At 50.8% G+C, this 67,778-nt stretch overlaps 2 protein-coding genes across 2 annotated transcripts; both read right to left on the bottom strand.

The window, feature by feature from the left end:
* Positions 1 to 23,694: 23,694 nt before the first annotated feature.
* Positions 23,695 to 24,355, bottom strand: LOC104569445 (GTP-binding protein Di-Ras2). The gene has a single exon (XM_010216410.2). It carries the CDS (start codon positions 24,300 to 24,302, stop codon positions 23,706 to 23,708), a length of 597 nt encoding a protein of 198 aa, XP_010214712.2. The 5' UTR covers positions 24,303 to 24,355; the 3' UTR covers positions 23,695 to 23,705.
* Positions 24,356 to 33,940: 9,585 nt separating this feature from the next.
* WLS (Wnt ligand secretion mediator) lies at positions 33,941 to 66,564 on the bottom strand. The gene is made up of 12 exons (XM_088531955.1): positions 66,306 to 66,564; positions 51,462 to 51,734; positions 42,879 to 43,003; positions 41,680 to 41,841; positions 40,454 to 40,590; positions 39,922 to 40,090; positions 39,637 to 39,734; positions 38,870 to 38,933; positions 38,071 to 38,214; positions 36,291 to 36,374; positions 34,700 to 34,853; positions 33,941 to 34,060 (listed from the first exon to the last, which is right to left on the bottom strand). The coding sequence occupies exons 1-12, from the start codon at positions 66,409 to 66,411 to the stop codon at positions 33,951 to 33,953; spliced, it is 1,626 nt and encodes a 541-aa protein (XP_088388081.1). The 5' UTR covers positions 66,412 to 66,564; the 3' UTR covers positions 33,941 to 33,950.
* Between the last annotated feature and the right edge of the window lie 1,214 nt (positions 66,565 to 67,778).

Below are 67,778 nucleotides of genomic sequence, written 5' to 3'. Positions count from 1 at the left end.
AAACCACACGGAGTTTCAGCCCCGAGCTGGGTGAGAAACAAGCACCACGCAGCACAGCCGAGCACAGGCAACGCTGCACACACGCCTTAAACACCCCCATGTTCCATGGCTCTGGTTTGCAGGTCTTGAGGGACTCTCCTAAAGCCTCTACCACCTGCCAAGCCGCCCGGCGCTCCGCGCTGGAGCGTGCTCCGAGGCACGCGGTACAGAAGCTCCACGAGCCCGTGTCCATGCTTCCAAGAGCTCTGGAAAGCTCACGAAGCACCGAGCTCCCCTGGCCGGCACATCAGCAGGGATGCACTGCGTCCCGGGCTGCCTGGGAGACTTCCTTCTCCTTTCCTGGGTGCCTCGGAGGCGCAGGGCCACCGTGACAGACGGAACCGGAGGCTCCCGGGGCCCGAGTGGCCGGGGATGGGGCCCTCCTTCCTGCAGGCCGGTCTCCCCTTCGCTGTGCAGCAGCACTGAGGGATCAGACTTTCCGCTCTGCTCAGTTCCTTAGATCCGTAAGGGCTGGGAGCGAGTCCGGAACACGGCAAAGGCTGCCTGCGGCAGCAGGGGCAGGAACCAAAGGAAACTTCCATCTAAAGGAAACTTCTGCCCACTTACGACCCGACCTATCCTTTGTGGGCATCTCTTCCTCACCCGGCACTGACGATAAAGAATCTAGGTGCCCAGAGCTGAAAAAACAGGTAGCAGAACCCAAGGATTTTCTGATTAAGAAGGGCAAACTCAGCACTCCTCCCGCTGGCTGCTCCTGGAGAAGGGGACAATTCCCTGGCCGAACATCCCTTTTCCAGGCAGCAGTGCGGCGCGAGGAGCGGGCGCTGCAGCCGCTGCCGTGCGCGGGGCCGCACTGACACCCAGTGGAAACCGCCGCCGCCGCCGCCGCACGGGGCTTCCAAACCCCTTCCTGCGCCACGCTGGGAAACGCCAACAAAACCTGCTCGTCAGGAGACATGGGGACCCAGCCCGCAGCCAGAAAACACCATCAGCGCTAAAATGAAGCACGGATTATAAACGCCCTTCTTGACATTTTTTTCTTATGATACTTACAGCCATCCTGCCACCTAAAGGAGAAGTGAGAATTTGCAAGGAAGGGGCGAGACCAAAAGACACTTTTGCACCTTGCAATACTGCGCCCACGATCCGTGACAAAGAGTTCCTGGGAAAGAGCTAATCCCTGGGCAGGCGGCAGCTGCAGAGCCGGCCCCGCCGCGGCGCGGGGACGCGCTGCCCGCCTGCCCCTGCCCCTCAGCAGGGCCGCTGCTTCCTCGGGGGGGGGATGAGTCGGTTTTTAAGCCCTTAGCAAGGATCCACAGCCACAGAACAGATCGTTTTATATAATTATGGCACGGGGGGGCTTTAATGTCTCAGTTCTGTTCAGTCTGTTTTGCCTCTTATGTAGATTGTGCCATATATTAGCAAGATAAACGTATCATATATAATATTATTCATCTATAACTGTGTTACAGATGGGTAGAGAGCGTATATTTGAAAGGCACTTGCACAGCAATGGAAGGACAGCAACACCAAACCCCTTCCACCTGTAGCTCTCCAAGCACCCAAGGAACAAGCGCCGCTGTCACCTCGAGGCCAGGCAGGGCCCGGCTGTGCACACCCTCACAACACGCGGCACACGTTTCTGATCATTGCTTCTTTGCAGAATCTACTCTTGAGAATATATTTTTGTAAATTGGAAGCGATGTCTGCGTTTCGAAAATGCATGAAAATCACCAATAATGTGAAATGAGAAAAGAGAACAGGCAGGCTCTTCAGCTGGACTTCCCGCTCCGAGCACATAGTAAAGGGTATTTTCTTCCATGAGCTCCAGCTCAAAAATCACTCCAGCACAACAGAAATCCTGCAGGCTAATTTTAAAGTCAGCCTCTCCTCAATATTTCTCAGGAATAAACTGCATGTCTGGCTTTGCCAAACAATTTTGGTGGGGAAATGCATACTGGAAAAACTTAACATTTATTTTCCTTCCTATTTTTAGTGATTACCTTTTATATCTCTAGTTATAAGCTCGAGGCATGAAAGCTGGCTTCTAAATCAGCTACTTTGAAAATGTTCTAAATGGTCTTATTTTAAAGACATTAGCCTGAAGTCATGAGCAAAGATAAATCTGTCCTCCCTAAAAACCTGTGGCATAGTTTTCCAGAGAAGATACCTGCTTCTTTGCATGTGGCACGACCAAATTTATCCCGACAGGAAAGACAAACCAACTACAGAGAGACATGTACAGAGAGACCTTTGGCTGTATCAAAATCAGTTCATCTTACAGCACGAAAAGCAGGAACGGTCTGTGATTAAAGCCAAGACTGAGCGTCACGAGATCCAGCTTGGCCTCAGGTTATGTGACCTTCAGCAAATTCTTTAGCCTGAAAAAGAGATAAAACAGAGAGCTGAAGAGATACTTGGTAAAAAGCTCGAGGGTTCTCGGCTCAAAATCACTAAGAGCACGAAGAATTACAAACACTTCTTGGTTACGTGAATTTACTGAGTGTTTTATTTTAAGAAAGGGGCAGACAAGGGGAGAACTTGCGTTCTCAGATGCACAAGCAATGCCCGTGTGGCTCAACAGACACAGGAGCTACAAAGGCCTCCTTGTTAACGGCCGGAGCAAGCGAGCGAAAGCCTGGCCGCGTGGGAGACGAGGCCCCTCCGAGCTCCACGAGCCTCAAAAAGCAACTGCAAGGATCCAGCTCCTGCCTCATCCCAAGGCCAGTCCTCAGCTGCATGTGCTGAAAATCACCGGAGACTTATTGTAAGAATGAAGCTAGTTCCTAGCAAAATCAGTGACTGAAAACGGCACCCTCTGCACCATTTATCTCTTCTGGATAAAAAGCTGTATGGGAAACGCGCCCGGCGCGGTACAGGGGTTGCAAAACTGGAAGTCTGCCCCTAGGAACGTGCAAATAACCACCTTCCCTCTGACAGGCTCAAATACTGCACACAGCCGGCTCACTGCACTGTGCTTAGGGGGAAAAAAAAAGACTTTTTGGCTACAAGATTTGCATATGGGTTAACAGAAAAAAATAAGATCATTAAGATTATCATACCACTGCAGCAACGTTCATTTGATATTAAACAAAATAAATAAATAAGCCGGAAAGAGCAATTTTGTTACTACATGGGTGCTGAGACAAACCAGGAGGAAGTGTCCCTGCGCCAGGAGAGGAGCGCAGGCACCTGGAGGTGCCACCGGAGCGCGGCTCGGAGCGGGAAAGGGCTCGCTCCGCAAGGCGGCCGCCCCTTCCCGGCCATCCCAGCAGATAACCGGGCCCGCCTTCCGTCCCTGCAGCTTCAAAGCCCTGCTCCAGGCAAACCACCAACCCACCCCCTTTCAACATGGGAAAAACAGCCTTTGATTCGTTTCAAGGAAGTGAAATTACAGCTGCCTGAGAGCATCGTCCTTCGGAAGCCCTGTTCCCAAAGCAAAGCTCCCAAGGAGTCTCGGCGTGAAGTTAAGGATTTAACGGTGCCCCTTTTAGAAAAGCTACTGACATCAACATGTGTCAGGGAAAATCTCAAGAGATCTGCGTTAAGCTGCAGAGCCAGCATAAAGTAAAAGGTGTTCCCAATGCAGGTTATCTCCTCTAGACCTTTCTATCAGATTAGTATCTATTAATATTTTCTAATAACTATGCTTTAAACCACAGCAGAAAAATCTGAGAGCCCCTGTTTTCTACTGAGAATGTTTCACACTCAGAAATTTTCTTTGGATTTGGTCAACCTTAAAAACTACAGATTCCTGATGCTCTAGATGCACTTTACTATTGCAAAATACACAAAACTGGCAAATTTGGAGCATTTGGGAGCTGTATCAAACACCCTTCTCAAATTTTTGCTTATTAACCACTCATTGATTTTAAACTAAAATTATATGGTAAGGATAGTTCAAGGAGTGCAGCAGTTTTGTAAGAGTTTTGATACGAATGGAAGTGAAATTAGGTTTCACACAGCTAAGAATGGAAATCAGCGACGGATGAATACCGGAGAGGTTGTGAATGGTACATGCATTTAAAAACACATCTGAAAGACAAACTGTGTGTCACATTGGATGAAGAGTGACGTAGCTTTTTTATTCCTTGCCCTTGATGCTGTTGATAACACAGGAGCGGGACTTGATTCGCAAGGGAAGTTTCCTCTCTCCTTGATCCCACCGCTCTGTCCACTTTCGAATACAGTGGAAAACACAGATTAAACACATTGGGCATTTATTAAATCAACAGGGAAGGTGGGAAAGAGAAGACCCGCTAACCGAGACACGACAGCATCACCACTGACATTTTGGGAAGAAAACCTGCCGCTCCAGGCCAGAACTGGCCTGTGGGAGCTGGAGCAGAGCCCAGGCCCTCGTCAGCAAGGGACACATTAATGCAGTTAGTGAGGAGAGTCGTGAGCACGCACCGAGCTGCGACATCCTGGCACAGCTGTGCACAAGTGCTGAAAGGATGATAAAAACCAGCAGGAAGAGGCTACGTCTCTTAGCAAAGAAACAAAAATAAAGGCAGCACGCAACCCTCTTAAATGTATACGAGAGCCGCGCTGCGCAAAATGTCCTACAAAACATTTGCTCACCTTGTGATTTGTTACTCTAGTTAGACCTTGCCTACAAGCTTTTAAGGACGATTAGGGAAATGTTATCTACTGATATCCTGATTTCATCACTGCAGATCAAAAGACATAGCCATAACAACTTTTAAATGCATCTAAAAGGTAAATTCGGGTCATGAACCACTGGCCACTTTTCAGCTCAAAGCTGCAAAGATTCAGCACTCCTACCCAGTCGAGCTTGCTGTTCGATCAGTCATAACGACACAAACCCGACATTAACCACCAGAGTTACGCGACCAGTGCAACGCACCCCTGCCAAAACCCCCAAGGACTCCTCGCAGGCGGGTCCCGGGTTGCTCGCAGGGCTCAGGTCGTCCTTGGGAAGCAGAAACAAGGCCGGGAAGGGCAGCTCAGGGAGCGCCGCGAGGAAACCCTTCCTGCAGCGCTTTCCCAGCGCAGCATCCGATGGATACGGCCCCTCCGCTCCCTCAAAGGCAGCTCCAGCGCCCGCAGGGGCACGGAAGCCAATGCAGAGGCCGTGTCAGCCAGGCCAGGCTGAGCCAGCCCTGCTCTTCAGCCAGGCCCTGGTGCAAACCCTGCAAACGCTGCAGCAACGCAGGCCAGATCCAGCCCAAAGGAAACGGCGAGGCTTCCCGCGATCCTTGCTGCTGCTTCAGCGCTCAGCTTGGACCCAAAGGCCTTACTGCTTTGGCCTGAATCTAAAAACACAGCTGAAAAGATATTTTGGGATCTGTTCAACCTTAATCACAGCGATGACCGACAAAATGCAGACTATTTTACTTACAACAGCGTGAACTTGACATTTTTAGTAAGCAATGACCTGAGTAGTTTAAAATATGTCCCAGACAGCTAGTTTTCAACTCCAGAGGTTCCTAAGGGGCTGGTTTCTCCCACAAGACCTTCTTTTTGCACCATGCTGTTAGCAAGGGGTTTCTCCCCTTGGAAACAACAGTGGATTCATTCACTCCTGCAGCAGATTATCTTGAGATACAGAAATAACAGCTAGTTGTGGTGCTAGCACCCAAACCAAGGCAGCTGCAACACACAGCAAACATAAGGGTCAAGTAGGTCCAGCAGGCAAGTCGGCTGAAGACAAAAAAACAGCTCCCTATGGCACATTCACTGCAATAACAACATCCAAATTGGGCCACTGTTTCTGTTGCACAAAATAAACTTAGAGCAGAAGATCCTACAGCACTTGGGTAATTCACCAAGGAGCTGCTAGACCAGCTGTACATTCAAAAAGCAATGAACGACATAGGTTTTGTTTAGAAATAGATTAAATGCCGGCTTTCTCATGAAACATTCGAATAGCAGTGTTGCATCTTATGTCAAGTTTTGTAAATAAACTATTGATTCTGTAGCAGTAAGTTATCAGCAGCTAAGGGAGAGAGAAAGCAGGAACACGCTGGGGACACGCATGCAGAAACACACAGGAAGATACATAATGGCACTGCAGAAGAGCTTCCACAAAAACCTGATTTTTCTAAGGCAAATTTTAATGCACAATTTCTTGCGCTTACAAGTGCCTTTCATATCTGCTTGATTTCATTTTTTAAAACAGAAAGGGAATTTTCTTTTGGAAATACTCTGGCTATTCATCAAAATGATGAATGGTGTAACAAAAAGCATGCTTTTTGTTAACTAAAAAGATACACACAGCCATTTCAGGAATCAATCATTAAGAAGATTTAAGTTCAAAGGCCTAACAACACAGGATGCAAATCTAAACAAATCCAATTAGGGATAGATAGCTCAGGAAATGCCTCTCTGGAGGCTTAATACATTATGATCAGTTTGATAGTAAAGCTCAGCTCCATAAACAATTAAAATTACTTGTTTGTGTAATACACACCTCTGTGACATACGTCAGATACCTGTTGTCTATTAAACAGGAGCTAATACTATAATGCTGAGCATTGCTAATACCTGTTAATCAGTTGCAGGGCTCCTGTTTTGAGCATCACGTCGGAGTTTGGCAGAGTATTTAGAACAACCAGGGCAATGGACACTTCTGGACGAGCCCGTCCAGGCTGACCCCGTCGCTGCCCTTGCCCCTGTCTCCCCGCGATACGCGGCACAGAAACCAGACAGGCTTCCACGGCCACCATGGAACAAAGAGTTATTTTTATAATAAAAAGAAAGTTGCATTTTGGAAGCGCAGAACTACAGGCAGCGCCAAGCGTTTTCAAGCCCCAAAACCTCCCAGCTTACTGTCTGTGTTGCTCAAAAAAAGTACGCAAGGAAGGAAATAATACTGAAGGTAATGACATACCTTGGGTATGAAAACACCTCGCAGGTCGGGCTGATTTGAGGCCCGTGAGCCTCCAACTTCCACCCCTCCGTGCCCGTGTCACCGCGGTGGCTCCTGCTCGCGGCCCGACGGGCTGCTCCTCCCAGGCTCCACGGTATTCCCGATCCTCACCTGCATTTCCCCTTTCTGACGGGTACCTTTTCCCCAGTTTTAACAGCCATCTACACCATTCAGCTTTGGCTGCTGGCACTACCTATACCCTGCCCCTGCCCTTGCCTTTGAGGCCAGGATCTCTTTCTTTGCTTGAAGCAAAGGAAAACTCCCTCCCCGCTGGTTAATCCTACTGCAACCCACAGGAATAGCACAGCCACCCTGCTACTGTTTTATGATATCACTTGCAATATTTAACATCAGGTCGTGCGTACATTTACCAGTGGTTTGGGGGCTGTAAAGCAGACTGCCCATTCCCTGCCTCACCACAGAAATGAAGTTACCCTAAATATCAATTTCTACAACATCTTCCCCAGGAAGACAGCTGGCATTTATACAGCAGGATTAGGCAGAGCTGCCCCCGTGTTAGACCCCCCCTCTGCCAGGGGAGCTCACCAGGAGCAGGACACGCTGGGCTTGGCGGATCTCCTACCACCAGCAGTAGCAACAGGAAGGACCAAGGAGAAACATGTCACGAACAGACCCAAGAACAAGCCCGATTCCTGCTCTGAGCTCGAACGACGGTCTCGCTAGGAAGGGAAAAGCCCCGAGCTGAGCGAGCCGCCCCGCAGCAGCGCCTGCTCACGACCGCGGAGCCCACGGCACTACCAGGATTACTGCAGCGCAAATCATCATGGGCTTTTGTTTTTCCTCCTCCTTTTCACTAAGCCCATCAAGTGCCAAAACACTGATACAGATGCAGGAAGACAAATATAAACACTCTGCTTGCTTTACTGAACATTCACAGAAATAAGACTAAAAATATGGGTTTTTGCCTCAAAAGCGCTCACAAACTTATTATGACACACGTATTAATGGGCTAAGCTGTTTTACCATTTCCAGGGTACTTTCATTCCTGTCCTGATTTTGGCTTCACCTCGCACGGGCGAAGGAGCGCGCGGAGCAGCCCGGTGAGCGAAGGCGACGCGGACTCACCCTGCTGCGGGCATCGTATTTTAGTCAAGAGAAGAAAAAAAAAGAAACAAGCCCACTGTTTCTGCCCCAAAACAGGCAGAGGAAGCTGTCTGTAGGCCTTGCCCCCTCTCTGCCATTTTATATGGAAGGCAATTAGCTAAATCTGCCTCTTCGCAGCCCGCTGTGTCCCAGGACAGTTTCTTGTTCAGATCTCCACGAGGTAACGTGTTCCCCTACTAACTCACTCCTCCAGGATAATGCACAGACAAGGCTCCTACAGCCTAAGCTCATTTTACAGACTGCTCTCCGTGCCTCTATGCTTTCTGCTATTTGTCATTAAGCCTTGTAAAATACAGAGCAAAAACCTTTCCGTATTTCCTCTTTTCCCTCCCTTCGATATCTCTCTCCAGCTTAATGTTGAGAATAGAGGAAAAAAAAGAGATTTTAGACAAGACCACAGTGATAAACATTCAGGTTTAGGAAAACAGGGTCTAGCTGTGTGTGCTGCTACCAAAGTCAGAAAATAGCTGCACGATTCCAGCAGTGATTAACTTGGACCGAGTCCCGAGAGTCATCAAACATCTGCAGCTTCAATCTCCCCAGGAAACACAAGTTCTCGGCTACTTTCAAGATCCGGAGAACTCGCTTGGTGCTTTCAGTGAAGTTAATGAAAGCTCTGTTAGCGATGTCTATCGCAGCAAGATAAGGCCATTCATGCGCTAGAACATGAGACCTGCGAGCCCTGCTCCCTTGGGTATTTTTTTTTTTTGCAAATGCAGATGATAATCTAAACTGCAGAAATAAAATCCTTCTGTGCATGCTGCTAAATAATTTGCTCCATTTTGCCGTGGTGAGTTTCCCAAGCTAAGTTTCACGTTGGCTTAGAAGTACTTCTTACTGTCCCAGTGAAGTTTGACGGCTCTGTCAATTTAACAGAAAAAGACCAACCGTGACGATTTATGGGGCTGTGCCAGGAACACGTGGAATAACCTCCATCTGCTCTGGCAGGGGAGCTCACCCCAAAGGGGTTGTGTTAGGATGCGGGAAACCGTCCCCAGGCAGAAAACCCAGCGTCACCCAGAGCAGCTCCAACACTCAACACCTCCCACGAGCGACGCGATGCTCCACCGCACTTCCAGGGGTTGTGAGGCCATCGCCGCTGCCCTGCGCGTCGCACTCCTGAAAGCTACGAAGAACTTCTCAGGAATTTAACTCAAATATACTGAGTCTGATAAGGAACTGGGCCTAGGAAATAAATAGATAGAAACCCTAAATATTGATATAAAATCAGTTGTTGAGTAGCCACAGACTCACGTGAAATTGGTTATTAAATAGCCACAGACACATCTGTTCTTCAAAAAAAAAAATAATGTGCATCCAAAACGCACAGCACAACCAGCCTTCGAAGCATAACAAGACACCAGAGATGTTCAGCAACGATGCCAAATCCCTGTGATAAGCTCAATGTAAGGACGGGATGCAGGATTTAGGAGTCGTTAACTGCATGCTAATCCCTTAATCGCATTTAGCGATGCTGGAAGAGCACGAAACGCGACTGCCGTACCGGTTTGGCTATTTACGCGCAGAGCCTGGGAACGAAACTCACGTCCAGCACGGCGAGTTCCCGCCGCTGTTGGATTGGGGATAATCGAAACGAGAAAGAAATCTCTCCCGATTTCATCTGATGTATGTATACCGTGCTAATTAAACGCTTCCCGTCGGCGGCCACGAAGCGCCCGGCGCCGCGTGCGCCACACCGGAGCCGTCGTGGTGCTGCAGAGCCCTGGGAGCGCGCGGAGCCCGGAGCCGGGCGGGCGGCCGCGCGCCTCGGCGTGGGCGGCAGGCTTTGCGCAACGCGGCGCCCGGACCCGCACGGCTGCGAAAACTGGAACGTCGAAGTTAAATCGCTGAAGTTTAGGTCTCGGTTATGCTCCCCAACGGACTGCGGGTGCCTCCGAGGGCTTCTCCTGCGCCTTGGGAGCCTACTGCCTAGGGAAGGTTATAAACACGCGGCGCAAACAGAAATCGAGGCTCGCAGGGGTGAGGAGAGGCGGTTACCACACGGAAAGGGGTGGGAAAACCCGCGTTTGGGAAACTGGGGTCTTCGTTTTCAGCCAGGCTGTGAAGGGGTGGCCGGCGGCCTGCGAGACCGAGCCCGTGAGTTCCCAAACCTGTGGGATTTGAGGCCGTTCGGGGGAAATCTGGAGGAGGGGAAGGATTCACCATAAATAAATAAATAAATGCATTTCCTCATAGAAAATTCCTCACAGAAAGCCGAGCTGGAATTTCCCTCCCCAGCGAGTCGCGCCCGTCGCCCCCTAGCACCGAGGGAAGCGAGGGGAGCCCGCGACGAGGCCCCGCGGCGGGGAGACCCGGCCCGGGGGACGCCGAGGCCTCTGTGGGCGGCGAGGCCGGGCCGCCACGGCGCGACATGGCGGGAGGCGGCGGCGGGACATGGCGGGAGGCGGCGGCGGGACATGGCGGGGCCCCGGCTCCCCCCTGCGCGCCCCGCGCTGCCCCGGGAAGCGGCCGTGAGCGCGGCGGGAGGGGAAGGAAGCGGCCCCGGCCCCGCCGCCATGGCCGCGCACTCACCCGCCGCCGCCGCCTCCTGCCTCTCCCGCAGCGCGAGTCAGCGGCGGCCGGGCCGGGCCGGGCCGGGCCGAGCGGGGCTGCCTCCGCCCGCCCCCGGGCCCGCCCCGCCGCCTCCTCGCGCTCCGCCCGCGGCCGCCCCGCACCCGCGTTCCCCGCTTCGCCACCCCGAATTCCCTCTCCCCGACGGCTTTCCCGAATTTCCGCGTTTAACCATTCCTCCAGCGGCAGGGGGGCTGGTACCTCCTTATCACCTCATGTCCCCATCATTTTTTTTTTTTAATTTTGATTAATTAATCAATGTTGAAACAGGCCCCTCTACCCACGGGCAGATTTCCGCTGGGTTTGCAGTGGTGTTTTCCACTGCTGTCACAGCTTCCCAAACTTTTGCCAGTGACAACAAACCCGTTTTTCGTTTTCCAGACGGTTTTAAGCACCCATCTTTCCCAGCGCCCGCTTTGCTTATGGGGGAACGGAGCCTTAAAACTGTCCCTCGGAGGCTGCTGCAAACCGAAGAGCTGAATGGTGGCTCAGACCACAGCCGCCAAGCCCCTCGCTCCTTCATTGGGAGGGATAACGCTCCCAGCGAACGCTCCGGAGGGTTGGGAGCTGCCGCTTCCGTAAGGACCATCGAGCGCCACGGTGGCCTGATGGCCAAAGCCACCGGGCACCCCAGATGAGAAAGGGACGGATTTGTCCTCTTTCTACCCTCGGAAATGGCCGCCCCGGCGCCGTCCGCCCAGATTCCTGCTCGCCAACGTAAGCTCTGTCCAAATAGGGATATGCAGAGGCCATGGAGAGGAGGGATTTTCCCCCTCTTCACCTCTGGCAGCTGGATTGCAGTGCGCAGACCCGAGCCCTGCAGCGCACAGCCAAGAGCCGCAGCGCGGGGCTGGGCTGCAACCTGGGCAAAGGCTCCAGCTCTTCACCTTATGGTCCCTGAGCTGCTGAACAAGGCGTTCAATAAACATCATGATTTGTTGCTCCAACCATTTCTTTTTTTCAGTGATTAATGACCCCCCTTTTTCATTTTATGCATTTTTTCTACTTTAAAAGGTATCTTATGTGCCCTTCACAGCCATTTTTGCAACAGTTAAGTAGCAATAATACGTCTGAGAAAAATGACTCTTACTGATACGAGGCTAGCACTAATCAAGGGCACAGCTGCAGATGCGTTGCCCTTCGAACTGCTCAGACCAGCGTGTGCGTTGGGGCCTCCCTTTGTGGAGCTCAATGAAATGTTGGCTGCGTGGCCGTCCCGAAGCGCGCGCGGGACTGCAGGGAGAGCAGCGGTGCCCCCGTGGCCGCCGGGGCCGCCGTTTTGCCGCGCCGTGCGTGGTTTTACTCATAGGGCTCCGTTGGAGGCGGGGGAGCGGCGCAGGGCGGCGGGTCGGGGCGTGCGGGGACTCGTCGTCGCGGAGGCCGCGCGCGGGCCCGGCACCTGCCCAGCCCCAGGCACGGCCGCGCCTGCCGCCCGCCCGCCTCAGCGCGGGCAACGCCGAGCGGCCCCATGTGACGCGGCAGGGAGCTGGGGTCGGGGCGCTTGTTAAAAACGACGTGTTTTATGAAGCGTTTTGACCTCGGCCATTCATCTTTCGGAACCCGTTTGGCCCCCTGCACTGAGGGGCTCAGCACTTTGTTCCTAACATGGCGCAGTGAAGGGGGAAGCCCACAGGGAGGGAAGATGTGCTGGGAAACGTGCTGCCTCCGCTCACCTGGAGCTAGACGGAGGCTGTGAGAGTGAGAGGAGGCTCCTTCAACTTGAGCCTCGCTTCCGAGCAAAACCAGAAGGGTTTGGGCTGCAGGTTTCCCCTGGGAAGATCTGTGCTACTGAGCCACAAACACCCGCTGCAGGAGATAACGGTGCTTGTGCCTGCTGAAACCTAGGCACGAGCATTGGAGTCTGAGAGGAAGGGCCAAGGACGGGCTCCTTGGCACACGCACCTCCGTGAGGGTGATCCGACCACCTCGGCTCGCCGCGCCATCCCTGCAACCACGTCCAAGCTCTCCTGCGGGCTCCTAACACAAACCCAGCTCACACGATGGGACCTTCCATTGCTCTGGAAGCACGAGGATCCTTCGCGCATCCCACAGGCCTCATTGCTCTGGGAGCATGAGGATCCTTTGTGCATCCCACAGACTTCAGGGCCATTTCGCCTCCGAGTGCAGTGTTCTTTCCCACAGTAACACCATCCATGATTTTGGTACTTACCGGTCTTGCAGCAAAGAGGTTTTTCAGGCAAAAAAAACTCAATTCAAGGTGGCTTCAGTTCTGTAAATGCCTATAGAGGTTAAAAACAGGATTTACCAACAGAATCCCAGGCACTTTTCCCTGGTCTCTATCCTCAAAACGTGTCTGTAGTTGCTGTATGTCCCAGCTTGAGCCCTCCAGAGCATGTTCCCTCCACTGGGATATTAGGCTGAGGGCAATTGCTGGCTTGCGAAATACCTCCAGCTTTCTTGATATCTTCCTCCTTATCCTCCAACTTGGTATGCAAGTATAAAATATACTAGGGAAAAAGTGATGTTATGCAGACAAGGGGATCCCATGCAATTCGAGGGTGGAGATGGCTGGGAGCGCTAGCGCTGCCCAGCAGCTCCCTGCTGAAAACAGGGCTCTCGCCTCTCCAGCACCACCGTGCCCCTGCTCTTGCAGTGCCAGGTGGTGTTCAGAGCCTGGAATATGAGCCAAAAGAAGAAGAAGAAGAAGAAGAAAAAAAATCCGTGTCCTGCTTGTTTTGTTGAATGCTGAGGAGATTCTGTTGTAGGAGAAGGAACAGGAGAGAAAGGCCACATCTGGAGTATTGTGTCCAGTTCTGGGCCCCACAGGACAAGAGGGATGTGGAGCTGCTGGAGAGAGTCCAGCGCAGGGCTACGAGGATGATCAGGGGCCTGGAACATCTGCCCTGTGAGGAGAGGCTGAGGGAGCTGGGCCTGTTCAGCTGGAGAAGAGAAGGCTGAGAGGGGACCTGAGCAGTGTCTAGAAGTACCTCAAGGGAGGCAGTGAGGAGGATGGTGCTGGCCTCTTTTCACTGGTGGCCACTGACAAAACTAGAGGTAATGGCCACAAACTGAAACACCAAAAGTTCCACAGGAACTTAAGGAAAAAAATTTTAACAGTGAGGGTGCCAGAGCACTGGAACAGGCTGCCCAGAGAGGTTGTGGAGTCTCCTTCTCTGGAGATCTTCAAACCCGCTTGGACGCAGTCCTGTGCCACGTGCTCTAGGTGACCCTGCGTGTGCAGGGGTTGGACTGGATGATCCCTAGAGGTTCCTGTCAACCTTAAGCGTGCTGTGATTCCATGAAAGGCTGAGGGCCGGGGAGCAGTGTCAGCGCAGCTCTCCGTGCTGACCCCAGCACAGCCACGGCCAGGGTTTCACCCCGGGGAAAGGCGCAGGTGCTCGGAGGGTGTCCCGGGGGATCACACCGATAGCAGGGAGCATGGCCCGCGGGAGGGGGCTGCCGCCAGCCCGGCACGAGCTCCGCAGACCGCCCGCGACGCAGGAGGCTCCACCAGGCCCTGCAGCAGCCCGAAATGTCAGGAGGAGGCAAGAACGACTGGCAGCTGCAGTGGCGTAGGAGGAGGAAATAACGGCTGCTACTTTTGCTGTTCCCGCTGCCCACCTGCTTCCCAAGCAGCTAGACCTCGGCAATGTGATTCGAACCTTCTCTAGGTTTATTTTGCCTTGCTGCTTTATCCTCTATTTCCGTAACATGGGGCTGGTGGAGGCAGCCGTCCCTTGGGAACGCCATCCAGCAGGACCGTATGCCAGACGGGTTCCCCCGTCGCGCAGGAGAAAAGTGCTGTTTTACATCACGAGATTCACAGACTTGAAACACTGTGGCCAAAAATTGCCTCACAGGGTTATAACGTGCACCTATTCCGTATAACTCAAATCCTCCAACTGATTAACCTGCTACACCATTCGTAGAGAAAAGCAGCCTGTTAGATTTCCCCTGGCATTGGTGATTTGATGAAATAGCTGGATATAGTTTAAATTACCCAATCCAATTTCCTTCAGTACGTGCTTGGTGGGCATGGCGCTGCAGGAGGCGGACGGCTCCGTGCTGGCTGCTCCTTGCGTGCACGGTGCTGCCGGGGCCGCCGGCTGCATCCCGGCAGGATCACGGGCCAGATCCCGGTAGGATCACAGGCCGGATCCCAGCAGGACCATGGGCCGGATCCCAGCAGGACCGCGGGCCACCTGGGGAAAGGGCCGCTGGGCTGCGAGTGGCCGGTGCGGAGGGATAGGGGAGCCCTGGGGATCGTGGTGCAGGGAGGCCGATTTGCACACGGCAGGGAACAGCCATCCCTGCTCTCTGGCCTGTTGGACCTTGGAAAAACAATGAGATAAGAAAAACTTCTTTATCTATCCATTTTCTTAAGTTAGGAAACAGAGGCACTGGAGCTTACCTTGCTCCTTGGCACAACTGTCACAGGGCTGCAAGGGGACCCGCAGCTCCATTCACTGCCCTTCACCGAGTCCGTCCCTGTCTGATTTTGGCTAAGGCTTCCTCCAATGTCATTGCAATGCTGATGAATGCAACACGAAACAGTAAAAAACCACCAGTATTTTCCTCTGTTGTGTATTACCCACGTGTTTGTTGAGTAACACCAACCACATTTTACAGTTGTGCATAAAGATTTTTTTTTGTTTAGGTTAAAAAAATAGAACAAATCAGTGCCTGGGATTCCAACTAGTGAAAAAGTAACCTTTTTTAGTCAATAGAAATACTTTCCACCTTTGTGCCACATTCTGGCTTGTCTTCCCAGAGAATTAATAAATCAGGCTTCCTGTTCATGCTTAGCAAGTTGGTAAAGTACCTGACAACAGCAAGAGCTGAAACAACTTGAGTACAAAAATTTACTTTAACTCTTTACCCACTAGTTTATCCCTCCTTTCTTGCAGGCCTAAAACTCAGGATCACCCAGGAACGGCCCTATGGCTCTAGCAGCAGTAGCGCCGCTCAAGCTGTGCACCGCCTGGAGCATCGCCCTTAGCTGTATATAAATACATATACATAAATATATGGTAGAGGGGCAGCTGGTCGCTGAGCAATCAAAACCCCAGGGTAGATTTGAGGGACTGGCTCAGCTGCTTGTATGGATGCACTGACATTTCTTGGATATAGGACTTTATGTACCAATAAATATTAACGCTTAGCACGCAGTTTTGGTGGGAGGAACATAGAAGCTATCCACAGCATGAAAGGAGCAGGGCAGGTTCCTGGTTCCTGTCCTGTCCTTGATCTCTTCTTACCATAAACAACAGCGAGGTCCGGACTCTCTCTCGTTTTAGTGGCAAGCACTGCGTCCCGCAGAAAAGGATGTACAATGTCTCCCCAGAAAAGGTGTACAATGTGTCCCAGAAAAGGTGTACAATGTGTCCCCAGAAAAGGGTGTACAATGTGTCCCACGTCTTTCACCTTGGGCTGAGTCAGCCAACACTTCAGGAGCTGGATGGTCTCCAAGGCCGTGTCCAAGAACAGACAATTTAAGTGTTTTACAAATTTAAATAGATGCATTATATCGTGGAATGTGTGTGTGTGACTGTTATATACAAGGCACTGCATGTTAGCAGTTCTTTCCTGCTCTGTGTTTTGGTAGGGCAGCTCCTGATCTCCCTCCTTATCCTCTATGCGACCGGTTCTCCCCAATCCCGGGCGAGCTAGAGGCAGCCTCACCGAAGGCTGCACCGAGCAGGAGGCTTCACAGCCTTCCAAAAACAGCAATCACCCTGCAGCCCTCAAGAATACTTATAGCAGGGAGGTTTAAAAATGCTGATTTAGATGCTATTTCTAACTTCCATTGGCCCTTTCCCTGTGCAGTCTATGCCCACAGCAGGCTGAGGATGCCAGGGCAGGGTGTTATTCCCTCTGCCTCCCTCCCCGCAGCGTCTGAATGCAGCATGTGGGAAGGAGAAACGTGGCTGGATTATAAACTCACCGCGACAGCGGCCACATTTGTTTCCAGGCAGCCTCCAGCTCTGGTCCAGGGCTCCGCAGCGCTGTCACTGGCCCAGATGATCCCACCAGGTCTGCTGCTGGTTTTCTCATGGTGCTTTCACAGGGCAGCCTCCCACTTAATGCCACACAAATACATGAGCACCACGGGGACAGGCACCAGTGCAGCCGGGGCACGTTTAGCACAGCGGACACTGGGCTGCACACACCGATTTACGGGGCACCATCATGGTCTGAGCACACACACGAGCCCCTTCACTGCATAATGGGATGGAGAGGACAAAAATGTGCAGGAATGGGAAAAATGGCAGTGTACGCAGCTCACCTGGTGGATAGAGCACAGAGAAGGGGAGTATTCGCATCTCTTTCCTTGCATATTTTTAACGTGAAAAGCATCAATTAATCACTGAGCTATAGAAAGAAAAGCTCTCCACCCCTGCTCTCCTTCCAGGAGGTTTCCTGAACACGATCTGCCGCTTCCCACCCCCGGGTTAGACGCTTTCGCTACATGCAGAGTAGGAACAAGGGGCTCTTGGGGCAAAACGGAGCTAATTGAGGAAAAGAGCAGCCCACACCGACCTCTCTGCCTGCACCGACGCACCGGCGCGGATCCTTCTGCTCGGGGAGAGACGGCAGATGATCCCGGTGGGGAAAGCAGGCTATGGAGCGGCCCGGTGCTGCAGGCTGGGGCAAACAGCAGTATATTCAGCTCTGGCCTTCGCTGCAGGCACAAATCAAGGCTTGCGGCACCCAAGGGCACGATATCCATTCTTCAGCGGGAGGAGAAAGGTGCCGGGCTCTCATGGCATGGTGCTAAGGGTCCCAGGGCCCGGCTGGGGACGCCCATGCACAACACCGTGCTGCGGCTGCTGCCAGGTCCTAGGAAACGCTCTTCAGAACCCTGTCCCCCCAACGCACGTTCCCAGCGTGAACCACATGTGCCACAGGCACTGCCGAGCGTCGCCGGAGGATTCCTGACTCGCAGGAATCACCGCAGAGCTGCCCGTGCTTCCCCCATGTGGCTGCTCCGCTGTTACCCTCCAGCAGTTCCTTAGATGCTACAGAGCTCCCAGCCCTGTCCATGAGGAACAGAAGCTGAAATCAGGATACGGCAGAGAGTTTAGTAAAACCCATGTTCTTTTCTCCCGGAAAAACTTCTTCTAAACACAAGGAACGTCTGGGCCACAGCTCCCTCCTGCAATAGCAGGAATGTGGACAAACCAAAGCCAGTAGAATTACCCAGAACACGTCCTTCCCACATGATGGAATCCTTCTTACCTAGAGCCAGGTGGAAACCAGGATGCATTTTTAGAAGAAGCGTCTTCACCAAGGTACACACACCATCCGTGTCCACATTGTGAGGAGGAACTCACTCTCCACTGAGAGAACGGATCTGGGTTCCTCCTGCCCAGCTCTCCCTATGCAGCGGTGCCGTGAGCTCTCGGTGTGAGCCGTGGCACATGGCCATGCCACACTGCGGTGTCCCACCACGGCCTCTTCGGAGCACATCCAGGTTCAAAGGCGCTGCCGGAGTCGGTGTGCGCAGCCCGCGCCTGCACCCTGCCCTGCCGCGCTCGGCACCGCGACTGGGGCGCGTGCCGGGACCTGCTGATTACTGGACAAGTTCGGTGTGTTTACAGTGGAGGAGCTGTGGAGACGACATCCGAACCCCTCCCCGGTAGCACCGACACCGCTGCAGGCTGCGACCGCTCCGTCTTGGCTGCTGCAACCGCCTTGACTCCGTTTATGTCGGTCCCACCTCTGGCCGCGGCAGCCTGTGGCCTGGGCAGGCAGCATTTACAGGCGGGTGAGAAACCACCTGCCCGGAGGGCAGCCACGGCAGTCACGGCACAGCTGGCGAGTTACGCTGATCTCCTCACGGCGGTGGCAATAACGCGTCATTATCAGTGAAATGTTTTAAATTGCAGTCATTAAAAATAGGTCTGATACCTCCGGGGTGGCAGGATTGCTTTTAACCTGAGATAAACATGTACTTTGCTCCGGAATTAGCATTTTACTTACATCATCAGTAATAAAGTGAGCTCTGTCCACAGCTTCTCTCTTGGAGGATCGACTATCTATTCATTGATTTTTCTACATCAGCACCTAACTTCTTACAAACTAAATAGCTCGGACAGAAAAGCTGCACAACTGCATGGCCATTTAGGCCAGAGGAGCAGCCTAGAGCAGCACATGTCCTGGGTTCCTGCTGTGAACTAAGGAAGAGAGTGCAAGTGCTGCCCTGGGAGCCTGTGCAGGCTGCTCCTATAACCAGAGAGCCGGCACCTAAATCCCATGGGCGCTTCTGGGGGAGCTGCACAGAGTTCTGATTGGACTCGGTTTCAGCAAATGTTCTGCCAACCCGCCCATGAGCTTTACATCCACCGGCTACATGAAGCACTAACTAACTCTGTCTCCAACAGGCAGAGATCACTGCAGTTTCCAGGGCATGCAGGGCTCACCTTGGGCAGCTGGAGGAGGTCCAGCCTTCCCCACAGCAGGGCCAAGCCCTGGGCACGCGGGCACAAGGGCTGCGCTCCAGACCGCGGCCAGGGCGGCTTCCTACCGGAGCAGGGAAGAAGCCGGGATGTGATGCCGTCCACCCCGCGTCGCGCTGAACCTCAGCACGGTTCCGGTGGGGATCGCATGGGACCTCACAGCAAATAAACTGCTCTTGGCATCTCCCCAGATGGAGGAAGGAACGAGTTCTCCAGCCCTGGCTGTGGAGACACCTCCCGTGCCCACCTTTTCCACACAGCTAAGGATGGAGGGGCCACGGAAGGGCCACAGAAGCCAGTAGCAGTGAATAGGCACGAAGCCAGGAAAAGTCAGGAACACACAATTGCTTTGTTCCATTTCTTTTGCCGCTGGATCTCAGATGTGCTAAACATCTAAGGACACAGACCGCGATAAGAAAAACCCAAACGTCGCATTTCAGCACTGAGCCGGGCAGGGAGCTTCTTGGAGACAAAAGGGCAGCAGGTCTCTCCTCCCGAGGCACCGGGGAGCACCGTGTCCCATCACTCGTCCTTACTGCCCAGCTTGTGCTACAGAGACACAAGCAAAACCGTGCGTCCTGGCAGGGGCAGCAGAGCAGACCGGGTTGCACGGTGAGTTTCTGTCATGCCCAGCTCGCCGGGGGTGGCAGCAATGGGCTGGTGCAGTTTTTACCTTACCCAGAAAAGCGACAATGTCAAGGCCAGTCCAGGGCTTGTGTGTTTGCCCTCCCTTCTTTACTCCTCCTGTTCTTTTTTTGTGTACTAGATGTCCAAAATAAAGAGAAAACACAACTATTAGGCATGGCAATGCTAGCCCTGCATTCAGCAATATGTATTAAAAAGGAGGTTGTTACACTGTGATTGGTTTTAAGAAGTCTTTCCCGTTTCCATTAGTTTGTGGATGCTTTGGAGGCAGGTTGTGGAAGATGGCAGAGGATGATTAAGATGGGTTTTTACTCCTCCAGAGCACTCCAAGTAGCTTGCAGCTACAGCATAGGCAAATGAAGCTATTGCGAATTTTCCAGAGCAGTTGGTTACATTAGTCATGTGCTTGCTTTGCTCTGGGAACAGGAATCAGAATACAGCAGCACTACTCTGGCTGCTTATTTTTAACATACTCACGTGTGTAGACACCCACACGGCTGCTCGCGCTCTTCTGCAGCTTGCAGAGGTGCTGGTTGCCAGCCTCCCCCTCGGATTTGCTCTCCACACTGACTTTGCTGGCCAAGGAAAGGAAGGAAAGGTTGTACTGATGCCCCAAGCACTCCCTGCTGCCCCTGCTGGGGCTTCCTGACGGGTGGCAGATCTGGGCCCTCCCAGGAGGGCAGAAGACACAGCTGGGAGGACTACAGAGCAACACGGCCATGCGTCGCCAGGTCTAGCAAAACAGGAGCCACCTCTTGCCCTCGAACACTGAGAAACAGTTATTTTGTTTTGGCAGCTAGTCCACACTTGTAGGACCAAATAAAACTGACCTGTAAAGAGGATGAGGCTCCCGGGCCAGCAGTAAGTTATACCAACCATAGCAAATAAGGCAAGGAACTAGCAAAAAGGCAGCTCGAGTTCTCTTATCACCTCCGCTAGTGCCTTGCTAAAGGAGTGGAGCTTGCTGCTGTGCTGGTGGAGGATCTCGGGGATACGGGGTTAAGTTGTTGGTGGGAATTCCTGCGCACCTGGCTGAAGCTTCCCACTGCCAAACCATCCGGAGCGCTCCCAGATAAGGGGCAATGGGCTCCGTGGCAGCAGCCTCCGCGCAGCGCCCAGCATCCTGACGTGGCTCGTGCTTTGCTTAGACTTTGTGCTGTTTAACCGGCTGCGTTCACCTACTGATCCCGGAGAGAGGTGATGAGACATCAATAGCAGTGCATGAAGCTGTATCAGCTCCCCCCCGACCTTGTCTCCTCACATGAGGAGCAGTTCTGAAAAACATCCAGTTTTGACACCGGCGGGATGCATGAAAACACAGGAAAAACAACCAAGGTGAGACTCGGTGAGCAATGGTCCCGGGTGTGGGATACGAACCCCGCGTCAAGGCAGGCGCCCGCGCCGCAGCGGAGCTCACGGATGTGTAAACGGCTCTGCCGAAAACGCGTCATCGCTGCCTCATGGAAAACCGTGCGGCTGGGAGCGGGAGCAGGGAGCAGGCTGGCGGCAGCAGACACCGCGCTGCTCGCTCCAGGCAAGCTCTCCAGATGTCTTTCGTCAGAAACTGTTAAACAGACCTGTTCATTTTTTAAACTGCACTTATTCAAAGAAGACAAAACTATTTACTTCAGACTTGCACTCCTTATACCGCAAAACACGAATCTTTAAAGAAGGCTCATTTTTCCTTTAACTCAGCAAAAGAATCCTAATAACTCTCCCCCCTCCACCAAATGCCATCTTAAACAGATGCATATTAATTACTCTGGTTTTAGCAAAACTGTTACCCATTAGTTCTAAAAAAACCCAACCAACCAAAGATATTTTCCAATGAATTATTGTGACAACCATAGCTCTGCACTGTATCATTACTCCAGACCAGGAGCATCAGCCCAAGATTACCAGCTGTAGCAGCCCCAAACTCCGAGTGACACCACGGGGCCATGTGCTGCAGCCTTCCTGGTCTTGATCCCAAGGAAGACGTGCTCAAGCACAAGGCTTGCGAAACAGCTCTAATTCCAAAGTGGAACATTGCCATTCTCTTTTAACTATTCACTAGTATATCCAGAGCAACGCTGCGTTTCTATCAGCTAGTTCTTCTGAGATAGTTCCCTGCTATGTTGTGCAGATACTACCTTCTAATTTAGCTTTCTGTGGAAGTTTTAATAGCCATCATCTAAATAGAAGTCAGTTCATAGAATCATAGAATGCTGAAGGTTGGAAGGGACCTCTAGGGATCACCTAGTCCAACCCCCTGCACATGCAGGGTCACCTAGAGCACGTGGCACAGGACTGCGTCCAGGTGAGTTTGGAAGATCTCCAGAGAAGGAGACTCCACAACCTCTCCGGGCAGCTTGTTCCAGTGCTCTGGCACCCTCACTGCTAAAAAATTTTTCCTTAAGTTCAATTAAAATTAATTTCCCTTTGTATAAGAACAGTGCATTGCACACAGAACCAGACTGGCCGAGCCCTACCTTACAGATCTGACTTCACACCAGTAAAACGCACATTGGCAGGGCGTTATGGGCAGCCTCCCCAGCTGCCGCTCGGGTCAGCGCCGCCGCGGGCTCCCCCGGTCCCGCATCCCGCCGGCACCTCCCTCCGCACCCCGCTGGTTCCCGGGGACTCTCCACGTCTCCCGGGCCTGGCCGGGACTGTGCCTGGCGCTGGGGACACCGACTCCTTTTGGTTAACACCAGCCGTTCCCTCATCCTCAGGGATCCCGTCCATCTCGCCTCGGGTTGCACCGCGTGGCAGAGGACTCGGGATGGCAGCGCAGCTCCGGCACGGGAGGCTCAGGGACCTGTGGGAGATCATCTCCTATTAAAAACAAACCAAAATGCCCAGTTATAGAGCCTTGTATCAATCTGGCAAATGCACAAATTACTTCGACAAGTAGTTTTAAGTATGAATCAGGAGAGAAAAATGCAGAGCATTTCAGTCTGTATAGAGCATTCGGGCAGCACGTGTTCAAGTTCCTGAAATCATAAATGAGCTTTTCTGTCTTGTTGAATCGAAAAGCATGAAAGCTCCAGCTCCAAATGGGGCAGATTCCCTTGGTACACACTACAAGCAGAGCTAACAGACCCCTTGTATTTGGGTAGGGAGACTGATTTACCTTTTGAACCTCTTCTAGGAGCCTGGTTGGTGTGTGCCATACAGAGCACAGAACGTTAGTCCCATTAAGGCTCACATGTAAAAGGAAAAAAAAACAGCTGCCTGTCTGCTGTCCATGCTACAAGAAGACCTGAGTTCCTTAAGCTCCATGTCCCCTCCTCCCCAGTGACCAAGTCCTGAAGATGATGTCAACCTTACAGGACTGACCGGGCACCAATAAATGGAGGTGAGAAAAGGCAAAAGGGAAAACCAAGGCCAGCTCAAAAGTGCATTGGGAAGATGACTTGTTGGTCAGCTGAAATAAGAGCAAACAGCCCAATTACAACATGCAAGGAGAGCTTTAATCATTCACGGAACCGCAGAGATCTCAGGAGCTGTGTAACACATACAGGCAACCTTAACTTCCATCACAGAAAAAAAAAAAAAAAAAGTATATGCATTTGGTAGACAAGTCAATCTTTTCTTCCCCAAAATGCAAGTGCCTGAAGAATCATATTTATGCTCATTTGCAATGCAGATACCTAGCATTGCTAAAGATTTGCTCTTGTCAACATATTTCTCAACAAATTCGAATGTATATAAATAAGATGATTTTTTCCCAGGTAACACAATCTGCAGGTACTTAAAAACTAGCAGGTATTCACAGAAATAAATATAACTAAGTTTTAAACATCAAGATTGTTCTCTTTTGTAAAGTTCTTGCTTTAAAAATTTGTAATCACGTGTAATGACTAACACTGAATGCTTATTTTAAAAGCAATAAAACAACATGCAAGAAGCCATTCTCTTTCAAACCAATGCAAAGCAACCCCGCCGATGTTTCCCAGGAAGGACACGTCCCCGTAAGGCATGGATCCTCCCAAGCTGCTAGCACACGAACAGTCCATGCTCCCATTGCACCACGCAGCAGCGCGAGTCCAGCCGCTCAAAGCCCATCACATTATGGAGCACTGCCCTCTGAGTTTGTCTTTCTTTTTCTGCTGCTTGGATTTCTTTCCATCCACTTGGAGACTGACAGTTCTTCTCTTCTCGAGGTTCAGGAGCTCCTGGAAAAGCTCCTGGACGTTGTAGTTCATTTTGGCCGAGGTCTCCATGAAGGAACACTTCCACTTGCCGGCTAAGGCTTCCCCTTCAACAGCATCCAGCTCCCTCTGGCTCTCATCGCTCTTGTTACCAACCAGCATTATGGGGGTTTTTCGGATATCCCCCTTAATCTGGCATATCTGCTCATAGATGGGCTGGAGCTCTTCCATGGACTGCCTGCTGGTGACGGAGTACACCAGGATGAAGGCGTGTCCCTTGGATATGGAGAGCCTCTGCATCGCCGGGAACTGGTGGCTTCCCGCCGTGTCGGTGATCTGGAGGGTGCAGACGCTCTTGTCGCAGCTGATCACCTGCCGGTAGGTGTCTTCCACCGTGGGCACGTAGGCCTCCCGGAAGGTCCCCCTCACAAAGCGAAGCACCAGGGAGCTTTTGCCAACCCCGGCCGCTCCAAACACGACCACCCGGTAATCGTTGCTCGGCTCGGGCATGCTTGCTGTGCCGCGACACCAGGTTGGAACTGGAAATGCCCAGGTCTGGGTTTATGCTCCCCTCTACAGAGACAGCCTGGGGGGAAGGAGCAGGGAACAGAGGGGAGGAAGAGAAGGAGGTGAAGGAAAAAAAAAAAAAAAAAAGTCATGCACTAAATTCACAACATGCCATTTCAATAAGTAATTAAGCCACTCAGTGCCCACCCATCCCTTTAAGGTGCGCTGAAGAGAAATGAAATCACGGAGCTCCCCAGCCCGCGCAGCGAGGGCTGCTCTCACCTGTGTCCGGGGCCGCCCTCACCCGTGTGGCGGGGACGCGAGGGGCCGCTCCGCGGGGCCGCCGCGCATCTTCCGCCGCCTCCCCCGCGGGCAGCGCCAGCGCGGAGCCCCCGCAGCCGGGGCGGCCCCGCGCTCCTGGAAACCCGGGAGCTCCCCGCGGGAACAACCCCCGGGCGCAGCGCTGGAGCCGAGCGCGGGCTCTGCATCCTCCAGGCCCCGCGGAGCGCGGACACCTCCCCTGTCCGCCATCCTCCCGCCCCAAGCCCCGCTGCGCGGCGGGCCCCGGCGCTCCCCACGCGCGGCCTGGCGGGGAGACGTTTAAAGTCACGGGGGGAACCGGGGGCGCTGGGAAGCCGGTACCGGCCGGTACCACCCTGCAGTGCCACAGGGGCCGCCCCTCAGCGGCCGGTACCTCATGGCTGCCCCAAGCGGCCGCTCCCGCCGCAGCCGGGCGGCTCCTGCCCCGCTGTGGTGGCTCCTGCCCCGCTGTGGCGGCCGCCCCGTCCGGGTCCCCTCGCCCGGGATCCGCCGGGGCTCCCCGGGCCCCCCTCGTAGCTGCCACCATCCACCAGAGCGCTGGCGCCTCGCTCACCTCCCCTGCCTCGTTAGCAGGCTGATACACAAGCGTTAATTAGCACCCCGGAGCTGTATATGCACCGTTTCCCAGGCCTGGGGCCCCATCGTATGGAGAGCGGTGAGGCCTCCCTGGATCTCCTGCCTGAGGAAATACTTACATTTATGAGGCCGATAGGCACAATTTGCTTAACCCAGATTTATGAGGTAAAGAAGAGCTAATAGTCCTGGCATATCCTTTGTTGCTTAAATAGGGTCTTGGTAAGGGAGTTCTTGGCAATTTAAAGGGTAGACCAAAAAAACATACACTTCTAGCAGCGTGAAGTGTTAGATTAACTATGAAGCTGCAGGGAAAAACAAGACTCCCAGTTAGCCCCAGGTGCTGCCCCGGGCAGGGAACTTGCTCCTGGGAGCTGTGAAAGGCAGGGAAGGATCTTGCTCCTGGCTAGACTTGTAGTGAAACCTGTGTAATGAGGGCTGTAAGGAGGCCTGTCTTGTACTGAGACTGTCTGAAAAGTGAAGCTAGGCTCAGTGCTAACAGCACTGCGTCCTGCCGGGACGACTTAAACCCTATCAATGTGCAGAGGTGACTGCCTGCTCTGGCCAAGAGGGAATATTGTGTTGCCTTGATGAGTTTTGCAAAACCCGGGTGGTGCAAAACTCTGTAGAGGTCATCAGGGACTCATCAACCTGATCTGCTCTAGCCGGGGACAAACTGGTGAAATCCCTTCCTGCAGTCTCAGACAAGGACAGATGCTGGAAAACCTGCAATTGCCAACTTTGTCAAGGCTCTCTGCCCCCGCGCGGGCACCTTTGATACCGCTGACCTGCTGCAGTGGGTGCTGCCGGCTGCATGTGGCTGTCCACAAGGAAACTTTGAGCCCTCAGCTTGAAGCCTCTGCTTAAATGAACCTTGCTAGCCTTATTTATTTATTTATTTATTTTTTCCCCAAGGGGAAAACTATATTTTACGGGGTGGACTTGGCTTGGAGACCATTAGCTGGACTGCAATAAAGTATAATATCTCTCAAATAGCAGCTATGGCTATTAAATGGGCAAAGAAAATGTTTTCTTAACAAATATAACTAGTGGTTTGTAAAGCAGTAATGCTCACTAAGGCTTGGCATCGCTGTATGCCAATGTGCTAGATCGATTGCCCCAAGATTTCTTGCAGGCCATCATTTGTTTCTCATAAAGATTGTAGCTGGAAACATGGTTGAAGATGGTGCCGCAGGTATTTCCTGTGGTTCCAAGGACCACAGGCCATGGAGCGGAGTTTTTTGGAATAACAACTCTAAATAGGGGAAACATTTTTTTTTTTTTTCCCAAAAGACTAAGAACATGATTATCCTGAGCCGCTTCGGCAGACCGTCTGCCGCGGCCCGTCCTCGCCGCGCTCTGCAGCTCTCCGCGGGTTCAGTGTGCAGGGTCTCAGTGCTGCTCTCAAGGCCCCTTCCAGCCCAAGGAGGACGCCACCTTTGCAAGCGGAGGCTGCTCTTTCCCTCGGGCCGTCTGTGACTCACATCTCTCTTCACCATGATTTGCACTTCCCTCAAAGCTGTTTAAGCCAGACTTGCAGGTTGTGCCTGCCCGGACCTGCCAAGCCTGTGAATCCGGGCATTGCAACCTCTCCAGCTCCCCGGGATGGTGTCCTTGGGGGTTCCTACATCCAAAAACTGCTATAGAGGTACCTGGGCTGTCCTGATACATGCAACATGTGGTGTCCTGTACATTGAATTCCCCATGGGGACTTATTTTGGGAAACAGAATGACTTCTCTCCAGGAATGACTCCTGAGTCCTCTGGGCTAGTCGTGACTGTCCCGCATATCCCTGCTGTGCTGCAGGCAGCTCGGAGGCAGGCGGTGATCACTGCTCCCCTGCCCTGTGCTGCAAGGCTCATACTGCACCTAGTGTGACTGCTTTTACAGCTCTTGCCTTTCCAGGCAGAAGGACTTTCGTAATTGCTACAAATGATTCCATTCAGCTGAATCCCATCATTAAGGAGGATTTTCAGAGATGATTTATAAGCCATGATTTCTGGTGTTCGCTAGATATTCGCTAGGCATGCTGAAATACTAACAAATTAGTAGCTTGCTTGCTGTCTCAGCTAGCCACTTGCCGTGCCCAAACGCAGATATCCCCAATGGCAAAGGCAAGACTGCCCGTATCCGTTCCCCGGCCGTGGAGCTGAGCTGGGTGCTGCAGCGGATCCACACGCCTCCGAACTCCTGCTCCCCGGTGGCCCTCCTGAACGGGCACACGGGCTCTGTCCTATCTGCTCCGCGAGCCTCAAAGCTCAGCCTGGGCAAGCAGGAGCTATGAGACGCCTCTTTCTCAGAGACATTTGCTTGGTAAATCAGACAATATGAGAAGCAAAGAGGCTTCTCTGTTCAGGAGAGGATTCCTGACTCTTTTCCGGGGAGCAGAATAAGAAAGAAGCAGTTAGTCAACTTATCAGAGACAAGAGTGGGAACATCTCCAGCCTTCTTGGAAAGCAGATGCAAAGAGCATTATGCTTTGTAGTTCCTCTTTCTTGGGACAAACCAACCCAGGAAGGACACGGCCACAAGACGCTGACTCAGTCCCCGCTGTCGGTTAGGGTTTGATGAAGCAGGAGCTGGCAGTGACCAGAGTGGCTCAGGCAAAGAAATGTTAAGCGGAATCAGCTGTGTGCAAGCGCCCCGGTCCAGCGCGAGGGGAAGGGGCGTCTGCTGCGTGGCCTCCTCCGCTCCTGCGCCAGGAAATTGTCTGGGGAAGCGCCGGGGCTGGGAGCAGAGGCGGCTCCGTGCCGCTTTGCGCAGCGGCTTCACCCGTGCTTGTTTCCTCTGTGCCAGAAATCCCTCGGGACTTGCGGGGATTTCTCCAAACCGGACTTTCCCAAGCTACCAAATCCCCACAGTGCTCCTCATGGCTCTTCTGGTTCAGGCTTGGCTTAGTGAATCCTCCTTTCCCATGGATGCGCCAAGCTCCGCTTGCCTGCTCGGCCCCGGGGGCTGCGTCTCCGAGCGGCGGGCAGTGGCCAAGGCTTTAGCCACGGGCCACCAGGCTGCCCCTCCAGAGGAATGGGAGAGTCAAGCACCAGAACTCCAAACGGTGGATTTCTCCTACCAGTTCCTGGAAGTTTAAGTAGTAAAAGAGGTCCCCTGCCCCGCTCCCCCTGCCACATCCTGTCCTCTCTTTCTCCTGAAGTCCCTGCTAGGACACACCACTGCTTTTTGTGTGTCCCCAGGGCATGCAGGAGGCGGCTGCGGAGCTCGGCCCAGCAGGCGCTTCCAGCGGGACGGGGCAGCTCAAGGCAGCAGCTCCTGGAGTCGCTTCAGCAAGGAGCACCTCAGCACTGGCAGCAGAACCAAGGGCTCCCGTTTCGTCCCCGTCTCCACACGCCTCCTCACGGTGTCTCTGAGCCCACCCAGGGGTTCTGCCTCTGCTTCTGCAGGGGCCAGGGGAGAGCAAGACTCCTACCACTGCAGCGGTACAGAAAATCTGAAAGGTGGGAGGGCCTTTAAACACTGAAAGCGCCTACAAAAGAGGTATAGTTACAGCGACAACATGATCTCTTATTTCTTTTGAAACTACAGATCCAAAGACTGAAGTTCATATTGATTTCCCATAATAGTTAGTCCCTGACAAGAAAAAGGACTCAGAAAGCCATGGGCTGTTGTATATCCTAACGTCAGGTGCTAAGTAGGAAAGCAGATCTGTCAGCAATACAGACCCTTCAAAAATAAATCCGTTGCTGCTCACAGCTTATGTTACTCCCACGAAAATGCACAGACTGCCTCATCTCTGGCAGGGAGAGTGACAGTCACTTTCAATGCGCAAGCTAAGAGGAATCCAGCAGCAGCCTCCGGCTGTATCCAGCTTGTCTCTAATAATTCAGTCTCCTGCAATTATTTCCCCTGGCAGTCCAAGTGCTCCTCCGTTGTAAGGAAAGCCCATTCGGCAGCTGTAACAGCCAGGACGGAGGTGTCAGCGACACAGAAGCTCCGTGTCCTCCTCGGGGTGTGGAGGGGAGGGATGTGTGTACGGGAGACGTCCCCAGCGCGGCGCAGCCCGGGAAGCGCCGTCTTGTCAGGGACTTCCACGGGCAAAGCAATTTCTACCTTTTTTCCTACCAGCCACTTGATTTTGTGGTGTTTTTTTCTTACATCAGGGCACTTCACTGAGCTGTCATTAGAGGACACATGAGCCTGACTTAGGGGAAGGAAGGCTCTGGGTACCTCACTGCCACACAAAAGCTGCTCATGTTCCTCACTGAGGGAGCTGCAAACTGGCTCCATGGGAAGACACTGCTGTGCAACAGGCTGAGTTACGTGTCAAGACCTTAAAATGAAGAGATAGGAAAGCAGCGACCCCGGTACAAAATGGCACAGATCCTTGTCTGCACAGTGGCTGGCTCCTCAGAGAACCCTGGAGCGCTGTGGGCAGAACTTGCCCTCACGGGAGCTCTCCTTGCCCCCTCCTCCAGCACGTGATGTATCTTCTCGCCCCATGCCCTGTTTCTGCCCACGTGTCCAACACAGACCTCAGCTCCACAGGCCTCCTTCCCCAGGGGAGGGAGCAAGACCACGAGGAGCGGCAGCAGCTCAGGCCGGGCTCTGCCCCTCACTGCTTTGAGGGGCCTTCCGAGCGATGAAGGGCCCCAGGGGACAGGCTGAGGTCTCTGTACGAAGGTGAAGCCCTTCGGAGTTGCCTCTTACATCTGGGTTTACACAGGTGCGAGTGGGAGGAGAGGAGTAACAAACAAGGCTGGGCTGGAGGCCGCTTGAGGCCTTCATGGGGGCTTCACTGGCTGCTTTTACAGCAGGAAGGGTTCTGGTCCAATCCGATTGTAAAATAAAAATCACGGTCCCCAGCTGACTCTGAAGTTGGGCCTGGTGTCACCTCAGCTTCTCCCAGCCCATTCCAGCTGCCCGGGGAACCCTTTAAAGAAAATCCCAGGGACTTTCTCTTGTCCTCTCTAGTTTTCATGCCCAGCTGCACTCATGTGCTGAGCTCCTAGGATAGCTTTAAACCTAAAAAGTACCTTGTAAACGGCAAGAACTTTGTCACATAAGCATTTTCCTCACACCTTAAGAGCTTTTTTTTTTTTTTTTTAAGCTGAGATGAATCCAGACATTCTCCTGTCTGCAGAGGGCACCAAAAGACTTTGGCTGTGCAAAGTACAGCCCCAGAGACACAAAGGAAGGCAGCCGAGTGCTGGGAAGGGAAGGCGGTGTGGGAGGGCAGCAGCGGGTTGCAGGAACCTACAATTCATGGACTTGCTCTTTGAGATCCAGGAGCTCCTGGGAGCGCTGTGCTCCCTCCTGGCCGCTCGCTGAGGACCCCGCTCCTTTCCTGCAAAGAGAAAGAAGAGTTTTGGTCAGCAGGGCTTGGGCATGGGCAGTCCTGACCTCTCGTGAGGCAATCCCGTGAGCAGCGCCTCGCTCTGCGGTGCCATTCCGTAACGGCAGCTTCTGCTCCGACTTCAAGCTGGTGATTATTGCACTTAATCCCTTGTCAAATTTTCCATTACTCCGGAAGCACTGGCATTGGGAAACGTGTTTTTTTTTTTTTTTTTTTTCCTGAATAACATAAAAGAAAAAACCAACACAATTCTTTGTCAGCACAGCGTCTCTTTCTGTTGTTCAGAGGTTATAGAGAAAGCAGAGTTTGCTGGTGACCAAAACCAGGCATCCTCTCTGTACTAATGAAGTCCCTAGTAGGGAGACTGGGGCAGGGGTGGTCTCTGCCATGCAGGGTGACAGTTTATGGTGAAGTGCTGGCACTGCCAGCACCCCCGGGGCAGAGCAGGGGGAGCTGCAGATCCCGCATTCCCGGCTGGATGTGCACATCCCGCATTCCCATGGGGCTGGGCCTGCAGCATCTCCCCTGGGGTGCCTCTCCAAGGGCTGCCGGGCGGTTTTGCCAACGCGCCGCTTCGTCCCCACGCTCCCTGCGACGCGGACGAGATTCCCCTCTCTTTCCCCAGCATCTCACACAAGCACACGGGAGGTCAGCCCGAAACGCAAGACCAGGGAGTATTTTCTGCACCTCGAAGTATTTAAAGAAAGGTGCAACAAAACTCAACTTAGTCGACTGTTTTCCCCAGCAACAAATTGTAGGAGAAGGTCTCTTGCCTCAAGTATTAAACTAAATAAAAGTAAACAAGATCACAGCCAGAAACACTGTGCTTTCTTCTCACTCAGCGAGCCAGGCCAACAACAAAACCACAGTACTGTTTATTTTATTTAAATTAACAAATCTACATGTTTTCCAGGTTGCTTAAAGCAGGCTGTAAAAAGTGAACACAATCTAAACAAAAAAGGGATATATTTTAGTAAGATCCATGGACTACTTCTGAGACATATAAGAAGGGCTTAGGAATTAAGAAATAAAAAAGTATATATATTTATATATATAATATATATGTACACACACATATGCGCCCCCCCACCCCAAACAATCCATTAGTGTTTGACACAAAATTTGGTTTTAAAGCTGCAATGCCCCATTTGTAAAGAGCCTTTACAAAATGCAATGCTATACTAAGCTGTAAAAGAAATCATGGACACATCTATTCAAACAACATAAATATTACATAAGAACTCAATGTAAAAAGAATGTTAAAGTTGCAAAGTCGAGCACTCAGCCAGGAAGATGCTGGAGTTACGGTTGTGTGCGCTACTTTCATTCACCTCCTAGCTGAAGAACTACTGCAGTACATAGTGTTTTTTCTTCCAGCACTTGCTTCCTTATGAAAATTGCTAATGAATTAAATTTTGTCAACACTGTTGAAGGGATGGTCCTAGAACTTGATCCACATGCACTAAGTATCCCCCTCCTGTTTTTTTTTTTTTTTTTTTTAAATAAGATATTGATTGAGTACAGGGGCATTATCATCCCACTTTACAAAACAATAAACTTAACCAAAAATGTTTACTGTTCCAGTTCAAGTAATCAAAATCATCCAAAGCTACTTTTCCCTGTAAGCAGTATCTAGCACTGGTTTGTGCCACAGTGATTCCGTACGTCCAGACATAGCAGCACATGAATGACTTCATCTGGAGCGTTGCCTTCGACATCCCTCAAGTGTGACCCAGCGTGTCCCAGGCTAGGGACATGATTTCTGGCTTCACAGCCTCAACTCCTGCCCCGAGCCCGAAACACACATACAAAACAGAACTTACTGTAAAACCAGCACGCAGCAATCCTTAATTGCATGTCTTAATGCACACCTTGGCTAGAGATGAACTAAGGCTACGCAGATCACATCAGCTCCGCCGTTTCCTAGTTATGCCTTGATTTTGCAGCCTTAATACACAAAACAGTTCATGTGTAATTCCAGAGGTCTTGAGGATCCAAGGAGAGCGTGTCACCTATTTCAGTAGGTGCTTCTGCGGGAAGTGCTGGCAGCTTGGGAAGCTGCGGTTCTCCGGGGCGTCTCCGACACCCCCGCGGCCGACGGATCCGGATCTGCCAGGGGGCAAACAGGGCTCGGGAGGGTGCGATACACAGAACCAGCATGAACAGAACATGGTCTGGTACCGGGCAACAAGGCCCTCTGGATTCTTGGGCTCTAGTTCCTGGCAGAACATATGCCCTGAGCAGGACAGGCCCTTTTGGTGCCAGCCCAAGCCACCAAAACTCGCTGAGCTCTTGTCCCCAGCACAGTGCAGTTTAACCTCCATCCCGATCAGTGCCCCTTCTCCACTGCTGGTCAGCTCACAAGAGCCAGTTCCACCTATTCAAGGAAGGGGGGGTGAGCTCATCTTCTCCCACCGTTTTTCCTCTGGAAAGCAAAGAATCATGCTAGTGCATGACAAGGGGAGTTTTTCAAGTCTGTTGATCAAAAAATGAAAACTTTTCGTCAGAAAAATCCATCTCTACCACCAGGTATGCTCCGTTCTGCAGTGCGAGGAGAAGCAGGGCTCTCCAGCAGATCCTCTGCCTGACTTACAGGCATGGAGCTGAGAACAGACCCTCCCCGGGCTCTTTCTGTTCTTCCTCGTGGCACAAAAGCAGCATAAAAATGAAGGAGCCATAACAAATAGGGAAGATGGAAGAAGGCAACGAGAGGGAGGAGAGCCAAGGAGGCTGAGAAACAGGCTGGATTGGCTCTAAGAACCTGCATCTGAAACTCAACTCAGGCATCAAGTTTTTACATTCCCCTATATTCAACAAACAGCAGTAAAATCTACTAAAAAAGCATGTTGTTTCTTCTTCTACTCCTCAAATCCTATACATTACAAATAATCTACTCCCTTCCCTAGTTATGTTTCACTCAAGTGATAAGAGGTTTGCTGCGGAGTTGAAGGGCTGTACTGAAAAGTATAAATTGGGATCATTGCGGTTACGATGGAATTTAATGTTTTTAAAGTGAGGCTTTAGTCCATGCCCCAAGCCCAACATATTAAAAGATACACACCTGAAAAAACCTCAAAATATTGAATCCTCGCTCAAGAACTGAGCTCCATGCACTGCTTGCACTGCATGCACAGGCACAAGGCAGCCAAATAAAAACTACCCCATGTCAGCTCTGCTGCTTCCTACCTTCTGAATGTGCGACTTTGCAACCTTAATGCTTTTCTAGCAGATCTTTATGCGCTTGAGTGTAACACAATACAGGTATCCCTCCCCCCAGAAATAACTACACCATATTAAAGAGTTTACAAATGTTCTGCCCGGTGTCACCGCTCCGTGAAAACACACTAGATCCCGGGCGTTCATAAAGCAAGTGGCTTCGGACACGTCTCCTCGAGGAGGCTCCGTGCCGTCCTGCGTCTCCGCCGCGCATCCGGCCGCGGTGCTCCGCGCTACTCCTGCGCCTCCTTGCGAGCCAGCTTGTAGACCTCGGTGGGCCCGTCCACGTGCGTGATGGTGGTGGTGAGCTGCAGCTCCTCGCCGCTGCTCACGGCCAGGTCACCTGCGGGACAAGGGCACTCTGCCACGCTGCTCCCGCAGCCAGGAAGCCAAGGATGGGCTTGATTCGCCACCCGATCCCAGGAACAGTAATGGGGACTAAGGACTGACATCTCCACTAATCTAATCAGTGCTGCTGAGGGCTTCTGAAAAGCAACCAAGAGCACTGCCATTCTCCACTTGGCCAGACTTCTGTTTCTCCTTTTCCCCTTCCTCCGTTTGGCCGAAAGAATTAGAGTTGGACAAAGCACCTTTAGTTTCTTTCAGTTTTCTGGCAATTATTATTATATATACATACATATATATATATATATATATATCTTTCAGCCATAATCCCAAGAAACCACCTATTAAGGAGCTGAGCCACAACATGAAGTGGTTTCAATGATTTAAAATTAATATTAACAAAGGAGAACAGCTAGAATGTCTCTAGAAAGCATTGACTAAGCACGTGGGCTTTTCTGACATAGTTACAAATAAAATGTCTGCACGAAAAGAAAGTGTTTGGAAAACAAACTATCACATGGATAACATTTCAGGATGACACATTTTCATTTCAGCAAAAGAAGTGCATGAGTATTGACCTGGATACCCCTTCCCTCCCCTGAGGGCTCTCCCCTGCGGCTCAGGCAGAGCCACTCACCATTGGACTGATCTTCCCCGTAGTTCTTGTGCGAAGGCGCGTACAGGAACATCAGCGCGAACACGTACAGGTTCCACATCCCATAGATGCCCGTGAAGAAGGCGCTGTTCACCTGTATCGTGATGTCCCCCCACTTCCAGTGGCCTTCGGTGACCTGTGCGGAGACAGCGGGCACACGCAGACACGTCAGGAAGACCCGGTTCACTGCAGCTCACGCTACGGCGCCAGCTTTGAGGCAGTTAATAAGGAAGTGTTCCACGGGATCAAGTAAATGGATGTATAACAGCCACAGTAACAGAGACATTAGCCTCGAGTTCTCTTTGTTAGTTCCCATCTGCAGGAAAAACGGAACTTCCAAAGGGAACATATCAGACAGCTTCTGTGATTTATCATTCTTAAAAGTGACAAAATCTCTCACATTCTGCGATATAACATTGCCATGACGGAGGTGTTCAGCAGAGACTGCCGCATAAAGGGCAGTACCTAGGAGACAACTAGTTACATCTGAAAACATTAGACTTCTATAAATAGGCCTTTTATGCCAGGAAAAGCAGCATGAATAATGCGAAAAGCTAATGTGCTGAATGCCCGGGCTGAGAGCACCAGCCTTAGACATACAGAGATATGTCAAGATTTATGAAAATATCATCAATATTAATACTACCTGAAGATACACAGACTGCGTTGGCTTCCATTAAAGAAACAGAGCCAAGGAGGTAGCAAGTCTTTTGCTGCTAAGGCGAGTTTCCCTTGGAGAGCAATGGGAGGTCCTGCTGCAAAGAGAAACGCCAGGACCTGGGCAAGGAGGAGCGGGCAGGGCAGGAGGAGCCGGGCGCACGGGCAGCGGCGGCCACGGTCATCGCCCACACACTGAATTGCAGGGGGCATCTCTCAAACCCTTGTGTCAGGCTAACAGATTTTTCTGCTATATTTTCCATCAGGACCAGCCACATACCCTGAAGCATAAACAGTGCTGAGAGTTGAGAAAATCTCCCCAAGCACGTAATTCTATAGAGCACCTCATAAGAAGACGGTACATACAACCGTATCCACTGTTTCTGTGAAGCTGCAAGCAGCTTTGTCTTTAGGAACCACCATAAATGTCACATTTGAGACAAATGCAATTTTAGCAGTGGGCTATTTGCACAGAAAGCTCATTTGCAGATAAAGACTGTATTCTAGCTTGGAATGAATAGGTATATATGCTGCTAGAAACAATATGGTTGCTAAGTCAAAACCCAAGAAATATTTAATTCTGGTATTTCTTATGTTTCTTTGTGGTATAAAAAGCCACGGGTTTCTTTTAACACAAACAGAACATCTTCCCTCTTGCTGAGTTCTCAGAAGTGACTGAACTATTTTGGCTGATATTTCAGAAAACACAGGCCCAAACGTTGCTGTGAGCCAGGCGCCTTTGTGAAAGCTCCGGCCTCACCGATTGTATGGCAGTGTTTAAAATAAAGGAAAAGGAGTTCTTAAAAAGCAGCTGTACCTACAACACGCACGCGGCCCTCCTCTCTGACCTGCACAAGGGGACCCTGGTACTGGGGAACCTGAGGGCGACCTGCTCAGCGGGAGCCCCAGCACTCACCTGACTCACGATGAAGAAGATGACCGTCATGGCTGCACAGGCCAGAGTAATGAGCATCAAGAACTTGAACCTAAAAATCAACCCCTGCTTAGAGAGAAATGTCACTGGTCACATTAACAGAATCCACAAAAACCCATTTTTGTTTTTAGCATGTAAAAGACAAGTTAAAAAAAAAAAAAAAAAAAAAAGAGTCCAACCCACGAAACCCCAAACCAAAACAACTTCCACCCACTCCTCTGTACTGCGCTCCTGCCAGCCAATATTCTCCACTCCCCACACACGTCTGCATTCCTCCCAGCACGCCGACTCGGGCCTACATGTCTGGACAGCTCTTGCTTTCCATTACACTCGCTTTTGTGACTGATTTGCTATGAGTTAGTGCGAGCGAGGCGGCTGAGCAGCCCGAGCGGGACGTCTCGGTGACCCAAGAGCAAACCCGGCAGCTCCCAGCTTTGCTGAGCACACAGAGCTGCCTTTGGTGCCCTGCAACCTCCACGGAGAGCTCTGGCAGTTCAGCAGGACTCCTCTGGGTGCTGCTGGGTTTGCACCAGGACACTGAGCCTCAGCCCCAGGGAACATCCGGCAGGAATTACAGCAATTCCAAATCCTTGCCAAAATCTAGTCTGCGTATTGCAAAAGAACGGCGATTGCAAGACAAGCAATTTATGGCTCAAGATCACATTGTTTGGAATCCTACCATGCACGTCATTTGCTTTTACTAGTTTTAACATTTTACTAGATTTGTTTTCTTTTTCTCTTTTATTTCTTTGTAATTATTTCTGCAGTTTTGAAGGAAATGCCAGTGTGTGCATAACCATTAGGCCACAGCATGACCACATATAGCTGTTAGTTTAACTTCTCCAGATAAAATTCAGGTCTGCTGGATGCTGGTGGCTGGAGCACAGCTACAGCAGCAGAAGTCATGCACCTCTCATTAAGGGGAAAGACGGGGGGAAAAAGCTAAATATCTTGCCCAGATTTTCTCACATCCTATTTTCTCTTTGGAAGGAATTATGTGCATTCCTGATGAGTGATAACCGATCTGTTCAAATTGGAGGTGACCATTATCAAACACAAAAATGTTGGTGAAAAATATTTACACACCCAGGAAAACAACAGGCTCTCTCAGCTATAGCACTTAGTTTTGCAGCAGATAAAGACAGCTAGGACGGAAGCAACATACAAAAACACAGACTAAAAGGGGGATAATTAGCTGAACGTATTGGATTTTAATCCTGTTCTGACAGTCTCTCTTTTGACATTTCTCCAGGAAAAATTACCCCCAAAATCTGTGACTTTGTGGTATGGGAAAACAGGAAGGTCTTAGCATTACTTTCCATTACACACAATCCCTGATATTACAGAAGGAGAAACTGGGACACAGAGATGTGTGATGTGCTTTCTCCCCATAATAGCTTAAATTGTAATTTGGAGAATGATCCTCTATCCTTGAATACTGTTCTGAGGGAAAAGATAGTAAACTGGGAGATCACAGTCACTCATAAAAATGAGAATTAACTTCCATACCGTCCTGGGGGATGAAAACATTACATCAGGGCTAAAGATCCAAATAAAGGGAAACAAAAACAGCACTAATGACAGCCCAAAGGAACACAAAGGCAATTAGGGAGATTTGAGCAACATAAGAAAGCCGATAAAAACCACATTTCCAGGTTCAGGAAAATATCAATAAAAAAGTTTTTAGCATGCCCTTGCAAAACCAAAATAAAGCTGAAAATGCATTTTAAAATAAAGAGGCTGAGCAGCCACGAGTTACCACCTCGTAATGCAGACGGCGAGCCTTGCTCATCGCCGGCAGGCTGGACTGTTTTCCACTGATGTTCCTGAACACTTGGAAGACCATAAAACACAGGAACAGAAAATACAGACACAGGCAAATGCCTGCAACTATAATAAAGGCCATCTGAATAGCGTGAGTTAAGAGAAGTAGCATACACAAAACGGAAATAATATAAAAGGCAATTCAGGGGGTTCGCTCACATTAGCAGTGTCACAAAGACGGTAATTCAACTTTTCGAGGGCAGCAGCCATCAAAGCCAGAGCGCTGCCCCCGCGAGCGCGGCAGCCCCCGGCCCGGGCTCGGCTGCTCCCCCAGGACCCCGATCCCGGGAGGCTCCTGCGAGGGGCCGGGATGCGGCCCCGGGAGGGGAAGCACTTCCAGCAGGATGGGGCAGCTCCAAGGAGCGGCTCCCGGAGCCGCTTCCGCAGCGAGCACCAGGGTAACGGCAGCAGAGCGAGCTGGAGCAGCCCTCGCTCTGGGATCACCCTGGCAGCTCTGGGGACCCGAGTCCTCCTGCGCTTCTCCCCAGATCACACAGCGCTCGAGGCAGCGCTTCCCTTTCCCAGTCGCTTCTCCCCAAGCACATCCGCAGTTCCCGGCGGTACCAGCCGGCACTGCCGCTTCCCAGCCCGGAGGCACCTCCCGGAGCCCTTCCCAGCTGCCAAGGGAGGAGGGTTTCCCTCCCTCAGCAGGTATCTGCCGGGGGATCCGCAGGATCTGCGCTTCCCTGCACTTCCCCGCACAGCAGCAGGGGCCCCCAAGCCCAGCAGAAGGATACAGCCAGCTCCGTGCCCACTTCAGTGGTCCAGATGCTGTAGAAGGGGTTTTTCAGTTGCACTCCCCTGGCAAGGAAGAGAATACGGTGCTGTCAAGAGGAGCCAAAAGGAGCAGAGAGAAGCACTTCTGCTCTGCAGCCTGGAAAGAGCCACCCAACAAGAGCAGCCCTTGCCTTCCCCTCTGCACCAAAAAGCCCAGGTGGGGAGCATCTCTCTTTGATCCAAGGGACAGGATAGGCTGCTCTGACCCGTCAGAGAACTGCACAGCGTTCATTAGGACTGTTCTCTGTCACAGGGAACGACTGCCCTGCTTGGCAGGAGAAGCTGTGAGCAGGGGCACACATCTGTGTGTCTGCACGTTGGTGCTCACGTACACGAGCACTCCATTTCTTCAGCCGACTTGGCCCTTTCCAGTGCAGCAAAATACACTTGTGTTTATCAAGTGCTTCTCAGTGACCCTCAGAAAGGCTCGCAGAGAAAGGAGTGAGGACTTGTCCCAGCTCTGCACACAGTTTTCCACTGGGGCGAGCAAACAAGACACGCGCTGCGGCACACGAGACACGTCTCACATCTCATACCCAGTCACGCAACTTAAACCACTTCCTTGCTCACTCATTGTGGCACCTTGAAACTGTGTGCTCAAAATCAGGCAGGTACCAGGGGATCCCTGGGGGGTATTGTAAAGGTTCTGCTCCTCTCCTCACGTGCCACACCGCGTGCACCAGGGCCCATAGCGCTCACCTGGCTCCCAAGGCAGGGCTTCACCTACCTCTCACACATGTCGAAGATGAAGAGGCAGAAGGAGCCAACAGCGATGGGCCCAACCTGCTTCCAGTACCCAGAGAGGCGATTCCGCTCGTTCTGATCCTAATGGAAGCATCGGGAGGTGGGGAGGAGAGCAGGAGAAACCAAGAACAGCATGTTGGTGTGTAACCATCTGATCCAAAACGCAGCCCCACAGCACTGTTTCCAGCGGGCACCAAGTAAAGAGAGGTTGCCCGGGTATTGCTGCAAGTTGGGGTGGCAGCCACTTTCCTTTCAGTGTCCTACCTACCATCATGTGCTCTCCGCAGAAGATGATCCAAAACGACAGGAGCATGGCATAGAAAATGCCTTGTCGGATGTCTCCAAACAGTAACATCCAGGTCCAGTCAAATCCAATGGAGAACCACTCCACTGGGATGTTGATGAACGTCATGGAAATTCCCAGAGCAAAGATGACCCTGGAGAAGCAGAAATACCATCTCACTCCAGCTTGCAAGGAAGCGATATGGAGCGATAGAGGCAGAGAGGCAGCACAAGGAGCGAAGCAGCGTGGGATGGGCGCCATGAGGGTGTTCCCAGAGCCAAGGGCAGCACCTTCCCTCCACCAAACCCTCTGAGACGAAGCCCTCGCAGCAGCCACAGGCAAACGCAGCCCCAGAGGAAGCAGCCGGGTCCACGTGTCCCCCGCGTAACAGGTCTCTGCCCGGTGAGGCTCGAGAGAGGCTGGGATTCTGTCATGAACCTCAGCTGGGGCTTCTTGTATGTGCTCCAAAAGCCACCCAGCAGGGCCACCTCACCCGAGAGCGCTCGTCCCTACTCACTTCTCCAGCAGGACGGGAGCCCGTGTCATCAGCGTGATCCGCCGCCAATACCACACCATGATAATTAAGATGCTGGGGGTGAGGAAAGTTTTCATGGCAAACCACACTTTTGTAAAGCCTCCATTTTGATGGATACCCTAAGGAAAAACAAAGTAGACTGCAGCAGCTGTACACATTTTAGCATCATTATTCTTATACTTATTCTTACCCTCTTCCCTGCTTTTTCTCCTGTGCCAACATGAGAGAAGTACACTGCAACATTTAACATGCGAGCACATGTAGATGCAACCACAGTTTGAAAGACGCTGTTTTTTCAACACAGGAAAGAGCAGCTGCCTACGCAGCCCCCAGACCAGCCAAGCAGGCTTCAAAAGTCCTGAAAACCAAAACGCGCGGGAGCAGGAAGGTGGTCTGAGAGGCGCTTCCGACCCAGCATGGAAAAAGCGCACAAAACTGTTCCCAAAAAGTAACAGGACGTGCATGGAGCTAGTCACCACTGCTGGGAAGAGCACTGGGCAGACTGACGCGTGTCCCCAGACAGCCGCCCTCCCCAGCACCTGCAAACGCCACGGCACAGCTGGCTCGGCGGGACGGACGGTGGTGGAAGGCGCCGTCGCCAACAGCCCCCACAACCACCGCACGGAGCGCAGGGAGCTGACGGGTGCCTCAGCGGCGGCGCTGGGCCCTCCAACCCAGCGCTCCGAGTCCCCCGCCTGCCTCCCTCCTCAGCTCTGCACCGCGAGAGGCAGGATTCCATCAGGAGAGCGAGGCAGGATCAATCAGGAGAGCGAGGCAGGATCAATCAGGAGAGCGAGGCAGGATTCCATCAGGAGGGCGCTCTGCCCACGTCAGGCCACCACACGGAGGCAGGAGGGAGAAGGGGCCCTCGGGGACACGGGAGGAGCCTGGCTCTGCAGCTGGGAGCTCAGGAGAGGAGCTCACGGCTCCGGCAGGGAGCCAGGGAGGCTCGAAGAGGAGATCCCTTGGGCAAGAGAAAGCCCTTGCCTCTCCTGACAGCCCAGAGAGCACACGTCAGCATGATCACAGGCTGGAGATGCCTGTGAACGAGCGTAGGACTTTCCTTGGGGATCGAAGAGGTGGAGAACAAGAAAGGAGCCACAGGCTCTCTGCAATGACAGTTCCAGGCCAAAGCACCTGTACCCCACAGAGCACAGACTCCCTAAAGCGAGGCAAGGAGCCCCAGCACAGGCCAAGCTGGCACTTACCACAAGGCGAATATCCTTTATTTCCCCAATGCCCACGTTAATGCCTTTCCTCTCGTTCACGGGCAGGCGGATGTTGATGAGGTAGTACTTGTGAGCCACGCTTCCAATCTCCATGAACGGGAGGAAGTCACAGTCGTAGTGGCGGCCTTCCGAGTCCAGAGTCTAGGGGAAGGACACAGAGCGGCCGTGGTGGTCAGCTCCCTTCACGCGAGAGCACGGCCTTCGTCGCGCGTTTCTGCAAAACCCCAACTCCGAACACAGCTGCGAACCTTACTTTGGGATTGTGCTTTGGTTGCTTTATCTCTTGTAAGTCTAGAGACACGTATCAGCAATCTGGGGGCTTCTTCCACAAGCTTTTGATTGTTTTGGGTCATTGCAATAACAGCATTTGAACACAAGCCCGTTTCTGTTTCAGGTTCTTAAATATACTGAAAGCCACCAAAACCTTTCACAAAACGGTAGTCTAGTTTGGGATCCAAATTTCCCCCTCAGCAGGCACAACCTGAGACAAAACATGCGTGCAGACCTCTCACACCCTGGTCTGGGGGTTCTGAAGTCCTGTTCTACCAGCCATACTCCCCTCTGCACCTTGCACCCAGCTACTGTCGGGATGGCCCCATGGAAGAGGACAAGTGTTCCTGGAGGTGCAAGCGGTTTGCTGAAAGGGACTGCTTGCTGAAATGGGAGGACAAGGCCCAGAGCTGCAAAACATGGCACGGTGAAGGCCCCAGAACAATTCAAGCCAGGAATTACAGTCTGATTACAGTCTGTAGCACCAAAAAAAAAAAAAAGTTTTATTTGACTAAGATATTCGGTTCTCACCGCAGGCTGTGCTCTTTGTTCCTAAGCCTTATGCCTTGAGGCATTAAGCAACTATTTCAAGAAACTCTGGTCCTGTCTCCTCCTGTCCTTTGACTGCTGCAGGTTCCTCGATAAGTTACTTTCCTTGCCATTTTTTTTCCTGTTTGCACTTGGACCCATGCATTGATCTCAGCCTCTTCTTTGTTATTGCCCTGATTCACACTCTAACTTCAGCCCTTTCCTTACATCATGAAACAAAACCAACTGCACAAGGAGCTCATCAGGTTTTCAAAGATTTTGGTCCAAAATAAAGCTGACAAGTTTGAAAGTTAGGGTGGAACAATTCGGTCAGTGCGCTCCCACACCTCCCCGCTTGCAGCATTACCAGAACACCTTACTTTTGGTGAGCCGAAGGTGCATTTCAGCTTCCTGAGCTCCACTGCATGTGCTATTTCCTCCCAGTCATCAAACATGTCATCGCGGTACGCTAAGGACACATCCAGTGTAATTTCTGCGTTTTCTTCTGCAAGGGTAAGGAAACATCAAGCTTGTTAGGCAGGACAGGGATGGTAGAGAGCACCCAAGAGGTCAAAGAGCCCCTAAGTGCTGAAAGGTCCTAGAAAGGAGGCAACATTACAGCGAGAGTGAAGCCTTCCTGTTCCAGACAATAGAGGTCAAACTCCCTTTGTTCAAAGCATTTATTTCCTCTCTAGTAGAGGAATAAGAGCCTAGTTGCTATGGGTCATAAAAGCCTGATACATTGCTAACATATGACCTACAGCTTGTGCCATGGCTGTGGGTGAAGGCCATTATTTATGCAGCATTAGAAGCTATAGTTCACATAAAACCAAAACCCAGGTGGTTGCAAAGGCAGACAATAAACCGAGAAGTCGTCCAGCACACTCACCTCCACACCCTGCCAGAGGGACTAAGGCAAGCTTTTACTCAGACCTTCTGCAGTTAATAAATGGATATGCATCAGATCCTTCCTTTTCAGAAAGTAAGGATATTGCATCACAAAATATGTTTTAAATGTACATTGATTTTTTTTTCTGTCAGTTGTATAAAAATAAAATGAAACAGATAAACTATAAAACTCTACATGGTTTGATGAACTGTATAAATGAAGAAAATATGCAACTAATGGTAGGTTCTGTTAATGAAATGTGATAATAAAAGTCACCTAGCAGTGTAACCTTGGATTTCTCCTGGTGGCTCGGTTCAACCTCCACGCACCTACCAGGAGGAGCACTGTCCTGGAGGAGCAAACAAGTTCAGTTCTTGCTCAGTCCAGCTGAGCCCCATCTGTTCAACCCAACACCCAGCACCACAACCCGCCCTGCATCCTGAACAAAAAGGCTTTTGACAAAGACGTCCTCTACAAGTGAGAATTTACGCGAAAGAAAAAGAGTCTCAGAGATCTTTTGGGATGGCGGGACATGAGAGACACTGCTGGAGAAACATTAAAATGCATCACAAAGTAAAATCACTTCAGGGGCAGCCTCAGGTAATCCCAGGCTCCCAGAGTAACAAGACACACTACAAAGTTCCTTACAAATAAAGAAACAAATAGATAGAGAGATAAATAAATAAAATTTAGTTGCACTAGTCTCAATGGGAAAAGGAAAGTCCTACAATTCCAGGGAAGACAGTCTCCACGTGATGTTTTCTATGCGTAGCCTCTAACTTAAGCCATTCTACGCAAGCTTGCCAGGAGGATTTTGTAGACCCCCATCAACACAGCTCATGCGCAATGCTGCCTTGCTTCCAGCATTACGGATTGCAATCACACAGGAGCATTTATACACCTAGACCAGGCGACCACGTAAGACTCGGCTCAACGGTTTGTAACTCCATTGCAACTCCAATTGCAACTCCAATGGAGTTTGCAACTCCACTGCCTGTAGAACAGAGTACAAGGGCAAATTAATAAACAGGAAGGTAAGACGTAGGATTCCTGCACTTGAAATGTCACGACAGGGCAGCAGCACTTCACCAAACTGCACAGCACACCTTCAAACACTCACCTTCTAAGACGCTTCTAAAAAGTCATTGCTGTAAGAAGAAAATGGAGTTAAAATAGACTTATCTAAATATGAGTGAGCAAGTCCTCAAAATTAAGAGGTACAGTTCAAGTCTGCTAAGCAGCAACACAAATGGTTTAGAAACCTAAAGCAAGTCTGTACCGGCTCTACCAGATGCAAAATCCTCCCATTTCCCAGGCACTGATCCAAGAGAAGGTTCTCAGAGGAAAACGTTCCCAAAGAAACGTGCGCATGCTGCAATGCAGCCTGTTCTCATGACTCGTCGACCTCCTCCAAGTAGTTGTAGTCATCAAAAAACCGTTGAGCCCTTCACTCCATGTGTCAGTGCTGACGTACCGCACTGTTGCCAACAGCTCACGCTCTAAAGCTGCCTGGAAGCATGATGTGGCCTGCTTGGGATGCAGGACATGCCACGTTTATCTATGGCAAGTCCCTCAGCACCACAGATTCCACCCAGTCTGCGCCATTAGATTACAAGAAACCGTGTCCTGTCACTACAGATGCCTGTTGGGTCTTTCAGCATGGTTAGTGGAGCAGACAAGTGGAACGCCTGTAACGTGCCAATGGCCATTGCTCTTCACCATGAACTTCTGTGTGAAAAATAGCTACCTGCTCTCACAGCAAAATCCTACATATGGAAATAAATTGCTAAGAAAATGAGTATCTGACACACTCAGTGATCTTGAAATCTAGGACCCTGTGCTTCATTATTCTGAAAATGATCACATCTTCATAATTCTGAGGGGAAAGTGTTCAATGCCTACAAAGAAAACACGACAAATATATGGTGCTTGAGAGTCATGCCCCATATATTTGTCATCTCTTTCAGCTATATTTTTGTTGGGGATATGTGGCAGCACACTCATCCAAAATGATGGGAAGGGGTGTGGATGGTCTCTGCGGTTTAGACTTGCTATTTATACAGCGCTTGGAGGTGGCTCTCTCATGCTTTAATGTTGACGAAACAACATTCTTCAGAGCATTTCTCTTGTACACACATAATCTATACTACCCAGATTGACAGCAGGTTCTTTTCTGCAGCAGCCATTAGTTAGGTTTCCGTGAAACCTGAATTCTCCTTCTCAGATCTGCTTTTGAGAAGACCAGCAAAAAATGGATAAATGGGAACATAAGGTTGAACTTGGCCCCATTAAAGGGAACTACAAACTTTATTTCAGAGGCCATAAAACCAACTGGAATGTTTGGGATTAAATCCAACAGAAACAGCTTTTATTATTTCATCTTTGTAATCCAAATGTTGCTGCTGCAATTGCCTATGAAAAGCAGAAGGCCAAAGCCCTACTCCCATATCTTCCCCAGACAGTAGAAATACAATTCAGACCCTCTCTGAATGTCCATTAATCCCTCTGTTGGGAACCATGTCCCATTAGAACAGATTTTTTCCAGTGACCCAAGACTGCATTGATGCCCTGCTGCCAGACTCGACCTGTCCCCATCTGGGGGAACACCCCAGGGCTTGGCAAAATGCTAAGGCCTCAGCAGAAGTGTGACTTACACATGCCAAGATGATACATCTTCATGACATTAAGAGAGCAGATAGTGGATAGACAAGGAGAGGAGTCTAAGCACAGTCATGCTGAGCTTTTCAGGTGCTGCGTTACTGCACAATGTTATTTACCATCAAGGTATGGGGTGAGAGGAGAGAACAGGAGGCTGCAGACTGGCCATTGAGTCAGGATTTGTTTCTGGGGAGAGAAACAGAAGGAGGGGAAAAAAAAAAGGGAAAAAGAAAAAAAAAAAAAAAAAAAAAAGAGATTTTACCTTGGGAACCACATATGACAGAAGAATAAAGATCAGGAGTAAAGGAACATAAAAACAAAATAGGCACAAACTTCAAGAAAGTGATTTTCTTATTGGTATAAAATATTACAGCAGTCAAATTCTAACAAGATCTTGGGTAGATAGTACAAACCAGATAAAGACAATGGAGAGGGAAACAGTTTTCTAATTTCCTTTGTAGAAAGAAAGGATAAAGGCACACAAAAAAGCAAGGACAAAGGACAGAGTATTCCATATATTCAAGCTTCAGCCACAGAGCAGGGAAAGGTGGCAGGAAAGAAAACTGGCAAGGAAGGAATAGAAAAAGCTATATACCTATACTCAGCTCAGGAAAGTAATTATTCCCTTCCTCTATGCATGGTAATTAAGATTCTCCAGAACTGCCCAACAGGAAGAAGTGGAAATAGATAGACAGAAACCTCCTTCATATTCGGTATCAAAAGATGAAATTGTCCTTGCTGGAAAGATCATCTCATGCAGCCCATGCAGAGCACCTCTTCCTCATGGCATTAAGACGCATCCTGCGGAGACACTGGCACTGAAAATGTTTTTGCCATTCGATCATAATTCCTATGAGATGTTCCACAGAGCAGTGTGAGTGACATCTAGGTAACGTGCAGCCTGATAAATCACCTGTGACCAGCCAACGAGCTGCTGAGCAACATGTCCTAGGACTTCAATAAAACAGCAAAATAAGGCTACAGTTTGTTTTACTAATGAGATCTTCTGAAGATGACCAGCTACCCGGTAAGATGCTTTTGCTGCAGTTTTCAGCACTTAGACTTCTGTTAAACTTGTCTTGGTTCACACTATGAAGTAGGTCACAGCCATGAGAGCCCAATACTTTGGCACCCTTTGGTACCCTCCATACTTTGAGCACTGTCCATGAAATTAAGGAAGAAAAAAAAAAAATCAGTATTCAAGATCTTTTCCATGATTCACTTTTAAGTGTGATATTAGCACTCAATGACTTCACTCACATTACAACAGCCTAAAAATAGAGAAGTTGTTTAGGAAGACGCCTCTGTGCCAGCTCCATGCTAACACTGCCAGCCAAAGAGAAGTCTGTGCAAGCAAACAGAAAATCATTTGGATGGTGCTTTTGCACTTTAGTAGCCTTCTTAAACCACAAACATTAAATTTATACAAATTTGTCTCTGTAGAAAGAGGAATATAAAGTGTTCAGCCATACAATTCTATACCAGTGTTTTTGAAGGGCAAACTGAAGCCCTTCTCACTAACATTTTAAATTTGCTAGAAATAGAAAAATAAGAAATGTTTTTGTTAGAATGAACAACTTTAAAGGCCAGTCACATTGTTCTGCCACCCCATAAGGGAGGAGAGCGTTACTGAACATCCAGTATGGTGCAGTCATCATTTTGTACATGTAAGGGACATCTCATCCATAAATGTCAAATCAACGTTAAGCAGTTTCTTTTTTATTCGTCTACAAGTGAAACGGCAAGATGAAGGTCAGAGTTTCAACCGTGTGCTCACGTGAGCCCGCGACAGGCAGCGACGGAGCCGACCGGGTCCCCTGCCCAGACTGCGAGTGAATACAAATGACTTGGTTCTTGGCACGTAAAGGTTGTGCTGTGGAGCAGCTCGGAGAGAAGGACGACTGTTCCCTGCTCCGAACACTGGAGCTCGCCAGCGCGGGCCCGAGGCTCCCGCAACGCTCGCACGGCCCGGCTCGCTACCCGGCTGCAAACGGTGCCAGCAAGGGAGAGCCAGGGCAAAGCAGCAGCGGATTTCTGGAGTGAAATGGAAGTGCCTGAAGTGATGGGAACAAACGGATTAACGCGAGCTGTAAAAGAATGGCAATTTAAGCAATCCTTAAAAGCCTGTGTAAGCAGAGTGTTGCCTGCGGACAGAAAGATTGCTGCTTTGGTCCAAGCAGCAGCAACATAGGAGGGAAAGGCAGGACAAATGCAATTACCAGGGACACCTTAGGCAGACCAGCACCACGTCACATGGGGCAGCACGCTCAGGACAGGTGCTGTTTGGGAGAAAGGGCTCGGGTGAGCTAAATGGCCTCCATCTCTCCCCTAGAAAGGCCCAGTGTTCCCTGGATTCAATGGCAGGAACAAGATCTAATTGCACAGTAACAGAGTAACACTTAAAGTTTCAAAAGGCGCCTTTTGTGCTCGCTCTACACAAGAGATTTCTTATGGTCAGAAACCAGATTATCACCGCTGCTCCTCCACTAATTCTACTTCACTCGCAAGGCTGCTGCCAGCCAGCTAAATGTCAGATTACTGCACACAAACATTCCCTCGCAGGGCTGCATCCATCGCCCTGGTGACTAAGCTCTTTCACCAGCTGTGTTATTGCTGGAGCGCGGCCAGTGTTGTTCACACAGAGCGGTTGTTCCGTGCGGCCCGTGTGAATGAGACCGTGCGGCCGCGCGGGCCCTGCCGCCGCACGTTAGCTGCCTCGCAAGGCGGGCGAAGCTTTACGACTGGAGCCTTCGTTATCGAGGCACGGAAAGTTTTACGACAACTTCCTCGGGTTTTCTCTTTGCACCTTCTCTCCCTGCTCTGGCAGGCATCTCTCCATCATGCACACGCGGCAGGAATGAAGCACAGACAGCTTAGATACAAAAATCTTTTTTTTTCCCCTCAGAAATAGCACGCCTGTATGAGCGTGGCTTCCTGGCAGAGATAAACAGAGGGGAAATGGCTTAGCTTGTAAAATCTCTCTGAGATTTGGGAGCGCAGAGGAGCGCTGAGGCACGAGGACGCTGACCCTGGCTCCCGACGCGCTGCGCAGGCCGGCGGGTCGCTCCGGCGGGGGCACCGCGCCAGGCCCGACATTTCCTCCTGCCCCGGGGAAATCCTTGCTCACTGGATGAGGCAGCCGGCGGCCGCAGGGCTGACTCGCGCGCCCGGCCGGGCCGCGTCAGCGGCGAGCGGGGCAGCACCAATTAGGCTGCGGTGCCGCGGCCCTGCGGCCAACGCGCCCCGCGGCGGCTCTGCCCCGGCCAGCGGCAGCGCCACGTCCGCCCTGAGTCACCGGCGCTTCCCGCTGCCCCGGGCCGCGCTCCAGCCCCGCGGCGGAGCTGCTCCCTCGGCCTTCGGCCTCCCGGCGCGGCCGCGGATGCTCCTTGGGCACGGAGAAAACCCTGCCAGTTCCTGCACGGCGCTGCTGTCCTCGAGGAGCCGAGGCGGCCCCAGAGCCGTCATTATAACGGTGGCTGACAATGTCTTTAACAACTGTGAAGCCTTCCAGCGCTCTGTGCTGGTTTGGCACTAGCCCCTATTGGCATTAGCTACAGCAGGACAAGTGACATGTCCGAGGTCCTCAGCTAAGGCCGGAGAGAGAAGAAACTTAAACTATCAATTAAAAAAAAAACAAACCAAACCAAAGCAGAAATAAGTTAATTCCACATTATTAATGTTACCTGTTTTGAGAAGCAGATTCCAACTGTCTGATTAATAAAGCTATAAAGCTCTGCAAAGTTATCCAAAAAGTACCAATACTTAGTAACTTTAGGTTAACAACCTTTTTCGTTAACTTTATTTCATTATCTGCTTTTAACATAACCTAGACAGCAAGGAATGTGTTATTCACTCATTTCTTAGATAGTTTTTAAACACTTAATTTAAATCTGACTTCAGCTTGGCACGAAGTGTAGGCAAACAGCAGTTTAAAGCTTTTTGAAAGAGCCTCCAGATGAGCCAAGTCAGCTTACACAATAAGAAGTATTAATAGGTCTCATCTCAAAATGCTTCTCATAAACAAAGAGCATCCGTAGCTATTGAGCAGATAATGACCAGAAGCAAAATCTTTCACATCTAAAGCAGTATATCTCATCCTCAAATATTTTGGGTTTATTAAACAGACAGCGGCAAAAGACAGGGTTTTTTTTCCTGCTTTTAAAGCTCAAAAAGAAAACTCAGCTTTGAAGGAATTGGTCACTGAACTGCACAAGCAAAGATGAGAAGGTTCTTGCAGCACTTACAGGGGAAAACACTGTCAAGAGCTCGCTGCCCTTTTAACAGGCTGCTTCCAGGTGCTCAGCCAGGGCTTATTCCAGCTCACTGGCTTGATTTTAACTGCATCACAAGGAAGAGTTATTTTTCTAAACAGAGCAATCTTTTAAAGCCTAAGCAGTTAAGGCCCTAATAAAGCTATGAAGTATAATTCTCCCCATATTTTGGAAGTAATTATAGAAATATAAATAGAAATATATTTAGAAATAGATAAGCAAGTTTGATTTTTTTTTTAAATCACATTAAGGTGATCTTGATGATGCTGTATTATATAGCTGGGAAGGAACGTGCCCCTGTCGATGAGGCAACGGGGACAGACCTGGGGTTTCACTAAACCCTAAACAGATCCTTGCAGGAGCCCCCTCCAGGGTGCCCACCCCAGCTCTGCCCCATGCAGCAGCCCTGCTGCTTGCGGGGCCCCTTGGCCAAGGGAGCTAGACCTGCATCTCGATAAAGCAGCCAGGTTTGCTAGTTCTACAAACAGATTTGCTCCTTGAACAACCCACTGCATGAACACACCAACACTAGTGCCAGGCCCAAGCCAAGGGAGCCAGGCTGCAGCCAGAGGAAAAAGCTGGAGAAGCCCCGACTTGGATCAGTTAAAGCTATCAAGAACTATAACCTAACAATGAATAAATAGTTGATTTTTCAAAGAATGGCATATTGCCATAATGTTTAAGAAAGATGCAATCGCACCTACAATTGCTGTTTTGGCGAGGTACTGATTAGCATTTTGAAATGTCTGAAATAAATCTATGAAACCCAGGAGCAAATGCTTTGAAAGCCAGTTGCTGCATTTAAGAAAGCAATTTAAGCAAGTTCCTGCAGTTCAACATGCTTTAACATGGAACCACGAACAGTTGGTGCTGCTGCTTCAAGCTCCTCGCTGCTTGTTTAGCACATGCCCAGCTACTTTCTAATGCTGCCTAAGTGGGTCTCCATGGAAATCTAGATATCATGACGTCTTATTTTATATTCTTATCTTTAAAATGCGCTCCTGTATCACTTCACGGCACATACAGACACTTTAACTAGCAGCTAACGTATGGTGCCAAATGAAAGGAATTTTCAGAGAAACACAGCCACAGGCAAGTTAGACAGACCACAGTCAGCAGGTAATAAAAGACACAAAGTGACTTACTTAGGTCGTTGTCCATCTTGAATGCGATGTCCAGCTGCATGATGAAAAGCATGAACTGGAACCAGGGGCTCATCTCCTTGCTGGGAAGAGGAATGTGAACAGCAAACACGATGTCATTGGCCTCTATCTGCCTGCTCATGGCTTCGTCGAAGTCTTTGATCTTCTCGCAGTGGTTAGGTCCCCAGGGCATCAGCCACTTGGTTTTGTGGTGGTTTTTTCTGACATCAATGCACTTCACTGACATGTACGGAACAGCTGTGGTGGGACTGGGAGCTGAAAATGAAAGGGAACATTTTTATCTTTGAGTACCTCATCCAACAGTTTCCCCACCAAAGCATGTAGCTCTCCATTCAGTTATTTGCAGGCAATCTAAGATAAACGTCAAATGATTTCTCCTCCACAGCTCCTTCAGGTTGCGGTTAAATATTTTAAGTTCATTACATCTGCAGATGAATTACTGACATTACAGGGGGATCAAGTTTAGACTAGCAGAAGCAGCTGTAATTCAGCCTCAGGTACCTCAGTTATACCAAAATTATATATATATTAAAAAAAAAAAAAGGCATTTTTTTTCCCTGTGTATAGGCTCTTCCAGTTTGCTCCAGCAAGTCCACATTTAAAGCACATACACATACCACCAGCCTGGACTGATAAACTAATCCTAACCCATGAAACTTCGCAGAGCAGGGAGAGATTAACTGGAACTAAGTGCATGTTGGGCCAACTACTTGGGCAAGAAGGTTTTTCTAATGCAGTTCCCTAAAGCAAGCCAAAGCTACCATGCCTTCTGGAAGGCATCAAGGAACCCAACGGCTCCCAGAACTAAAACTCAGGATTGCTGCTGCCTTTTTTTTAAGGCTCATTTCCATGCCCACGAGAGATTTGTGAAGTAAAAAGGCTGGACCCTCTCTATGCAGTAACGATAATCCGCTGCGATCACCTCCGTGCCGCCCTTCACAGGGCAGCACCAGCCTCTCCATGGGGCTCACGAGCTGCAGCTCGGGGTGGCACTGGCAGTTTCCACATCAGCCACGGCTGATGGAGCCCGTACGTGCCTGCCGAGCCCCAGCACGGCGTACGACAAGGGCACGGCGAGCCCACGCCAAGGCATCCGCCATACGGAGCTGGATCTCTTTGCAGGGGGACAGATTTGGATGCCAAGAGAGCTCACTGCAGCCAAGGAAAGCGCCTTCCACAAACCAAGCACAGAACCGCCTCTCGGAGGAGCTGCTCCAGAGCGCAGTGTTCCCGCAATCTTGCGTCTGCTGCTGGAGGGAGCGGGGACCACCAGGATGAGCGTTTGGCCACGGCTGCTCGTGACGGTGCGAGTCGCAGCTGCGGAGCGCGGCGAGCAAGCGCAGCCCGTGGGTCTGAACGTGCCCTTGGGGCCCACAGCAGGAGCACTCGGCACCTAGGCCGCCCCAGCCCCTCTGCACCTCCCGCTGCAGACTCCTCCGCGGGGCTCTGCCCCGTGGGCACCTTGTCTGGGCCTCCATCAGCTCCAGCCTTCCGGCTCAGCCCGCAGAAGCCTCCCTGTGTGGGCAACACCAGGAAAGGTGACCACCTTCACCGTAACAGCCAAGGCTCTTTGCTCTTCCACTTCCGTTAACCGAAGGCTCTTGCATTAAAGCGTGTAATGTTTGTGCTTTAAAGTGGTTGCTGCAGGTCAGCTGTGAACTGCGACGAGGTTAAAACACAAAATTTGCACCCCTTCTCCCCAGCCTAGTTTTCAAAGCTGCGAGAAGAGGAGCTGACCAGACCCCTTAACTCTGAAAGATCAGCTGGCAAGAACCAGCGCTGCTCAAAACCTCCCCCTGTCCTCCCGCCATGGCCGTCAGGCTCCTGAACGGGTTTCGTGCCCGTGCTCTGGACACTTGTTTTCACTTTATCAGGATAAGATGCGATATCCTGAATCCGAGAATTATAACTATGGAGGATTATACTGCTTTGGCTTTATATCAACAAGGAAACAATCAGAAATTCTTCCATAAAAATAGGGATGCTAGCAGAAAGAAATGCATCCAACCCTGAGCCGTCCTTTCAGTACTGAACTTCAGCATAAAATAAAACACCTGCAAATCTTTTCAGGGGAAAGGAAAAGCTTCTAGAAACTCAAATACATTTTCTAACATAGTTCTGTCATGCCACGAATTCTTAGGGAAACAGTTCTGCCCTGCTTCTAATATCATCTGGGAAATAAATATTTTAATGCTCCACATATGCATCGCCGCACTCGCGAGGCACGGAGAGCGGCGGCGCTGGAGGGAGTTGGCACCGCTCTAGGTCAGGCCCCCGCGGTTTTAGGGGCTTCCACGTACCCAGAATCAAGCGAACGGGCGCTCAGGAACAGCTCTCCTGCCCTTAGGGATCTATTCATTTTTTGGCAGAAATATGCCTTTTTTCAAAACAGCCATCTCCATATATTTTAATGACTAATGGATGCAATGTCTAATTTTAATGCCCAATGCGTTTGGCTGCAATTAAGATAAAACTGTCCCATTTTTGGAAGCAGCACCAGCACGCTGCCATTAGACACGCTGCAGCTCATTTCTCCCAGCTCCCCGTGTTCTGGAGGCCAGAAGGAGCAGCTTAAGCCTTTTGTTTAATCAGTATTTTCAAATTTTTGTTTGCACCAGAATGTGAAGTTATGTAATACAAGTTTTAGGTGCAAATACAGTTATTAAAAAAAAAAAAGTTCTGTCCCATTTTTGGGGTGTATGTGTGTGAAAATACGGCTGTTATCACTCAAAACTGGAAATCATCCCATTCAACCGCATGACTCCAGACGCCCCGGTCCGACGGAGCAGCATCTCGGTGGCCGGGCCGAGGGCGGCGGAGCAGCCGCCTCCGCTGTCACCGCTGTCGCCCCGGCAGCGACCAGAGGCTTCCTGAGCAGATCACAGCCCACCGGAACACACCGGCAGCGGTAATTACAGCCCACGGACAGGACACAGCCATTTCAATGGGGAAAACAAACCAGCCCCTGTCCCACGGCCCGGTGACATCCTGCATGGGGCCCCCTCGCGACACGGGGACACCCACGGGCGCTACGCGGCCGCAGCCCTCCAGGGCTAGATGCAGCATCCAGCAACTACAACCAACCCTGCAGCCAGAGCCACTGCTTTGCTCAGGTCTCTGCAATATTCACAACGTTCTAGACAAGCTCTTTACCTTTGAGAGATCTTCGTGCTATATAAAAGAAGGCATTTCTAAATTAACTTCGTTACTTCTATGGGGAAAAACTAATGCCTCTTGCTTTGATGCAACACATTATAGCCATAAATATATGTTTTCATCACTGACTGATTATGATTTTAAATACTTGGCATGCTGACTGAAGCATTCCCCCTGCCAAACTTAAAGCCTTGAGGAGCAAGAGACAATTACTATATATATTTCTCATCAGGAACTGCACACCAAACAAGCGTCGGCACTTGGCTTACATTACTCGTTTGGCTCCGTTCCCATTAGATTCAACTGAGTGTTGAACCAAGTGGAAAAAAAATGCTTTGTGAAACTGCAGCCAAGTCAACTAACAGTATTACAAAGTGCTATGCAAAACAAAGCTAGCACCAAGGGATTTCAGCTCCAAAGCGGTGCCAAGCAGGCTGCTTCGAGCCTGCAGGCTGGGGGCTGGTATACCATGTAATATGCAAAACTGAACCATTTATGTCAGCCTGTAAATAATTAAACAGCATTTTTTTGCATAACACATTGGAGAAGACTCTGCCCATGTTCTAAATCTGCTTGCTCTGAGGAGAAATAATGCAGCAGCTTTGGTTTAGGTCACTTAGCAGAGGCGACGGAGCAGGGCTTTTATTAGGAAAAGCTTCATGGAAACTTTGCAAAACCCCGCTTTCCACCGGGCAGTTTAAACAGGAAATACTTGTGCGATACCTTGTTTTGCATCACCACGCTCAGCTGTGCTGGGAGCCCGTTCGTGAGGGCTCTCCAGCTCCAGCAAACGCAGATAGCCCCTGCACAGAGAGCACTCGCTCCGAGTTGTTTAACCACCGCGGCTCTGCACGCCGAGACCGTCGCCGCAAAGCCGTGCACGTGGGGGCTGCAGGGGCTGCTGCGGGCGCTGCCGGCCCCCATCGAAGCAGAAATATCCATCAAACAAGCACAGGGGTTGGACTGTTCCCCCAAAGCACTCGCGAGGCAACAGGGCCGCTCTGCCGGCGCTGGGGGAAACGCAGCGGACCAGGGAGCATCCCCTCCTTAGCACACATGGGAAAAAGGAGGAGGAAGTCTTTCCTAAAAGCACCAGGCCAGCACATGCACAAAGGCAAGATTGAGACGTCTCTGCAGCCTTTCTTTTGTTGCTCATTGCTTTTCAGGCTAGTTTGGCAAGTGACTCTCATTTACCCTCTTCAAAGCGTGTTTGCATATATATTATAAACACATTTGTCCTATTGGTATGCAGCGACGAGCTAAAGCAGCCTGGCCACGCGTTTCTGGGGACCTGGGAGGACAGTCTGCATCGTCTCGCCGGAAAGATGCTTCAGAGATGTCTGGCTCCCTACAAAAGCCCCCAGGATGTCACAGGGTTAGCCAGACTCTGCTATTTCCTGCCAAAGAACCACAGCTCCTCTGGAAATTTTGAGTCCTTTAACCCCCAGTAGATCCTTCATTAATACCTCCATGATTTCCTGGCCAGGATTTCTGATGAACTTTAAAAGCCAATTTAGCTAATGTCTCACATACCGCTACAGATTGAAGCAATTCTTGCATATCATTTCCAGTGAGACTTGTCTCACTTTTCACATTCAAAATACTCTTCAGTCATTAGCTCGGGTGAATATCCAGGCTATAGCTTTGCCTGAGCTCCAGTCACATAAGATAACAGCACTTAAAATCACAGGGATTTAGTGCTGGGCTGCATGGGGGAGAGTGTGGGATGTCAACATTTGACTGACTTTCAGCTTGGATTGAGCTGGAACTACTCATTTTCATGTTGAATTGGTGACTGTTCCACATGAAACGCAGACATTGTTTTAGAGTAACTCCAAGAGAAGTTGAAGCAGGTGTCTCGGAATACCTTGCATTTACTGCCAGGAACATCCACAGAGGACAAGATATTAATTACTAATTCAGCAAACCATTTCGTAATTGAGTTCCCCAGAACTCCTGCAACCACCCGCATTGCCATTATACAGAATTATTTGCCAGTATCTCAGCTGAAATTGGAATTTTTTCAGTTCCCATTATCAAAGAACAAAAACAATCAGATGGCTATGACATTTTGGAGCTAGCCAACACTGTTGCTATCTCTACATGTTCTCTTAAGCAGATACTCTTGTATTTAAAGAAATTGAAATCATACTATCCAAAATATCAAACAGTTTGGAAAAAAGAGAGATACCTCAAGAAACATGAGACAGAGCAATTCCAGGCCTTTCCTGAACAGATGCCTTAGTTTCTGGGTTAGCTCTTGGTTACCATCACTCTTGCAATGGCTCTTAAAAATCCTCAGAACCGGAAAGCTGAATTCAATGCACAATGAATGGCACACTGTGACCAAATAAATGAAAGAAAAGGACTGTTCTTTCACTTTGGCAAAAGTTTAGTTCAAATTTAACCATCCAGCTATGGTTGCTTGAAAAGGAAAATAAACTCACCACCCCAGACAGTAACTGTGTGATCAGTCAATCACAAAAATCCTAATCTTGATTTTTGTTAGCATAATTTTAAAGCAAAGACTAAAGTTCCATAATACAGAATCCTGGTTCTGTAGACAGTATATTTATAAGTAATCATTTCAAAGACAGCACTGCTTGGTGCTAAGGAATCCAATAACCGGGGTGGGAAGGGACCTCAGGAGGTCTCTAGTCCCATCTCCTACAAGACCCCGCTGTAAGCAGGAGGCTGGACCAGGTTGCTCAGGTTGCTCCCATCACGTCTTCAAACTGAGGCACTGCTCCCGGGATGCAGCTATGTTGTATCTTGTTGATTCCTCTTCCCCATTTTTTAGCACGCTACATACAAGTTTAATATTTACATGGCTCTATACTGGTCATAGCCGAGCTGAGACGAGGCAGAGATGACCACTGGCTGGCTAATGCACATGGACCAAAGTCACAGCGAGCATCTATTCCAGTTCTTGGGATTTCTGGTCCCTAGTTGCTTTGCTCTCCCCTCCGAGCACCCACAGCACTTGTCCCATCTCAGACGGTCACACTTCCTTGCTCACAACGCGTTAGGCTGTTTCTACAACCAAAGCCTTACCATTCTGTGTAATCTTAGACTAGCCTGAGACAGATTAAAAAATCCCGCTCTGCCCTGCAAGGCTCAAGCTGCCCGTGCCAAGCAGCAAGCGCACGTGGCATCCACCGAGCTGGTAACAGCACGGGAGCGCTCAGTGAGACACCGCACTTCAGTGCAGAAAGGTTACAGCTGCTTTTGCTCCAGTTCTCCCATGTGTGGGTCTTACTCTTCACCCACTCCCACCTCCATTCAGCTTCCTCCCTTCCTAAACAGGGTTCATTTACAACTGCCCCGGGCTGTCCTTGCAGGAAGGGTGAGAGCTCAGGCTTTGATTGAGGTAGAAAAAAAAACAGAGAAAATAACAGGAGCAAAAGGAGGCCTTTTGCAGGCAATAAACTTGTAATGAATTTTCAAGGGTGGGACAAACAACACTGCACCTTAAAAATTCTAAGAGAAAAACAAAGTTAAAACTATTAGGTCCTTAAGAGGGAGAGAGCAGAATCAAGCATGAACATCAGGATTATTTCTGCTGTGAAGCAGAAGAGTGACAGGATGCCACAGCAATTGAGAGGGACAGAAAGGTTCTGCTTACAAAAAGGTTCTCCTTGTTTAGGCACAACTCTTCAGGTTTGAAAGAAAAAAACTGGGGTGGGGGGAGAAACAGATTTACTGTGGAGTACATGAGCTCAATTACGCTCAGTGCATTTTACAATATTATGCATAAATTTCTATAAAAGAATCACCTTTACTCAATACATTAATTCAAATTTAAGACCCATTTAGTTTACTAAACTGCTATAAGCCCCCAAGTATTTCCTTTCTTCTTCTCTATTCCATATTCCTGTAAGCAAGACATTCAGCCCAATTACAATACTCTTTTACCCCAAGAATATTTACCTCTATGATATAGATTTTGTACCTTCTCATCCAGAACACCTACAGCATTTCAAATTAACTACTGACCCTTGCTCTCGCACTATAAACAAGCCCTTTAGAAAATCTCAATTGCATTGTGTCCACATTGATTAAAGCTTGAATCCCGGTGACCTCATGTGGTGTTAACTTCTCCCATGCACCAGGAGCATTCTGCTTTTCTACTCAATTACCCCCTTCTGTGCAGGGCCATCACTACCCGATGAGCACATACAAAGGCCTTCTGCTTCATTACACTAACCAACAGCGGGGTAGGAATAAACAAGCTAATTTATCATCGCACAGACCAAGGTTCCCCAATTAGAACAGTGGGGACCTGAATACCGCACTATACATATATATTTACTGCAACATGAAAGCTATGATCTTTCCTGCCTCTAGCTTTCCTGACCTTGATGCTGCAGTTTAATATGACGCTCATGGCAGCGACCACTACCGCAATCTTTATATCACTATTTTGGGTTAGTTGCTGTTGCACAAGGCTCTGTGAGGCTCTTTCCTGAACGCCAGCAGTAGCCTTCACAGGCAGAACTGCTGTTCACAGGGTTTTTTGAGCAGAGGGGTCACACTGGATGATCTCCATTGGTCCCTTCCAACCTCAGCCACTCCGCAATGCTGGGAAATAAGAGTCGCACTCGGCTAAGGGGCCACTCGCCTCATGAAAGCTCTTCCTTCTTCGCATTATCATCTTGGAGCTTTACCAGCATCGCAGCCCTCTTGCTGAAGGCTGCACAGAAACGTAGCGGGAGCCCTGGGCAGGCACCAGGCAGAGCTGGACCGAGGCAGAGGCTTCCCCCAGGGCTCGCAACCGCAGCAGAGCCCAACGCAGAGCCACAGGCACCCAAAGACCCACCTGAACAGCCCCAGCTCGCGGCGCAGAGCCTTGCCCGCCAGCTTTGCTTCTAGAAAGAAAGAGTGTCCTGCCATGCCTTATTGCCTTTCATTCTGCTTTTATTGAAATTGTTTCTGCATTTCTTTCAAGGGATGCACAAACAAGGCTTGGAGTTGGAAAGGTGGTTTCCCTTCTTGTAAAGGAGGCACTATTTTCATAAAACGGGCACCGTTTCCTCAGTGTTTACAGTGGGCTTTCACAGACACATCACTGTGTCTGAACCCTCTCGGCATTTCCCTCCTCTCCAGCGGGTTTTCCTTACCGGGTGCCTTTCAGTCTTGCTGGTCTCAGACTGAGAAAATAAACTTGTCCAAACCAAGCAGACACCTCTCCCTGCTGCTGAGGCCTGCGAGGCCTCGTCCTGCACGCACCCCTTTCCCAGCTCAGGCAGACCATATTTCCCTGTATCAGAGCATATTTCTCTATTTCCCCATATTTCGCTGCTTGGCATGGTGGCAAAACCCCTGGGTCAGCTCATCACACGGCTCGATGCGGGATAACAGCGGGTGGCAGAGAGCACTTACACCTCTGCCAAAGGAGAACCCAGGCTCTGGCTGCCCAGAGGCAGGAGGAGCAGCTGGGGATTGGAGATTGCTAAACCAGCGCTACAGCCAACAGAACACACACTGTTGGGTTTGTATGAATTACTGTGCTTTTAAAGTTATTCTATAGCCAGGCAACATCTATAACTGTGTGGGAGTTTTGCTTTATGTGGGGGTACTTTTATTTTTATGTTTTTACATTTGCTGTTGAATGGTACATTATGCAACTTCGAGAGAAGCTCTCCAGAAGAAGCCGTCTCTGCAACACAGCCACTTTAAAGCAACACAAATTGAAGATTTTCTTTCATAAGTAAATTCTCAAAGAGCCACAGTAGTAGCTATGCCAAGAACCTTTAAAAATGAAAGTGCAGTTGGGCTCCCTGCTGTGGAAACCGAGAAGTCAAAGAACCTTGTAATGCTGCTGACATAGAACACACATCAAAGCGCTGCTGGGGAATGAGCTTGTTTTCACAGATAAGGGATTATTCCCGGCAGCCACAGGCAAGGCTCAAAGCAAGAAAATCTTTCCAGGCAGTAGAGTACAAGTATACGTGTCAGGAGAGCTAACTGAATGACCTCCCCATACATATGCATACCCAGTAGCAGGAACAAATATAAATGAAGCAAGCACTAGCAGCACGAGCTCCATAAATGCAAAAATATACATTAAAAATATCTGACTTAAAGAAGGTTAAGCTGCTTTCCTGATTGCCACAAGACATTTTGATCTTGATCCTTCTTCCAAGCCTTCCCTTGTCAATTTTCAAGGCAGATCAAATGCATTTCCTGCAACATCCAGTCAAGATGAAACCCCTGCAAACCCCTGCTCCAAAAGGGCAGAAGGGCAGTGGGGACCCAACATCACCCAATCTTGCCTTTTTTTTTTTTTTTTTTTTTTTCCCCCTCTGAGCAACATTCTGTGATTCTGCAAGTTGCACACTAGAGATAAGAAGTTACTTTGAAACTGCCAGTACTCAAATATGTAAAGAATTTCATCTGCATTTGAATACAGGGGATTAGATCCTCTTAAGAGGAATATATTACCCCGTGTATTTCACACATGCCAGAGCCAGCACTAAAGAAATCCTGGCCAGATGTATTACACCTTCTCTCTTCAAAGGGATTCGAAGGCTAACAGGAAAGAGTTATAACATTTACTGTCTTTGAAGTCAAGTTATTGACTAAAGAAAAGACTTCCTGTTTAAATCTTTGTCCTTGCAAGGAGTAGAGAGGCAATGCGACCACCACTTGATCAGTGTTCGGATCAAGTTCAAAAACCAAATCTATCTATTGAGAAGCGTAACAAAAAGGAAAAGCAGTGCACAAGTTGTTTTTACTTTGTGCAAACTACAAAGCACAAGATTTCCCTGATGTCCATCTCCCAAACTAAGCGGGGTTTGAAAGTGATGCAACTGCAAGACCACCAAAAGTACTACCTTACAGGATTTACAGTCTTTACTGCCTGCTCCTCAAGCATCCGAGCACGGAAGTTTGTCTGGGAACTGTCAATTCCTGGCGCATTTGCCCATTCAGCTACAGTTACAACCCTTAAAAAGAAGAATTGAGTAGACCTAAACTAAATAGACATGACCTTTCATGTCTGCTTTTTCATCAGCTCCCAGTGCTTCTGCCAAGATTGCAGCACTAAAGGAATTTGTCTATACAGAGGAGTCTATTGGCATTCATGTCCACAGTACAGCACGGACCTATTCAGCACAACTTGCTGAAGAGAGGCGAGCGATGAAAGAAAGTCAGGCAGATAAAAATGGTCTTTGTCCTAGAATCCGCAGACGTTCTGATTTAGGAGTCTGCATCCACATACCTTATAATCCCGAGCATTTCTCCTCAGGAGATCAATTCAGTCCTAAGAAGGTAATGAAATCCGAGGAAAGAAAATTAAATCCTGGAAACTTGCTGCTCAGCAGCCAAATCAGACATTTAGATAATGAACTGGGATTGTTGATGGCTGCTCAGCCATTGAAACACATGACTCATTATCTCTCTGGGTAAGGCGCACAAGCACAACTTCTATTTCCTCCAGTCAAAACAATCCAGGGCTTTTTCAGCCTCCTTTCAGCCAAGGAAGCGGTGAGCTTTCGCACTCGCAGATGCAGCCCTCTCTTCCCAAGGGATTTATGTGCTAAAAAAAATTTAAAAAATTCACTTCTCCAATCAGTTCATTAGCCAAATGTATGGTTGGATACTGGACTTTCAGCCCTTCACACTACATGCCTGCTCCTCGACTTGTTTTCACTCTAGAAAGAGCCTCTTAAATTCAAGGCATCTCACTTGAACTGTAAAAATAATCTGCAAATTGTCGTGAGGTGCCCTTGTAATATGCAAGTAATTCACATGAAACTCTTCTTGGACAACTTGGTGATAGCTCCTAAATTAAGGGAAAGAAAAACACAGTTTGCAGTGGACATCCTGCTGGCCGGCGCCTGCTGCCGCCTTCCTCCGTGCCCTTCGTTTCAGCCTCGCTTCGTCTCCCCCAGCAGCGGTTTCACAGCAGCCTCCTGCAGCACCGGCAGAACCGCGGTGAGAAGCGCATCGCGTTACTCGAATCACGTAAAACGGAGAGAAAGCCAAAGAGAAAGTCGAACAATTTCTTGAGCCCCAAGCACTAGAATAGGCCAAACCCTGTTATGGAACATAAAAGGCACAATTTTGTGTGCTTCTTTTTAGAAATAGTGTATAATTTCCCTTGCAACCTCCATTTTTTACCCTTTTAAGGGGCAACGCTGACAGTGGCTTTCCAGAGAGCCTGGAGGGGAACACATTTGTAAACAAAGCTCCTGTTAAATAAAGGCAATGCAAAGACGCAAGGCCCCACTACAGCCATCAAGTCCAAGCCTTGCCTCACCAAGCAGAGGGGGCAGGCGGGTCCGACACTGGTGCAGGCCTTGGAGAGCTAAACAGGGCTCTACCATCGCCTCACACAGGTCAAGGCCTGCACAAGCCTGGAGGTGGCCCTGGGGACAGGCCACATGGGAGGTACCCAACTAGAGCCACCTTCTATATGGAAGGGGCAAACTACACATATGTGTAGCACACAAGGGCTCCTGGCTCTGCTGGGAAGTGGCTTTATTAGAGTTCCTTCCAAACATTTTAGTATTGCCTTGGATGCCAACAGAAAGCATTCCTGGTTGAGCAAAATCATGTCCTTTCATAATACATACGAGGTGCTGTTTATACTAGGAAAGTGAAAGCAGGGCTTTGTTATGACTCATTTCAGGGATCTTGTTTTATCTTGTACTCATACAAGCTACCTGAGCACGTAGCACATTCACCAGAAGGGCAAACTTTAAGCAAGATCTTTACAACACGAGGGACACCAGAAGCTCTACGGGGAGGTTGAGCCGTGACGCAATGCCGGCCATCTGGACCAGACAAGCAGCACCTTCCGCGGGGCCGCTCGCTCCTCGGATTCGCGGAGCTCCCACCGACTTCCACGGGGCTTCACCCGGCTCAACCACAAGCACAGGATTCCTTTCTTTTTAATCAACACACAGTTCCGAGCAAAATCCATGCGAATGCCGGTAAAAGTTTTGCTTCCAAACAGGAGAGCGGGCTGCTGGGAATACAGCAGCCTTATTAAAATTCAGACATGGATAGAATTTACCGCATAAAAGCAGGCAGAATCAGCACAACTTCAGAAAAATTAAGTTTAGCTGCAGCTGTTTTATCAGATACCAATGCATTGCATTTGTGTATTTTGGACCCGAAAAAGTAATCTGTTAAAATAGAGCACTTAGTCATTGTTTTGAAACATGACCTAACTCGCTGCTGAAGGAAAGGGTGTTTTAGCTTTGTAGCCGGTTCCAGTTGTGTACGTGTTTTAGTTTGTCTAGACCTGGATAAACTAAAATAACTAGATTCTAGGTGTCTGCGTGGTGCACTGGATCAAACCAGCCCGGGAGCACTATTTCAGTGACCTCTCGGCTCTCATCCCACCGTGTAGCACAGTGCTCGGCCGAGCAGCGCTCGCCTGTCCTCACTGCCAGGGCTCTGCACCCTTTGACTGCCCATAGCACCATGTCCCCCTGCACCCGCTTTCTTTGGACTCTCCGAGGACACCCCGAGGCTGCCTCCAATTCGCCCAGCACCGATTTTACCCCCACGATGCCCGCTCCCGTTTCGGTTGCGCCCCACGCCCTGTTCACATAGGGGAACCTACAGGTGTTTCAAGTCAGCAGGCACCATTTATGCTTTCCAGGCAAAGGATTAGGGCCAGTTTCCACCCATGCATCAATGCTGGGCACAGGGGAGCCCGTTAACTCTTTGCATGCATCACAAGCAGCACAAGTGAGGAGGAAAGAAGCCGGTTTGGGTGATGGATTACAGCAGTTTTCCCCTACAAGATTAGGAGCAGGACTTTCCCCATAGCCCCCCAGGACTCGTCCTCGGACGGCAGACTCATCTTTTATTCTGCCACGAATCCTGAGCTACTCCCAGCTTGCGCGACGTGCTTAATGCTCAGCGCTGAATTACTCCTATTGCGGCAAGAAGCGCTCGGCCAGCCCGGGCCTTGCCTTCCAGAACGGCACAAACCGCTTTTACACATCGGCCCAGCGGGACAGCGCCTCCGGCAAGACCGTCCCCCTCCTGGGACGGACACCGGCCTAGCAGGAGCCCCCTCCTTTCATCTCTACAGCCCCTGCACCTAAACGTAAGCCCCGGGCCTGTCCATCCGCCCGGCCTGGCTCCAGGCAGAACCTCGGCTCTCTGACCACCTCCCTCCTCCCCAGGACTTCAGCAAGTTGCTTCTAACAACCCTGCAACGGGCAGGCTGCAGAAACGCGCCTTTGGGATACACGAGAGACCCCTATGGACATGGGCTCCAGCTCCCTGCACAATGCAGGCCGAGGAATTTTATCTAATGAATCAGCGTCTGGTTCAGGAACTAGTGCTCCAACCAGCTCTTACAGAGAGAGGGAAAAAAAAAAAAAAAAAAAAAAAAAGACTAAAAAAAAGCAGCCACCCTTTGCAGCCCTTGCATTGCTCAGGCCCATTTTGTGTGGTTCAGGTCCACAAGACTAGAAAAACTGGGTTTTAATCCAGCATTTCTCTCAGATCTAAGTGATTAACCAGAGGTGAGGAACAGAAGCAACAGAACAAGGAAAGCCTCATTTGTGACAATTATATTTAGCAGTATTCACACAGCATTTAAAATTGGCAATCAGAACATTGCAAATACAAAGCATTCCTAGGCAGCCTGGGCACAAAATTTCCTCAATGCCTCCAAAATAAAGATTATATGGGGAATAATTCAAGGGGCTTCCCCAAATAACAACTGTAACGAGTTTTCCCCGAGGCCTTTTGGGAAAGGTAATTCAGATCACCCGCACGCTGCAGCTGGGAACAGGCCCACAGAGCCCGAGCGCGGCCACTCTGGGCAAGCGGGCGAGTCCCCGGGCAAGCCCTGGCCAAGGGACCCTGCACCAGCGCTGCCTCCGGGAAGGAGCCAGCCCCATGGGACACAGAATTCCTCTGCTTCTTGGGAAGATCGGCCAAGTCTTCCCATATATTTATAGATATGCATATGCATACACAGTGTATGCATGCGTATACGTTGCACGACGGTTATCCCAAGGAGGTGCCGCCGATGCACCCCGGCCAAGCGCAGCTCCGCCGCTTTCCACCCGGGCTAATTCTTCGGGACGGCCCCGGCATCGGGATCTCCTCCATCTTTCCCCTTCCAACCCTCATGTCCGAATAAAATAAGAAATGGCAACGGGGCGGCCCAAAAGTTTCCCCCAAGGGGCTGCACGAAGAGGGGGGCCCGCTCCGGCTCCCGGGGCGACCCGAGGCCGCGGGGACGGGCGCCGCCCGTCCCCGCGGCCTCGGGTCGCCCCGGGAGCCGGAGCGGGCCCGGGCCCACGGGGAGGACAATAAAACACGGGCAGCCCCCGGGGGAGCCCCTTGCTACCAACTCCCGCGGGAGCGACGCGGCTTCTCCTCCCGCAGCGCCGGCGAGGGGAGGCAGAGAGAAGTATTAAAAATAAATATGAACAAAAAATCAACTTTGCGGCGCAAACCCGTCGCCATGCCGAAGCCTCCCCCTTCCCTCAGCGCACCCGGGCACCAGGCCGGCAAACTTTCCTCGGCCCCCCGGTCGCCGCGCCGAGCGCCGCGCACAAAGAGGCCCGCGCCGCCCTGCGCGGCCACAATAGCGGGTTAATGAGCTCATGGAGGGAGTCAGCGATACTGTAACAAGTAGCTAAGCAGGGCGAGGCGGGCGAGGAGAAAGTTTGCACCTTTAGCACTCACCGATGAGACCTCCCACCAGAAAGGCGATGACTTGGAAAACCAGCAGGATCCCTCCGACAATGCACAGCTTTTTGGTGCTCATGTTTTCTATAATTGCCCCAGCCATTTTCGCCGAGATTTCTGCCCCCGCTCCTTGCTGCTGCGGCCGAGCCGGGGCCGGGCGAGCGGCGCGGGGCCGGGCGGCGGCGACGGCCTCGGCACTGATTGCCCGGGCGAGCCCGGCGCTGGCTGCCCCTGCGCCCGGAGCCGAGATTGTGGCCGCCGCTCGGCTGCATGTGGCTGCTTTAAAGGCGCTCGCAGGGAATCACATGATGCCGCCGCCTCCTCCCCCTGCCGCTCCATTGAGCGGAGCGCGGGGCCGGGTCGGGCGCGCGGGGCGCGGGCAGGGCCGGCCCCTCTGCCCCGGCCTCCCGGGCGGCCCCGCCGGGCGCTGCCCGCGCCCTCCGTGCGGGCTGGTCGGGCCTCGCGTGCCGGGAGCGCCGGGAGAGCCTTGGCCCGCGCCACGGTGCGTCCTGGGGAGGCCACGGTGGTCCCCGCCATGCAGCGATGCGCCCGTGGGGAGGCCGCCTTGGCCCACGCCATGATGTGCCCATGGGGAGGCCGCCTTGGCCCACACCATGATGTGCCCATGGGGAGGCCGCCTTGGCCCGCGCCACGGTGCACCCTGGGGAGGCCACCTTGGCCCCTGCTGCAGAGCAATGTGTCGCTGGGGAGGCCGCCTTGGCCCACACCATGGTGCACCCATGGGGATGCCACGTTGGCCCCCACCATGCAGCGATGCGCCCGTGGGGAGGCCGCCTTGGCCCACGCCATGATGTGCCCATGGGGAGGCCGCCTTGGCCCACACCATGGTGCGCCCGTGAGGAGGCCACGTTGGCCCCCGCTGCGCCACGATGTGTCCCTGGGGTAGCTGCCTTGGCCCATGCCACGATGCACCTGTGGGGAGGCTGCCTTGGCCCCTGCTGCACAGCGATGTGTCCCTGGGGAGGCCGCCGTGGCCCATGCCATGATGTGTCTGTGGGAAGGCCATGTTGGTCCCACCACACAGCGATGTGTCCCTGGGGAGGCTGCCTTGGCCCACGCCACGATGCACCCATGGGGAGGCCGTCTTGGCCCATGCCACAGTGCGCCCTTGGGGAGGCCACGTTGGCCCACGCTACAATATGTCTGTGAGGAGGCCACATTGGGCCATGCTGTACAGCGATGTGTCCCTGGGGAGGCCGCCGTGGCCCATGCCATGATGTGTCTGTGGGAAGGCCACGTTGGTCCCCACCACACAGCGATGTGTCCCTGGGGTGGCCGCCTTGGCCCACGCCACGATGCACCCATGGGGAGGCTGCCTTGGCCCGCGCCACAATGCGGCCTTGGGGAGGCCACGCTGGCCCCCACCACGCAGTGATGTGCCCGTGGGGAGGCCACCTGCCCTCCAGGCCAAGGCGCCCACATTCCCATAGATGACCTGGAACAAGCTCG

Source organism: Tinamus guttatus, unplaced genomic scaffold, assembly GCF_059628265.1.
Source record: "Tinamus guttatus ecotype Peru unplaced genomic scaffold, ASM5962826v1 Tinamus_guttatus_pri_ptg000441l, whole genome shotgun sequence".
In the NCBI taxonomy this organism is placed as follows: Eukaryota; Metazoa; Chordata; class Aves; order Tinamiformes; family Tinamidae; genus Tinamus; species Tinamus guttatus.
This window is presented reverse-complemented; position numbering and strand designations above follow the sequence as displayed.

What these genes read in the sequence shown, in the direction of transcription:
- LOC104569445 (XM_010216410.2), bottom strand. Translation starts at nt 24,302, where the DNA reads ATGCCCGAGCCGAGCAACGATTACCGGGTGGTCGTGTTTGGAGCGGCC.
- WLS (XM_088531955.1), bottom strand. Translation starts at nt 66,411, where the DNA reads ATGGCTGGGGCAATTATAGAAAACATGAGCACCAAAAAGCTGTGCATT. An exon ending in ATCTTCGACATGTGTGAGAG is followed by an intron (nt 38,934 to 39,636) that starts GTAGGTGAAGCC and finishes CTTCCTTGCCAG; the next exon opens with GGGAGTGCAACTGAAAAACC. An exon ending in CTCGCCGTCTGCATTACGAG is followed by an intron (nt 36,375 to 38,070) that starts GTGGTAACTCGT and finishes CTCTCTAAGCAG; the next exon opens with GGGTTGATTTTTAGGTTCAA.